Source organism: Hesperophylax consimilis, chromosome 17, assembly GCF_061612785.1.
Source record: "Hesperophylax consimilis isolate HC1 chromosome 17, BYU_Hcon_1.0, whole genome shotgun sequence".
In the NCBI taxonomy this organism is placed as follows: Eukaryota; Metazoa; Arthropoda; class Insecta; order Trichoptera; family Limnephilidae; genus Hesperophylax; species Hesperophylax consimilis.
In genome coordinates, this window is record NC_142852.1 from 22,708,336 (window position 1) to 22,780,424 (window position 72,089).

The 72,089-nt window shown below is 33.9% G+C and overlaps 5 non-coding genes across 5 annotated transcripts; all 5 read left to right on the plus strand.

Moving 5' to 3' along the window:
* The first annotated feature begins 30,724 nt into the window (after positions 1-30,724).
* Positions 30,725-30,843, plus strand: LOC149416258 (5S ribosomal RNA). Its single transcript, XR_016303721.1, has one exon. It is a non-coding gene; the product is annotated as a 5S ribosomal RNA (ribosomal RNA).
* A 323-nt stretch (positions 30,844-31,166) lies between these two features.
* On the plus strand, positions 31,167-31,285 carry LOC149416259 (5S ribosomal RNA). The gene has a single exon (XR_016303747.1). It is a non-coding gene; the product is annotated as a 5S ribosomal RNA (ribosomal RNA).
* Positions 31,286-39,919: 8,634 nt separating this feature from the next.
* On the plus strand, positions 39,920-40,038 carry LOC149416260 (5S ribosomal RNA). Its single transcript, XR_016303736.1, has one exon. It is a non-coding gene; the product is annotated as a 5S ribosomal RNA (ribosomal RNA).
* Positions 40,039-40,361: 323 nt separating this feature from the next.
* Positions 40,362-40,480, plus strand: LOC149416261 (5S ribosomal RNA). The gene has a single exon (XR_016303722.1). It is a non-coding gene; the product is annotated as a 5S ribosomal RNA (ribosomal RNA).
* A 323-nt stretch (positions 40,481-40,803) lies between these two features.
* Positions 40,804-40,922, plus strand: LOC149416262 (5S ribosomal RNA). Its single transcript, XR_016303723.1, has one exon. It is a non-coding gene; the product is annotated as a 5S ribosomal RNA (ribosomal RNA).
* Positions 40,923-72,089: the final 31,167 nt, after the last annotated feature.

A 72,089-nucleotide genomic window follows, 5' to 3' on the forward strand; every position in this document is an offset into this window, starting at 1 on the left:
ATATTGTAGCGATTTATTTTCGGGTTATTATGTCGTGTTGCGTAATCTTCATTTAAAGCAGTCCGAGATATTTAATTATTTCATTTATTGTTTTACTTTTTGTTTAGGCAGGTCAATTTCAAATTTGTAAAAGTTTTCTGTAGTTGTTTAATTTACGAGGTTGATTTGTTCCTATTTTTTTTTTATATGTCATGACTTTTTTATCCAGGGAATTTTTTTGTCATTATTATTATAATACCTACTAGCGTTTTGTAATCTAATGGCAGTGTATTATTATAATACCTACTAGCGTTTTGTAACTCAATGGGAGTGTATTATTATAATACCTACTAGCGTTTTGTTACTCAATGGGAGTGTATTATTATAGTTTATAATAAAATCACATAAATTTGTTTTTGACCACGATAGTTTTATTTTCACTCTACCGGTTTCGGAAGATCCCTTCCTTCGTCAGGAGAATATTTAAAACTGATCTACTACACAAAATATTGACACATAAATACAAAAATGTTAAGTGTTTGAGGGAGATGTGGACAAAGTAGAAGGTAACCGCTCTGTTCTTCCTGGAATTCCCGTAATTACCCCTTCCACTTTGTCCACATCTCCCTCAAACACTTAACATTTTTGTATTTATGTGTCAATATTTTGTGTAGTAGATCAGTTTTAAATATTCTCCTGACGAAGGAAGGGATCTTCCGAAACCGGTAGAGTGAAAATAAAACTATCGTGGTCAAAAACAAATTTATGTGTTTTTATTATTAATTATGATGAGCCACAAAGTGAATGCTTTTTACAATTACGTATTTACGTGTAATGTTATGGGGTTGGATGAAGTGGAAGTGTAAGAAGATAGGCAAAAGGAAGTTTGGAAAGTACCTGCTTATTCAAATCTAGTCACTCAACACAGCGAAAATCTTTTCCATTCCAAGTGGTGTCTCACTAGGGTGATACTGTGAGTATCTGGCACTTTGAAATGTGGTGAATGTGCACTAGGTATTATTTAATTTCAATTAGGATTCGAATCCGTGATTTCTGGTCCTGGGCCAAGGAGCTAACGGCTCTACCACGGAGTTTGTCAAATCGAGTTGGTAGTATTATTGAGCTAGCACCAACAACGATCTCGGAGCAGAAATGTGAAATATAAAAAAGTTCCTTTTTCCAAATCCCTGACCAAGACTGAAGGCAGTGGAGGGAGTAATTAGCAATAAGGCAATCTTGTCATTGAAAATACAATTTAATAAAACACATTCTCATTAGTGAGTCTGTCAATACATTATATTCCTTTAGTTAATGTGTTCTTTTTGAGATACAATATTCCATTGAAAAATGATGATTACAATTTCCTGACACCCAAAAACCAAGATGCAAAACAATTAAAAATCTCTCTCTCTCTCTCTATAACCTCTAAACCATAGAATTAATAAGTAACAACATATGATAAATAAAAAAAAATAGATTTTTATAATCATTACATACAATGTTGACATGTTATACAGTTTTATAAAGGAAAATAAAAATAACCTTTCCTCACCATAAAGAGACGCGGCTCTTGTGTTTAGTGAGGGAATTCTAGCTCCATTATAAAATTCATGTAAGTGAGAAATAGTAAAATATTGTAAATAAATAAGTAAAAACAGAAGAGGAAAACGTAAGAATTGCCAATAACAGAAAAATAAGATTTGTTTAAATAATAGCAGATGTAGTAGGTAATTTTTATAATATTGCTAAAATTGATGAATTCATATGTATCCATTCTAGAGCTGTACGATTTAAAGTATTTGTCTCATTCATAAACACAAATATAATGAAATCAGAGACAAGAAGAAAACATTCTAAACAGAATGACTATGACTTTATACAGAATGGACTAGCCCCGGTTGTCTCTTCACTTCCTCCTGTTATAAGAGACAATCCCTTCACTTTAACTTCAAATTTCTCAAAATAAAATACTCAATTTTTTTAGATCAATTGACACCTACCTACCTAATACAATCTGTCTGGCTGGTCCATCTGAGATGCTGGTAAATGAATTTTCTTGTAACAGCACTTTTCTTTGGAAATTATTTACAAAAGGGAAATTAAAATATTTCTACTCTGACATTTTAGGCAAATATTACATAAAACATATAAATTTGAACTATTTATTGGTATATTCTATAAAACTAAAGAAGATTAATTAATTTACACAGAAAAGATTTGTTTTTTACCAATTTTATGGATATTTTAAAATGCCTTTTAAAGTTTACGAAAAATTGTTGACTGAGGTTTGAAGTTTGAACCTTTTCACCAAGGAACCAAGCTTTGATTGATACAAGATGGCGTTTTGAGTACAAGATGGCGCTAAAGTTATCACCAGATGACAAACCATGGACCGCTATAATTATACTACTCAAGAACGCAAATGTCAAAGTTGTTATGACATAAGACGCCATTTGCAAACATGAGAGCATCTTCCAATAGGAAATGACTTGCGCCACCCACTTTAATACAATTAATTAGCATAAAGCAATGATATTTTTTTTTTTTTTTTTTTTATTGGTTTTCAAGTTACAATCCCGTTAAACTTCAATAAAGCAGTTTGTCAACAGGATGTTAATGATCAATTACATACATACACACATAATATTATTACTATAACTATACAATTAACACACATAAATTAATATAAACTATCTCTATTTAGTAACCATCTTAATCTATTTGTGGAATCGCAATTTTTTATATTAATGGGTAACATGTTAAGCATTTTTGGCACGTTAAATTCCAGGGTTCGCCGTCCGTATTTATTATTATATTTTGGAACAAGCATTCCTTCATTCTTCGTAAACCTCGTATTATATTCATGTTCCACTTTTCTTTTATAATCAGACTCAGATATATGTTGAATCAATATTTTGTACCATAATAAGGCCTGCACCGGTAATATTGTTAAATTCCGATACAACAATGATATGTTTCGTCTCTGTGAAAAAATATGTTTTTGGGCTAATAACTTCACCATAGAATTTTGTACTGATTGCAGGTGGTTTAAATTAGTTTTACAAGAGTGACCCCAAGTAGTTAAACCATACCGTAAAGTTGATTCTGCGAGTGATAGGTAAATAATTTTTAAAATATTCACCGGAACGAAACATTTCAGTTTGTATATCCTACCCACTATCGCTCTCAGCCGCTTGCAAGTTTTGTTTATTTGTGTATCCCATTTGAAATGATAATCAACAGTCACCCCCAAATAAACGTATTCATTTACCAGTTCAATACTTTCACACATACATGGCTGTAAAATGTTTTGATGAATACATATAAAGTTATGTGAAATTATTTTAGGCATGATCTGAAATGAAGCATGCGGAGACCGTATGTGCATCAATTTAGTTTTCTTGGTATTAATGATTAGACCTGCGTCATGTGACCATTTTATCAGGGACGTAAAGTCATGTTGCATATATTTAATCGCAATGGATAATTGTTCATCAGATATGACAAGAGCAGTGTCGTCAGCATATACAAAGTGTCTTACATATTTAAATAATTTTTTCATTATTGATACAAATATAATATAAAGGGTTGGACCCAAAATCGACCCCTGCGGGACTCCAGCACAGATTTTTTTCCTCCCACTCATTTTTTCTAATATTTTTACACATATATGTCTATTAGATAAATAATTTTTAAACAAATTAAGTAGGTTACCTCTAATTCCAATTGCTTCTAAGATTTTTAATAATTTTTGTGGGTCAATTGTATCAAACGCTTTGGAGTTATCTATAAATAGTAATAAAACATGTCTTTTATGGTTTAATTCATTATTAATATAATTTGAAAAATCCTGCAATAAATGCTCTGTGCTTTTTTTCTTTTGAAAGCCATATTGTTTTTGGTCTATAATGTCAAATTTTTCTAAGTATTTATTTAATTTTAAGGAAATATATTTTTCAAAAATTTTTTCAAGTGCAGGCATTATACTGATAGGTCGATAGTTTCCTATTTCTGAGTGCTTTCCTCCTTTGTATATAGGTCTAATAATAGCGCATTTAAGATCATTTGGCAATTCAGCTTCTATAATAAGTCTATTAACTAAGTGCGTTATAATAGGTCCTAAAATATCTATATGTCTTTTTATGTCGTACATTCTTATGTTGTCCATTCCCAAGGATTTTGAATTTTTCATTTTCTTAACAATATTTTTTATCTCAGTGAGAGTTGCCATTGGTAAATACATACTGTGAGGTAATTCTATTTGATTAACATTTGATGCCTTAAAATCACATCTGTGCAACATTTGGCTTATACTATCTGAGAAATAATTTACATATTGGTTTGTTACACTTTCCACCGTCTGTTCCTTTAACACATATCGTGAGATGACTTCATCACAATTACTTTTAGTTTTTCTTCCCAACAATTTATTTATTTCATCCCATGTTTGCTTCGTATTATTGAAACTACGTTTGAATTTATCTTTAAAATAACAATTTTTTCTTTAAGTAATTAATTTGTTGACATTATTTCGCATGTACCTGTATTCATTTTCATAAGTTTTATTGCAAGGAGAATTTTTCCATCTTCGAAACAATAAATCCCTTTTTTTTATTAACTCTAAAATATCTGTAGTTATCCATTTTTTGATCGCATGTGGTCTTTTGGTTGGTTTTTCAAAAAATGACAGTGCTTTTTTCATATAAATTAATGAAATTATTTTTAATTTGATGATACAAAAAGGTACTTTCTTGTTCATTAAGTAAAGAATTCCAATGTATTTCTCGGATGTGATTATCAATATGTTTTTGGGACAAAATTGTTATCTTTTTCATGTTTTTTAATGGTTCTTTTTGCACATCATATTTAATATTAACGGCTGTCATATAGTGATCTGCTATGGAAATCTCGCATACACACGCTGATAGCGAGTCCACTTGTCTAAGCCCGTTACTGTACCTAACGTATATATGATCTATGCATGATTGTGTTATGCGCCCGCTAACAATTGCTTCACGCGTCACACCGTCTATGCATTTGATCAAATAATTGCTTGCAAGAATATTTTCATATGAGTTTACTACAGGATCATTAAAATTCATCAAGTTTATATTAGTGTCCCCAAAGAACAAAACATTGTGTTGAAGGCCTATGCAATCCGTCAGAATAGATTCAATTTCCCTGATAAAAGATAGTTTGTTAAGATTCGGTGGTCGATATATCGCTAATATACTCAAACTTTGTTTATTCGGAAGAGTAATTACACCAAAAACATTTTCAAAATAATTTGATTCTAGTGGTGATTGTTTAAATATCATACTGTTTCTTATATATAGCGATATGCCCCCACCTGATTTATTATTACGACAATAGTTGTAATTTGAATAGCCCGGAATCTCATACATATTAATTTGGTCAGCTTGTATATTTGTTTCGCTAATCATTAAAATATCTATACGCTCCCAACAATTTCTTAAATAAACATGCAAAACATCCCAATTCTTACATAATGATCTGATATTTACATGAATACAAATTAATTCCCCTACATCACTTTTTTTAATATTTATCCACTGTTGTAGATCGTTAGTTCTTAAAAAATCTACTTCATTATATTTTTCTAGATAATTACTTAAAGCAATGTTTTATAAAATAATTAGTTCAAATTCTGTGCTATTAATATGATAATTTATTACAACCCCTCTGGTTACTATACCTAAGTATTTATTTGAGTAATGATTGAAAGGTAGGTTTACATATGTCATTTTTATATTTATTTCAATTTGAATGCAGTTTGTAAGAATTATTGGGTAATCTAAAATATTAACAATAATGAATTTCGTCAGAATGAGTACTGCAACACCTCTATTATTATTTTTGTTTATTGTCGTCTGAATATATTTTAAATAAGAGTGCCGCCGCTGATAAGCAATCGGCAGTGACTCGTGATTTGTAAATGGCTTGTTTAACACTATGCCGTCAGGCTGAATATTTAAATTATTGATTTTAATTAAAATAGTTAATTTATTCTGCATTGTAATCAATTTTTTGTTTGGCAACTTTTAACATATAATTTCTAAACTTACATGCTATACTATTTGGTAGGTGATCCGTAGGGATGTTTCTTTTGATTAGAATCCCAGCAGTTGGCACATTTGGGGGGGCAGTCCAGAGATTTGCATTCCCGGTATTGGTGGTCTTCGGCGCAGTGCATACATCTTGGATCCTTTATTTTATCTAGGCATTTATGTGCAGTATGGCCAAATCTTAGACAATGGTAGCATTGCGTTAAAGGGTAGCAGTCTTCAACATATGTATATCCTCAAGAATCCTAAGTTGACACGTTTTTTTCTTATAAGGTAATCTCTCATGTTTCCATTTGTTTCAACAATTATATTGTGGGACTTATTTCTTTTGTTGTCGGTGATAGCTTTCACCTGAAATATATCAGGATTTTGATCTGTCATTATTTTAATGTCATCATTTTGGAGTCTTAAATCTGTTAAAAATTCTTCTTTTGTATAATTTGTTTGTATTCATTTGAATATTACACACGGTTTTTTTCTTTGTTTTTCCTCTGCCGTAATGTCTTTTTTTGATATTTTTTTTATTTCATTTTTCAGTTTGGTTGCATCTTCTTTTTTAGGGCAAGTTATAATTAATCTGTTGTTAGTTATTTTTTTCATGCTGTTTACTCCGATGCCCAGAGCAGATATTTTAATTTTATTGTGTATTGTTTCCTTAAGTTGGTCTTGATTTTGGTTCGTATTTAATGATGTTATTATAATTGGAAAGTTTTTTTCTTCAATCTCTTCTTGGTGATAGTTGGTTTTTACTGCTGACGCGTACGTTACTCTTTCATTTTTAGTTTTTAGCATTTCCTTGAGCATTGTATTTTTTCTTTCAGTTTTGCTAGGTCTATTGCCATATGCGAAATATTTTCCATAATAGAGCTCATTTTTTTCGAGATTTCTATTTTTGTTTCTTTTGTGATTTTTGATTCATCGAATAATGCGGTCATTTCAGCAATTTCTTTCTTAGCTTTGGATATGTAGTCATGCGGATCAACTTCTTCCTCCATCGCAACGTTTTATTTATCCTGTTTTGTATTCGGGTCTCAACGTGTTAGTGCGACTAACGTACAGTAAAGGCGGGAACACATTATTAAAACCCGACGCGACCCGATGAAACGCGATGCGTGTTGAGTCGAATCAAATGTATTGTTTTCTTATGACCAGAATCACACTATGAACATCCGACGCGACGCCATGCGCGCACACGCCATCCGATCTAGACGTGCCAGGTCGGCGTGTTGCCCATGGTGGGGGTAAACACGCCACCCGACGCGGCCTGCGCAGTATGTTTCTAGACAACACCCGACGCCACGCGTCAGTCGTTCGAGAACTGTCACCGAGCATGTACGGAATTTTGGCCAATTTAATATTATTTTTGCATTTATTTAGCGAAATGACCGACGAACAATTAATTGAGTTGGTAAAACGATATCCTGTTCTATATGACATGAGTTTAGCTATATACAGGGATCATACTGTGAGAATATCCTGTTCTATATGACATGAGTTTAGGACTTTGAATAAATTCGTGTATTTCTTCAAATTGTGTTTTAGTAACCCGAAAATACATATGAAATCTTTCAATATCTTAAAGTAAGTCTGGATACAGAGTATGATATTCACCACACATATTCCTCTTTTGATTTATTTCATGAACCCAGTAAAGCCTAGTTATTCTCTTTTTCTTGAGTCGTTAAAGTATCATATATGTACCCATAATTTGCATCAAATCTTCTCCAAAGTCTTCATCTGACTCGTTATTTATTAAATCCATAGTACAAAAGCATTCACTTCCACTGCTGTTAGCTAACTGTATTCAGAAATTGCTAGTATGTCGTGGCGTCGCATGTTGGTAATGTGCACGGTGCACATCGGGTGTCGAGACGTGGCGTCGCGTCGCGTTTCAATAATGTGTTTCCTCCATTACACGCGTCCGTTGCCTGCCAGGTTGCAGACTGTACTCAGGAGTAGGAGGCAATAGTGTGTTAAAAGAATCTACTCCATCTACCGGATATCTTTACTAGTTATTAGCGAGTTCGCGTTTGTATTGGGTTTTAGCGAAGACGCAAACCACATTACGTAAGTTGTTGAAAATAGAAACTTAAAACTATGATAAATATTGATTATTTCAAAATATTTCTTGATAATTATTGAACAATAAATTTATGACGACTACAATAATGTCTATTTGAAAAATAATCCTGTAGGTATACTGAACTTTTATGTGCAATGTGACATTAAAAAAAATGGTAATTTGAGGCTAGCAAATACTGTATAATTATAGATTATGATATACGAAATGGCAATATAAAATGACGGTGTGTTGGTGTTGGTTACTTGCAGAAGATATACGTAGGTAGGCTTGCTGCCACTTTGTCCACGTAGATTACAGCTGTTTGAAGGAGATGTCGGCATCCTCATTGCAGGGGAAGTAGAGGCTGCGGATTGTGCTGCGGTTATGTCGTCAAGCAATGCGGTGATGTTTGGCAGCTGGATGAAGTCAGGACTATCTCACTGAAATTAATTTTAACACGCACTCAATTGTCGTCAAAATAATGAAATTTTTCAAGCATTAGCAGGGATTGATGGGGCTCGCGTCGATCGTGATCGACGGAGATACACCACGTGTATATTTTCTTTAAATTACCGGGACATTTAATTAAATGTATTTGAAAAATGGTTGGTTTAAGAAATATAAATAGAATTGTACTTACTAAAATCTCGCCCGGGATTCGCTGGTTCCCATTTCCGTCCTTGGCAGTGACTGGGGGAAGTGAAATTAAAATCTGCTTGTCGGTAGTCAACAATAATGTATTCAGAGTCGGGTTCACCAATCTCTCTCTCTGGTTTCAATCCTGGGATTGGTTTGCAGCAATTTTATCTAATCTCCTCTTCCATTCTTACCTGTCTTGTGCGGCTCTTTTGACTTCTGCATATGATGAACAGCGCACGTCCACCAGCAGGTCCTCCAGGTACTCTTGGCGTGGGCGTCCCCTAGAGTTGGTCCCCTCGGTCATACCCTCTATTATGACATGCAAGAGGCCTTCTTGTCGTATAACATGGCCGATCCATCTTGCACGCCTTTCGGACAAGGTCCTGAGCAGGTGCCTTCCTCCTTCGATTCTTTGGAGAACCTCCTCATTTGTAACATGGTCTCTCCAGGAAATTCCTAACAGTCTTCTATAGGACCACATCTCAAAAGCCTCTAGTCTCCGTTTATCTCTTTCGGATAGGCACCATGTTTCGCAGCCGTACATCAAGATACTCCATACATAGGTACATCACCAATATGGGGCACTATTCTCTTACCTGTTATAGCGCTGCCCATTTAATGTGTTGTGTGTGTAAAGGGTTGTGATAATGTAAAGAATGTAGTTGAATAATTACGTTAATATTTATTGAAAGTGCGGTACACTATTAGTTACAACACGAATTTTATCAGAAGGGTTTTTATGAAGAGCTAAGAACTGTCAACTACCAAGGCGAGCGTGGGAAACAGGAATGGTTGCCGTCGGCTCGAAGTGCCGAGAGGCGTTTTCTGGTGGCGATCCATGAAGATAAAAAAATGTTTCCATTATTAAAAATATAAATTAATATAAAAATTATCATTTAAAGTTATTTGCCAGTTCTTACCTCTACAAAACGAAATAAACAGGCGATAACAAGAATTGGATGATACTATTTATACAAATTAAAAAGATATTTTTATTTTAGTTTATTTAGGAAACATACAGTTGTACATGTGAATTAATTTAAATTTATGTTTAATGTAAAATAAATTATTTGAGTTCCATAAACAATGAGGAAGGAAGGAAAACGGGATGACTAATCATTAACCACTGTATCTCAGCAAAAAAAAACACAATATAGTGAGTTCGACCGCGATACCTCCTGGTAATTATCGCAACAACAAAAATAATGAGCACTTAAAGCGATATTATGCACTTCCAAGAGGGTCAACTTTTGTATTGTTATATTTCAACGATATTATTGTGATGTATGGTAATAAGTTGGGTATTTAAGCGATAGATGGCGCTAGTCAAAAAGCTTACTTCAGAATCCGTCAGATGTCGCTAGAGTGTAACAAATGCTTGTGAGGTTATAGTGACAGGGAACAAGATTCACGAACCAGAGAATTACCAACCCTCGGGTAATGAACAGTGTAGCTAAATCTAGACCTATTTATTGTAACGTAATAAAAATAATTATAAGTAGAACCTTTTACTTTTTAACAAAGAGTTTCCAACCCTTAAATCTGCTAAGTAAGACAGATATAACAATTATGTACACGAAAAGCACCAACATTTTGCTTTTGAGGTGGTACTAACCCTTCTCTTGTTTTCAAAAATTATACTTACTCAAATTTAAACTATTAATTTTCAATTGTCATGTTCCATAATTCGAATAGTTTTCCAGTAAGGTAATGTGAACGGAGAGGTGGGCACTAAACAAATGACATTGCGGTAGGAACGAAGATAATTCTCATGTAAAGACTAAACACAATCTAGACTGAAAATTAGTTTTTGCTAAGCACATCCAACAAATTATTTCAAAATCCTACAAGAAGCTAGGGTTCCTGTTAAGAAGAAGTTAGAATTCAAAAAGTGCCAGGACTACAGAAATGTTATCTATATTGGTCAGAAGTCCACTGAAGAATGCTTTCACAATAAAATATATACGTAGATTTAGAATATAAGATATACGTAGATTTAATCTCAAATGACCTACCAGGTAAGGATTGTTCTGTATATTATCTCCATATATAGTTCGTAACAACATAGATTATTGTAGAAATGTATTATATATTTGTAAAGCGCCCTTCAGGTGATTTGGCAAAAAAGCGGCGATAAACAAAAAAACGGAGGTAAAGTTTATTATTATCTAATAAAATTAAAAAATTGAAAATTTTACGTAAGAAATACTACAAAACTACAAATAACATAATAACTATACAAAAAAGTAACAAAGTAGACATTGTTTCTACACTGCTAAATAATAAAATGGATGATTCAAAATTGCTACCTGTGATTGTTTTAAATGTTTCAACGTAGTGGACTAGGCGCACGACGCTCCTTTATATAGAAGCCAACAACACTAATTCAGCAAATAACTTTCAAATCACTCGCGTATATCTAATACGAAAAATTACTACTCATATTTTTTAGCATGATTATATTATTTTATAAGCACTTAAACTTAATTTTTCAGAAAATTTTTTATAAGCAGTCAATTATGATTCGTGCACACATAAACCCAGAATCAAAAAATTCTGCTCATCTCTCCACAAACTTTCCTCTTTTTAAATAGTTTTACTCATATAGTGATCCAGGTGAAATTACTAAGACATTGAATATAGATACATAATAGGTTCTCTTATCAAGTAAAATTTAATACACCTTACCAATTGTATCATCACTGAGCATTTCAAAAATAAAAAAATTATTAAATGTATAAGAATAATATCGCGATTTCCACAATCATCCTCACTATGGTTTACTGTTCTGAGGCGGCATTTTGTAGTTTTTGAAATGATTATCTAAATGTCTTTACATTGTATTAATCATGTTTGCAAGTTATTATAGCAAGTTATTGTTTGTCAGTATTATTGATTATGACTTAGTTCTCTCCGACATGTTTCATTTAAGTATACTAGATAGCTGATTTGTTAGGGAATTATACAGTTTTGCACCATGAAATTTAATATTTCTCTATCCAAAAGATGTATTGAAATAAGTTATTACTCCGAATTTTCGATTTTTTCTCTGGTTTTGTATTTATGTTGAGCAGCGGGATTTGATGATATTTTAAATTAAAGCTTTTGTGGATTGAAAATTAAAGATATTTCATATGTAGAAGTTCTAACCAGTACGTTTAGAATTGTCTTAAGCGTAAACTTCTTTTTGGGCTATGTTGAGCAGCTCTAAGTGAGTGATCAAGGCAGGTCTCTATTCATTGGTCCGTAGACTTTCATTGGCTCCAATTCCAAGATATTTCATGTTTATATTAAGTGTGTTATAGTAGGACAGAGGCATGCTAAAACTTGATAACGTACGTCCTCGTACGATTGATTCATCAGAATTCAAGTAATACGGGAGTTTAGTCATCCGCCCAATCCCCTATGGATGTTTGGAAAGGTTATGTTTCATATGAGTCTTCATATGGTTCGTCAGCTGGCTTTTTTGAACAGTTGCACTCGGAATATGAAAAAAGTTTTCTCCACTGTATATCAGCGTTTATTTCTTCAAACTTCCTTTTGGAGACCATGGATAGTTTAACTAAAGGTTACTCTCCAGAGTGATTCAGAATGTGATTCGTCAGAATACTTTTTTGAGAAAATGAATTGCTGCACAAAGAACATGAAAAAAGTTTTTCTCCAGTGTGAGTGAGCATGTGTTTCGTCAGGTTGCTCTTTTGAGAAAATGAATTGTTGCACATAGAACATGAAAAAGGTTTTTCTCCAGTGTGAGTCAGCATGTGGCACGTCAGATTGCTCTTTTGAGAAAATGAATTGTTGCACAAAGAACATGAAAAAGGTTTTTCTCGAGTGTGAGTGAGCATGTGTTTCGTCAGGTTGCCCTTTTGAGAAAATGAATTAATGCACATAGAACATGAAAAAGGTTTTTCTCCAGTGTGAGTCAGCATGTGGCTCATCAGACTACTCTTTTGAGAAAATAATTTGTTGCACATAGAACATGAAAAAGGTTTTTCTCCAGTGTGAGTCAGCATGTGTAGCGTCAAACTCCCCTTTATAGTACACGAATAGTTGCACTCTGAGCATTTAAAAGGTTTTTCTCCATAGTGGGTTCGCATGTGTACCGTCAAATGTCCTTTTCGAGTACACGAATAGTTGCACTTAGAGCATTTAAAGGGTTTTTCTCCAGTGTGAGTCAGCACGTGGCACGTCAGACTGCTCTTTTGAGAAAATGACTTGTTGCACAAAGAACATGAAAAAGGTTTTTCTCCAGTGTGAGTCAGCATGTGGCACGTCAGACTGCTCTTTTGAGAAAACGAATTGTTGCACAAAGAACATGAAAAAGGTTTTTCTCCAGTGTGAGTCAGCATGTGACACGTCAGATTGCTCTTTTGAGAAAATGAATTGTTGCACAAAGAACATGAAAAAGGTTTTTCTCCAGTGTGAGTGAGCATGTGGCACGTCAGATTGCTCTTTTGAGAAAATGAATTGTTGCACAAAGAACATGAAAAAGGTTTTTCTCCAGTATGAGTGAGCATGTGGCACGTCAGATTGCTCTTTTGAGAAAATGAATTGTTGCACAAAGAACATGTAAGAGGTTTTTCTCCAGTGTGAGTCAGCATGTGGCTCTTCAAATATTTCTTACGGAAAGATGAATAGTTGCACTCCGAACATTTAAAAGACTTTTCTCCACTGTGAGTCAGAATGTGGCTGGTCAAATAATTCTTTTGAGAGCATGAATAGTTGCACACAGAACATAAAAAAGGTTTTTCACCGATGTGGGTCAACATGTGCCTCTTCAGAAGGCCCTTAAGAGAAGCCGTATAATCGCACTCAGAACATGAAAAAGGTTTTTCGCCACTGTAAGTCAGCATGTGGCTCGTCAAATTTCCCTTTTGAGAATATGAATAGTAGCACTCCGTGGTTTCCACTGGTTGTGTCTTCAGATCTGACGATAATTAAAAAAAGGATTAATAGTTGGCTTCATGTGACTTATTATTTTCGTGTGTTAGTAAGTGCAGAAAAGCATTCCAAATTCACATAAAAGTAAAAAAATAGGTTCCCACAGGAACAGGTGACTAATTTGTGCTTTGCACTGATGTATACTTTTGAATTGAAATGCCGAGTTGAATATGGATTTACTTTATAATTTTTTTTTTAAGAAATAGTGTTTTAAATGTAATGTAAACAAATAAAAATTATAATTCTAACAAAAACTATTAATAGATTATAGTTTTTAGCTACAGAAAATATTCATTCAAATTCATCTTTAAATATCTCATCAGTATTTTCAGACGTGTTGCAGCAGAATATACCATATCAGAGGCCGCATATAATAGAACACTCCAATACTGCACGGTTGTTTTTTTCAGGAATTTATGTAAATACGGAAAATCATTGCGACAAGTGTTTATTATTATTTCCCTTTATTTATGTATTGTAAGCTGTCAGAATTAACTACGAAATTACAGGTTTTAAACAAAATATTAGGTAGCTGAATCGTCATCTTGCTCCCTACATGCTGGGTTGGTTTTCTTTTTACAGAACTAGCGAGCTTCTGCAGCAACCTAATCAAAACACTTGACCATTTAAATTTCACTTTTGCGCTCCATTCGCGTATTTATGTTTTGCAATAATTATAAGCTTAGCATCAAAAACATCCCTTTTGACAGTAAATTTTAATTTTTTCTTACTGCCTTAGAAATGTAATAAAAATAACGGCATATATTATTTTTAAAGTATTTTTTCGTTGACCTTAAAATAATCAGCATTCTGGTTTTTTGTTTTGATTAACTGGACTACCAAGAAGGAAAAACATTTTACCTGTCTTGGCAGTCCTTTCAACGCGTTCTAAGCACTCCTTATTAACATCCGGCAGGTCTAAGTCAATGTTTGTATATTTAAATCCCCCTTCATCTTCTTCTCGGGGTCCAAGCTCCGCCTTGATGGTAATAGATTCTATATTAAAGCAACCTGAAAAACAATACAACAAAGTATATTTACCGTAAATCTACAAAAAAACTTGTTTTTAATTAAAATTAAAATAAAATATTTTCGACAAAACATAAAATTGATTGACCACACAGGAGAAAGAGAACAAGAAAAAGGTGAACAGACTTTAAGCTTAATTTAAGATACAAAGATGTCAGATGTCACTTCAAGAACCGATCTTTCAAGAAGGAAAGCCATTTACTCTTGACTACCTTCAGAACACGGTTTTGTTGTCAAAAGTTAAAAAAGTGCTCAAGTTTAACAAAGATATATTTAAAAGTAAATGCGTCCTGTCCTGCACGACATTTCGAAACGGACATGGATTCCGAACATCTGAATTTAACATTCTACATTAATACGTATGCAATGCAACTAACTGTCTGTCTGAGTACTCTCCGCATATTCCAAACATTCCTTCTTTATATCGGGAAGGTCGACATCTATATCCGTATACGGTATTTCATCTCCGCCTTCTTCCTGGGGCCCTGGTTCCGTCTTGATGGAAACAGTCTCTTGATTTGGTAGATCCATGGCACTGCTGTGGTAGCGTTTGGCAATTGGTTCCAGCCCAAACAAATATACCTAAAACAGAACATAGTTGTGACGGAACCCTACTTTGTATGTGCTTTTAACATTTGGTTTCGCTTGTAATATTCTGTAAAAACAGTGACATACTATACATAACCCATTATTGTAAATTACGATATAATTACGTTTGTTCCTTAACCTTGAAGTTAAAACATAGGAAAAGGTTGAAAAAGTCGTCGTCAATAGTCAGATAACTCTATATTTATAAATAAATCGGTTTTACCGTTCTGCTTTGGGTACCGATTGGCGTAAGTTAAACTAGGAAGTTTTAGACATTTGAGCATGTCATAAGAACAGTGGTCGCTTCCAAAATGAATAGCAATGAAAATAAGAATTATCACTAACTAACTAAAATTGAGAATAAATCTTAAACTGTCACTCTATAGTTATCCATAGATAAAAACAAAATTTCTAAATGTCATCATCGGTATTGTACCTTTTCTTCAATATATAAATCCGGGGCAGGTTGTTACATTTAATAGTAAATAATGGCTAACACTAGAGGAAAGGGTGCTAACATTGAACCTGAAGAAAAATTCAGCATAGAAAAAATTATACTGATTTTCGAAAACAAATTAGATGCTATGAAAAAAGAAATTATTTGAAAAATTGAGAAGCAACAACAGGACACCCAAAAAAGCATGGAATTTATGAGTAGTCAATACGATAATTTGATTAAAAAACTAGTGATAACAATCCTACAAAACAAAAAAATTGAAAATGAATTTATAAACCTGAAAAAAGAGTACCAGGAGAAAAATACTATAATTAAACAATTAGAAATAAAAATTTCAGATATGAAGTACAAAACCCGCTCTAATTATATTGAAATTGCAGGCATTCCACAAAAGAATGGGGAACAGCAAATTGAAGTGGTTAAAAAAGTGGCAGCGGCGGCAGGAGTGGACCTAAAATACGGCGAAATTATAGAGGTAAAAAGGATACCTGATAGGCGAAACAATGCACCACCTAAAATACAAGTGCAATTTTCAGATAAATTGACTAGAGAAAAGCTTATCGCAAATAGAAAAAACATCAATAATTATGCTGCGATCAAAGATATTTCAACTGAAACATTATACATAGCTGAAGAACTGAGCTCTTACCATAAGGAACTTCTTTGGAAAACCAAACAAATCTCAAAAGAAAAAAAACTATTCATACGTCTGGCACAAAGAGGGAAAAATAATGGCAAGAAGAAACGCAAACGAAAAAATAATTTACGTTAAACATATAGACGATTTGAAAAACATCATATAAATAAAATGGCTCATAATAACAATTATTACAAAAATAAAAAATGGCTGACACTACATTAACCACGGAACCTAGTGCAAAAAGAGCAAACTTACCTAACCTATCTACAATGAACAAAAATTTTAACCTACTGCATCAAAATATTAGAAGCATAAACAAAAACTTTGACGAACTAAAAATATTAATTAAAAGTTTAAATTTAACCTTGTAACCAGATTATAAGGTGAAGGGCACGTTGCGCGCCGATTCTCTCAGGTTGAGTGGTAACATAAGTGTAGAGAATAAAAGAAAGGAGGAAATGATTCCAAAATACAACATTTATTTCTACATCTTTTAAATAACATAAGAACTCTTTAATTAATAGCAAATATCTCAGGCGTGTGCATCAGCCGAAGTTTGAATGCACGATTGGAAATTAAAGTTACATTGAGAGTGACAAAAAGATGGTGACATTTAAAATTTAACTAACCTGATGAATGGTAATAAGGGGCGCCAAGCAGTGCCATCGGCAAAGCTAATATTTATGTGTAGTACGATGGATGACCAAAGGCAAATTACTAAACTGCATCGTCATCATTGCTCGTAAATTATGTCGTGTCGGCTCATGAGGTGGCTCGTGTCTTTCTGTTCCACAACGCTCTGAAACCGCTGCCTGTTGAATACTGACGGCTCGAGGTGGCCGTGCTGACCGCAAGCCCGTCCGTGTCATGTTGTGGCGAAGTTGCCCTCCTTTAAAACAGCCGTAAAACAGAGATGGGCACTGATTATTTCTGTGACTCTGTAGCGGGCAAGAAATAACTGCTTCAATGCCCCCTCAGTCAAAGGACTTATGGCTATAAGTCTGAGGTTCGCCTGACACCTCCTGACAAAATCGATTCACCCTCCAGGAGCAGAAATATGTAGTGCGGTCTTGGCGGGTAGTAAGAGTCTTCAGAATTGAAAAAGTTCCGTTTTCAAAAATGTTCATGAAGTTCAGCATGGTCTGGAACGTTTGAACCCCGAGGAAGGCAGCCTTGGAATGGTTAAAGTTCTGATGTGAAATTTCAGTATCCAGAGTGATGGCCAGCAGATCACGAAGAAAGAATGTGCTCCAGGTAATAACAGTTGGACGCAGCATAGATATGAAGATGGAAGCGTAAGGTCCGGAAGTCTTCAGTTGACCCAGCATGGAGATGACGAGAGAAGAGTGAGGTCCGGATGTCTTCAGTTGACGTAGTACGGAGAAGTTTTCTTGATGATTGAAGAAGTCTAATCCTAACCAACCCTTGGTCACCGTTGAAATTAAAAAAAAAACAGAAATATTGAGCAAATTGGCAGGCCCTTATCAAAGAAAGAGTGTACATCAAAGAAGCATTGTTCTAAACACAAAAGATTTAGATTCACTAAAACATTTAAAAACTTTAGCAAGACTATGTTGTAAAAATTTTTTTAAAAAGATTTTTACAAACTGTGTTGTAAAAAAAAAGTTATCACAGAATTGTGCTTTGACAATAGTAAAAATAAATAAAAAAGGTCAAAAAACCTATAATAGTTAAACGTCATGATGACTGCTATAATGATAATAAATAAGTAAAAACAATTTTCATAAACGAAAAATTTTAAATTGAAAATGAATTATGCAAATATATCACAGTGTACCCGTACAAATGAATGATGTTAATAATTAAACCAAAAGCAATGGTAATTAAAAGTTTTACACTACTTGACAATAGATGGCAGAAGAGTAGAAGTGAAAATTAAATAGAAAATCAATATCAATAAATCTTCTTGTTAAAAAAAAATGGAGTACTTGTTCAAGCTCATGAAAGACGAATCCAGGGCCAAAATTCGTCTACAGGAAGTAGAGTCACAGACCAAGGTTAGCTTGATGAAGAAGGAAAGTGACCTTAAAAATTGTCTACAGGATGAAGAGTCGCAGACCAGGATTAGGTTCATGGAGGAGGAACACAAAATTAAAATGTCGATGCTGAAAGATGGATGGATAGCCAAATAATAATTTTATTTTATCTATATTTCATATTTTCGTTTACATTTATTAATGTTCTTCACTGTGCTAAATAAAAATGTACAGACGTACATCAAATTGAATTCCTTGTAATATAAATAGACCAGCTCAACGCCCATGTAAACATAATGAGGAAATCTATAAATGGTTTCTCAATTAGGTGAATTACACATGACTATAAATTAACACTTCCACCCCGGACCGGGGTTATAATTCTACACTAACTAGAGTTTTAAGCTGTATCTAGATGGTTTTTTACACCATATAACAAATAATTTAGGTAATCTTAGAAAAACTATTCAGCTATCGATCTGCATTTAAAAAATTTATATCGCATTACTACTTTTTAAGATATTAAATAAATTACATCTAAATCTGATAGAATATTTTTTACGGGGCGGGACTTTATAAACGTTTCCACGAACTGGACGAAGATCCTGCCGAAGCCGGTAGCCGAAAGATAAATTTTGCATTGTAATAAAAAGGGCTACACCGTTATAATTGAGTCACGCTAGTATTCTTATTATCACTTTACCATTTTGCTTTACCTAATGATTGACCGGAATTGAAATGGGAGAGGCGGTAACTGGACAATTTTTAAGGGATAGTAAGTAATTTCTTAGTTATTAATGAAAAGGACTTAATCCGAATCGGTGACACAGCGCTTCTCATATGTCCTTTTGAAATACTAAGATATTCACTTGGCGGTCCCAGACCATTTCGTCTGGGTAACATCCGGCGCAGGTGTCCTTATACATTCTATGAGCAACACATTTTAGGAACACAATTAAAATTGCATCCGTCTCTGTTTGTCGTATGAAATACAAATAGACCAGAAAGAGACAATTATTTTTTTAAATTTGTTGGAATTTGGAAGATAGAACTTGCTCAAAAGTTTAAAGTACAGTATGATTGAAGACTGCAGCGAATAAATAGTGTTTTCGGTTATTGCTAACTTGTGTTTTGGTGTTAAATAATTCTCTTTGGGAACGGACCAGTTTCACAGTGCTACGGGCGTCTTCAGATTGGTAAGTACATTTATCTTATGCAATGGCGTATAAAAGTATATGTTTCAGGGGTGTTAACTAACTAACTAACCATCACGCCGTTTCCCCGCAGGGGTAGGCAGAGAGGACGGACCGCCAAACAACTCGGTCTTGGCACACACTCTTTGCCTCATTCACATTCATACATCGTCTCATACATACTCTTCTATTTTTCTGACTCTTGACATGACCCGACTCAAGTATCTGATTCACTTGATCGTGCCATGTCTTCCTCGGGCGTCCCCTACTTCTTACACCATTCACACTTGCGTCATATATTCTCCTTACGCTCCTTTCTTCATTCATTCGCTCTACATGCCCAAACCATCTGAGGGTCCCTTTCTTAATTTTACTCATTACGCTCACATCAGCCTTGCATTCTTTGCGGATATCCACATTACTCACACGATCATACATGGTTTTACCACACGTACGCCTCAGGGATCTCATCTCTACAGCATTCAGCCTACTTTCATCCTTCCTCTGCCAGTTCCATGCTTCACTGCCATACATCAGGGTAGGTACCAGCACTCCATTGTGGACTGCCAGCTTTGCTTCTTTGGACAGCTTTTTGTTGGCGCCTACGGCATTTAACCCACCATTTATGGAGTTACCTGCATTCACCCTTCTTTCAATATCCCTATCAGCCTTCCCATCTCTCGTAAACATACTTCCCAAATACACAAACTCATCCACTTGCTCCAAGTATTCATCATTCACAACTATATTGCACACTGTTTTCATACTCTCTCTTTCAAATACCATGACTTTGGACTTACTTACATTCATAAACATTATTTATTCTCCACAATATTAAAATATTGCATTTTAATAGTTTGCTTTTATTGATGGTATCAGTGTCAAAATTTCTCGGTGTATTATTATTATAACTGCATATTATTGCAGCTTGTTTTTGCGCTTTTACTCAAAATGTTCATTTGGTTCCCATATTCTTTTATTTTATGATAAAAATTATTATATTAATTCTAAATTTATTTTCATGTAAACATTATGTATTCCATTGCTCAAACCATACAATTTATAGAATAATCGTACTACTAGTAGTACTAATAGTACCTACTAGTTTTTCACGCATTAGAATATGACCATATGATTTAAATAGCGCCGTTTTTGTGAAAATTCACCTCAAGAAGCGTTAAATTTAGTCTTACATTAATTATAATTAACAAAAAGGTATCATTTAATTCTTTTCTTTATGTGAAATAATAATTTCAAGATGTTTTTGTTATTTATTTTATTTTATCTTCGTTATTTGATAGATCATTAAAAACATAAAAATGTAAACACATAATCAACGGAAGGCACCCATGGTTATTTTTTGGATGCATAAATTTTCGATTTGAGATATTTTGAGAATATCAATCTCAGATGGGAAGGCTGATAGAGATATTGAAAGATGGGTAAATGCAGGTAACTCCATTAATGGAGGACTGAATTCCGTTGGCGCCAACAAAAAGCTGTCTAAAGAAGCGAAGCTAGTAGTCCACAGTGGAATGCTTGTACCTACCCTGATGTATGGCAGTGAGGCATGGAACTGGCAGATGATGATGATGAAAGTAGACTGAATGCTGTTGATATGAGATCCCTGAGGAGTATGTGTGGTAAAACCATATTTGATCGTATGAGAAATGTGGAAATCTGCAAAGAATGCAAGGCTGATGTAAGTGCAATGAGTAAAATTACAATATGCCCATGCTATTGATTATATTACGACTGGCAATTTAATGTTATTTTTCTTGGAAGCCTCGAACCAGGTGAAGGTAGTTATAATGTGTTGATTGTTTTGAGAAAGGAATTGTGGAGCGGGAAAACGAAAAATTAAAAACAATCATTGATTATAAATTTTATGAATAAAAGTGTTGTTTTCTAATACACTACACATATATTAATAGTAGGGGCAGGTAGGTAGGTACTTACGACTTTTAGAAAACCTATTTTGGATAAAACGAGTAATCGCTCTAAGGAGAAAATTTAGTTTTTTGTGCTCGCTATAACCAAGTTTGACTGTATATATATATTCATATATCGTCTCATATATATATATATATATGAGACGATATATGAATGTGAATGAGGCAAAGAGTGTGTACCAAGACCGAGTTTTTGGCGGTCTGTCCTCTCTGCCTAGGTACCCCTGCGGGAAACGACGTGATGATTAGATATTTAGTTAGTTATTATTGAAAAGTAAGTGGGTTGATGCTACATAATTACTTTTTTCTGATTACAGATTGCAGGCTCTGATTGCAGATTCAGTTACGATATCAAGTTTACCTACTTACTTTTTAAATTTACACAATTCTAAAAAAATGCCCAAAAAATTTTTAAACGCTGAGCAGGTGCGAGCGTTATTAGAGAAAGACTCTGGTAGTGATGAGTCAAACAGTGATTTTGAATTTGAAAACATTCAAAACACATCGGACATTGAAGATCATGTTTCTTTTGAAAGTTCTTCTGAAAGTGAATCCGACACCTCTGACGAAGATGCCGAAAAGATTACTGATGAAACGGAAGAAAAATCTTTTACTTCCAAATCTGGATTTAAGTGGAGTTCCGTTCCTCCGACACAATCCCGTAGTAGGCAACACAATATTGTTTACTCTCGTCCTGGCCTGAAAAATGAAAGCAAAAATATTTCATCTATTGGAGACGCATTTTCATTGTTTATTACTGACGATATTCTCAAAGAAATAGTTACTGAAACCCAACGTTTTTGTGTGAGGGAAAACAAGGGCACAGCCGATGATGCATCAATTTCTACGGATGAAATTAAATCCTTTATCGGCATATTGCTTGCTGCTGGGAGAAACCGTTGCAGAAAGATGCAGTTGAAAGAGTTGTGGACAACGAATGATCTATTTAGGCAATTTTTTTATACAGCAGCTATGTCTAGAGATAGATTTGCATTCTTATTTAGTACTCTACGATTTGATGATAGAGTGACTAGGCACGAAAGAATCGCACAAAGTGGGACAAAACTGGAGGCGATAAAATCAATTTATGAAAATTTTAACGCAGCTTGCACTAGAAATTACTCCCCGGATTCCCACATCACCGTAGACGAACGTTTGGCGACGTACCGGGGATCATGTCCTTTCCGTGTATACATGAAAAGCAAACCTGGACGATACGGAATTAAAATATGGGTGGCAGCTGATGCCAAAACAGCCTATATTTTAAATACTCAAGTATACACGGGCAAAATTGGCAATGCCCGAGAAGTAAATCAGGGGTTACGAGTCGTAACTGACTTAGTAGCACCATATTACGGTTCTGGAAGAGGTGTTACGACAGACAACTTTTTCACGTCAATACCTCTTGCCAATAAATTATTGGATAATAATTTGACGCTGACTGGTACATTGAGGTCGAATAAAAGAGAAATTCCAAAAGAATTTTTACCTTCTCCGCAAAGGGAATTACATACAAGCCTTTTTGGTTTTACCGATGCACTTACAATTGTTTCTTATGTGCCGAAAAAGAAGAGTGCAGTGGCTCTTCTTTCAACCGAATTCCACGACGACAAAATTTCATCAGCGTCAGAGTCAAAAAAGCCAGATATAATATTACATTACAACTCAACAAAGGGGGCTGTAGACACCGGGGACAAAATGACAAGGGAATATTCCTGCGTTAGGTCGACAAGAAGGTGGCCATTTCGTATTTTCATGGAGATTTTAGATATGGCTGCCTTGAATGCTTATGTTATTTGGATCACTAAATATCCAGAATGGCATTCAAATGACCGAAGCAGACGAAAAATCTTTATCAGGGAGTTGGCCATGGACTTAGTGAAAAACAACATTAAAAGTAGAAAAGAAAGCGGTGTAAAATTTCACAAAGCGCAGCAATACGGCTTCGAATTATTTGAAAAAGTTATGCCGAGCACAAGCGACGATATTGTATTAAATGAAGTACAAGTTTTACCTACCAAGGCAATACGAAGACGGTGTTATCTTTGCCCGCGCAACATTGATAGAAAAACTAAGCTGTGTTGTTATACTTGCAGGAAATCTATTTGTGTTCTGCACAGGGTCCAAGAAAATTTTTGTACTAACTGTAAAACTATCAAGGACAATGCCAATAATGAATGTTGTTAAAATAATAAAAGTTGCTTAGGACGGATCTTTTGACAGATTTTAAACAATTCATCAAATTTTGATGTTAATTTTCAGGTTCTGCGAAAGTTCTATTCAAGTTCCGATATTATTTCAGTTCTGTGAAGTACCTGGCCTATACTGATATCATAACAGAACTTGAATAGAAATTTCATAGAACTTTAAAATTAACAAACAATCTGCCTTTTTCTTAATAAGCATATCCGACCTTTAGAAATTTCTTCTATTATTCACTTTTTCTAGTATTTTTGCTGTTTCTTTTCAAGTCATCACTATACTAATGGTGCCATGATCTGCAATTTTAGGTTTGTCTAGTATTTTAGAATTTGTTCACGTTCATTTGATTACACAAACTCAATTAGTGTACTGGTTGTTTGTGTTATCTTGGTGTATTCTCAGTCGAATTGTTTCATTTTTAAAATGATCACGTTGGAAAATATTTTGCATAAAAATCCGTTTTGTTTATTTCATATTAATATTATAGTTTTTAATAATAAATTACGTGTATTTTAAATAATTAAAGCATTCATGATAGTGCATGTAGTCACTTACTAACATTTGGTAAATGAACAACATATTTTTCTATAAGAAAACAAACATTTTTCGACCATATCTTTTGTGCTTTTAATCATTTCTCTGTTTATCACTTTTTTATAAGAAGTCCCTCTACTGTTTTAGACGTGGTGCACTTTTCTCATTTTCCATTTAAATTTATGTATAAAGGTTTCAATTGCTCAAAGCATAGTGGTCATTTGGAAATTGTTAATTTATGCGATTGTTTATTGATAACTTGATATCAATTTTACAATGTTTTCCAGAACATCTAGTTCACTTTTGCAGTCTTGTGCAATAAGTATATATCCAGGAGTCATTACGCTATAATATCTTACAAGTGAAATGTTGTCAAAAACCGGACATAATATCCAATAGTTACTGTACCTTCTTATAACATTATATTTTATGTTTTTCCATCAAATTACGCAAAAATTGTGTTGTTAACGTCAGCTTGTTTTTGTTTTGTCTTCTTTTATAAATATGATCCCAATTTTAGATTAGATTATTTCTTGGTAATCACTTTGCATTTCATTTTTTCATACAATTTATTCTGGAGTATATTTATTCGATTTACCAATAAATTAAAGTTTGGGATATGTATGTACCAAAATTAATAGCTGACAGAATTATTCGCTATTTAATAATGCTGATTTTATTCCATGTTGTTTGGGTTTAACTTTCATCGTGTTGTGTGTGTTTTTCTAAATTGTGAATTTTTATTTAAAAAGTTATTGTCTTCTAGCTAGGTTATAATTTTCGTTTATTTCATCTTCAATTTTGGGAACTCGTGCCGTGTGTATATGTTACATTCCACTTGCTCAAGAAAAAAAATTCTTTGTAATAATACGATAAAGAGTAAATATCTTACATTTCAAGTTGTGATTTTCATCACGCGATTTGTGTATAATATGTAAATATAACGATCGTCCAGTTGATTAGTCAGACATCTCCGAAGAATCGGAATTTGAGTTGAGTATACAGTTATATGTAAAATGAAAAAACAAACAAAATATATGTTTTCTGGGTTATTTGTAGAAAATTTAAAAATGTCGTACTAATGTACCGAACCGTTATACTTCCCGGTGTTATTTTTTTATAGCATATTTAATTTATAAAATACAGACACATGTAAATAATATTTGGTTTATGGCGAGCATTCGAACATTGCTTTCCTCATTATCTCAAAACTTTGTATTTAGAGATGTCTGACTAATCAACTGGATGATCGACATGTCTTGTTTACCAGTAATAGGTATGTTCATTATACTATATGTGTAATAATTTTTGCTAATATCTAATGTTTGTTTCATAAAACTCATTTATTATAAAGTAGGTACCTACCTTATGTGTTTCCAAAATGTTGAGGTGTATTTTTGTAAAAATATAATATTTTGAGGTGTGTTTTTTGTCTTTTTGTAAATTTCTTCATTTTACTACGATATTATGTGTGTAAGATATTTTAAAATTATATTAAAATTATGTTTTATATTACGAATGTCTTTTTCTATTTTCTATTATAATTTTGCAATTTTCAGTTTATTTAATCAATCCCTATAAATGGTCACCATAAAAGAGATAGCCTCCTAGTATGATGACGTTTCTATTCTAAATGGTGGTTTTTGTTCAGGGCAATACTGAACGCATTTCCCATCCTTGGCCGTGCGGAAAATATATTATATTAAATGCATTATATTTTATGAATTATTTATGAAATATCACATAATTATTGAATTAATTTGCGCTTGCTGGGATTTTGAACCCGCGACCCAGAATCTCAACCATTTGACCATGGGGGCCGTCATTACTAAGAAAAAGAGAGAAATTCTCCGGTTTCTCATATGTATCCTATTACGAGTTTATAAATACCGTTTCCAGATCTCTCATAAATATTGTTTATCAAAAACGGGGAATTCTCAGGCTACAATAAAAAAATATTTATTTCAAGATTGGATTTCAATACTTTAAAAATACCTTATTTTTAACAATTTGAAGTTATTAAAAATACCTTATTTTTTACAATTTTATTTGATAAAACATTACAAAACAAAACCATTCACCGTTAAAAATGTAAAACATACCTACATAAATGGATCAGTGAAAAACTATAAACTCAATATATACCTATTCAAGCAAACGCATCATTTATGATTACAGGTTAACTGCGGCACGATGCTAGATGATACTCTAAATGAAATTATAATAAAAACAATCAGAAATAAGATATTAATTATTTTTTTTTTGTAAACTAATGTTTAAGACAAGAATTTTTTTTCATAGCACAAAGGGTAACATTTATTTATAAGCAATAATTATTAGCTTGAAACACTCATCCACATTGAAAAATCTCCCGAGAAAAGATACATAATAATAATAAGAATAATTGTAGAAATAAAATAATTTAATACCTACATTAAATATCAACATACAACATTTGTTTCAAAATATTTAACATCCGTACCTAGTTTAGTAGTTTTCATAAACTATAAAAGTAAAAAATACATATCCATCATTTACAGACCACCCTATGCAAGAAACTAGCCACCCACGTCGACGCTTAATCGCCAATCGGCAGTCGAGATTCGGAAACGAGGCGCGATGCTTGCTACGTACCCGCCTTCTCCGTTTTCTTTGAAAACATATGCGTTATGGTCTAAATTCATTAGAACATTAATTATGACTTTATTTATGAAACGATTTTGATAATGACTACTGAAATATGTAATATATACTTCCCTCTAATTATAACCAAAACAAATTTCATCGAATTATGTCATTAACACCTTTTAATAAGCAAAACAAATTGGGGGACTGAGTGACCCCGCTTCGGATCCAATGTGATTTTTTTCTTTCCGGGACGAAAGGGTTAAGCACGTTGTAAACTGATTTCCCTAAAATAAAAATAAATAAACAATATTGATCATACCTTAGTCTTATTATTATATCTTCATTATTGTGTAATATGCATTTGTGTCGCAGGTACATTATACTATTGAGTATGTACATTTTTTCAGCGTAATATAATTATATATGTAGATACAATCGCTGTATTTTTTAATTTATGTTCTTGATATTTTTAATTTTGTTTCTCGCATATACTTATGTAATTTTATTTTTATTATTTCTTTCTTTTCTTTCTTATGTTTCAATACTGTCATTAAATTTGTACCACCCACATGTAAAAGCCCTCTGGGCGTTAAATAAATAAATAAATAAATAAATAAATAAATAAATAAAATAAATACTAATACATTTAAAAATGTTGATCAATGAACACCTGTCTAGTGGCATTTCCAATATGATTAATAATAATAATAATAATAATGATTTATTGTCTTCTTTTCTTATTAACACATAGATATAATGATATCCTCACTGGGATCTCCCGTGCTGAGGATGTCATTTACATATTATAATTTAATTATAAGAAATTAATATTACAACAAAGTATAATGTAGTATATATATTTTTTTTAAGTAATTTTAAAATAAGTAAGGTACTGTTTTTTGGTATAGTTCAGTTGATTCTGTTTTAGTCTGTGTTTGATTTCAGTAAATTTTCTATTTCAGATCTTCCTATGTTAAGTATCCAGCTTTTTATTTCAGATTTAAATGTTAAAGTGTTGAGGTTTTTGAGTGTGAGTGGTATTTTGTTGTAGAGTTTAATACTGTGATATAAGAAGCTTTTTTGCCCAAAAGTTGTATTTGTAATTATTTGTTGGATAAGTTTTTGATTATGAGATCTAGTGTTTCTATTGTACGTGTTTGTTGTTATTTCTTGTGTTTTGTGTTTATGAATGTAAATTGATTGATTGGGGCTACTTGTTCATTTGGGGCTACTTCCATGAAACCACCACCACCTGCTTCTGTTCCTGCACCCTCATCATGTTCTTCATCATCATCTATTCCAAATTACAAATCATAGCATTAGTACATAAAAAACTCTAACGTAAGGAATGTCTAAAAACTGACATATTATATTATGTTTCATTTTAACACATCTTTTATTTTGAGTTGTTTTCTTACCTAACTGAGGATCATTCATATCGATGGCAAGACAATGGAGAACAGCAAGAGCTACGATAGTTGTCTTGATGGTATCGAGAGATCCTGACATACCCCGCAGCAGGCAACGAAATCTCTGTTTCCATACCCCAAAACATCTCTCCACCGTGTTGCGAGTAGATATTTGAGCCCTGTTATACGCCACTTCTCTGGGGTTTCTTGGGTTCCTAACTGGGGTGAACAGATATGGTGTACAGGCATAACCTCCGTCTCCCAACAGTCGTCCGTTGAAGTGACCTTCTTCAAACCTCTGCTTGATGGAACTTTCCCGGAAAATACGAGCATCGTGAGTACTGCCTCTCCAATGAGCAACAATATCCATAATTTTTAGATCTGCATTGCACACCACCTGGAATGGATTTATTCATGCAATCAATGTTGGTTAATGTTTATATTTCAAACACGTATTGAGGTTATCACTTTACAAACCTGGACATTTAATCCCCTTCCTATTGATGTAATATTGGCCGGCATCACCCCCAACTTTCCTTATTTTAATGTGTGTGCAGTCAATGGCACCCATTACTCCAGGAAAACGTTTTATTCCTTGGAACTTTGCAACTGTTGATTGCTGCTCTTCAATACATTGTGGCATTTTAATGTACTGTGGAGCAAGGCGGGCAAATGCAGTTGCGACCCTTTTGGCAATACGGGACATTGTCTGTTGACTAAATCCATGTAAATCTGCACAATCATCTTGTATCTGCGAAAAAAATGTTATAATAATTTAAAAACTGTTTAGTTATCGATTTTGCTGATTTGTTTCACAGGAATGCAACTATAAACACTATCCTTACCTCGTTTCTGCCCCAGTATCGTATGGCACAAAGAACTTGGAGATCGGTAGATATTTTTCCACCCCGTTTGTTATTGACATGCAAATATGGCCGTACCAAATCGATCAAACGTCTCATATTTGCTTTGGTGAATCTATATTTGGACCTAAAATCTCCTTCCGTTAGCGCCGTAAATGGGTCATACCGCTTTTTGTATGTTTTCCGTGCCCGTGGTGGATGAATACGGTCAAGATTTGCCAAAGCTCCAGTCAAAACGTCAAAATTGTCAAAGTCAGCCATTTCCGAATTTATACGCTCATATACTGCCTAATCCTGCTCTTCGGGTGGGTTAAATTCTGACGTCTGCTAATACGGTCAGATTAGGCAATGCGCATGCGCGCGAGTTGGTGCTATTATGAGTAAAAAATTCACTTAACCTGTCCGTATTATCGTAGTGTTTCGATTATGAGTAAGGCTGATAAAATATATCTGTTATCAGCCGATCAGCTATCATGGTTTGTATCTATTATAAATTGATTAAGCTCTCATGGTAATGTATCTATTATAAGCTGATTAAGCTATCATGAGAATGTATCTATTATAAGCTGATTAAGCTATCATGGTAATGTATCTATTATAAGCTGATTAAGCTATCATGGTAATGTATCTATTATAAGCTGATTAAGCTATCATGGTATTAAAAGTTAAAGCTATAAGCTTGTAACATGGGTGTTATCACATAACGAAACCCAGTTATGGTGTAATAAAGCGCATTATTTGCAAACTCAACCAAAAATGTGAGAACCAAATCCTCAATAATCGAACAATAACAAGAACATTCACCGACAACACCAGACAGGACATAATGTTCACCTTGCTAGAAAAAAGTTAAAAGAATTCAGAACAAAAAGAATATTGTTAAAAGATGAATTCTTGTAAAGCGAGCCCACTGATCCGTTTCGGAAATGTAAAAACAGCTCTGACTACCAGTTGATTGTAATGTTGCAAAAAAAATGGGTGTGTCAAGCCTACGCAAGACAGAAGTGAAACTTCTAATATTCTTCTCTCTCTCTCTTTTCATTTCATTCTCTCTTTTTTTCTGTCTATTGACATATTTATAAGTAGCATGTGATAAAAAAAATTAAAAGTTATAAAAAAAGAAAAAAAAAATTAGTTAAAGCGGGGATCGAACCTCGGTTCTTCACGACCACAGTCGTGCGCTCTGCCTCTAGACCGCGAAGCTGAGTTCGGAGAGTGACCTAAACTAGGTATATAATATTAGCTAGGCTCCTATAGCGAAATGATCCCGTTTTTTCGTCACGGTCATGAGTCGGTTTTACTCCGGTCCTCGAAATTGCATGACGCGCGTAAAGAAGTTTCACTTCAAAAAATTCCTGCAAAGTTATGGATGTAATTACGATCTTTTTCAAGCGCGTATGTAATGATTATTTTTATCAACGTCGCATACACCTTGCTAATGTTTTCAGTATTATTAGGGCTTTTTTATACTAATTTTCATATATTTATTGGCAGGTAGAGTAGAAATTAATATTGTTTAGCGTTTGCCAACGACCATACCATGTTGAACACACCGGTTCTCGTCCGATCACCGAAGTTAAGCAACATTGGGCGCGGTCAGTACTTGGATGGGTGACCGCTTGGGAACACCGCGTGCCGTTGGCCCATTTTTTATGGTAATTTCATGTTTTTTTTTATTTTTTTATCTTTACTATCATTAATAATATCATAAAATTCTTTAACTTTTCAAGTATGCTACAGGCCTAAAATATTACTTAGTGGATTGATATTATGGTCAACCATTGAAAAAAAAAATTCCTTCAAAATTATGGATGTAATTACGATCTTTTTCAAGCGCGTATGTAATGATTATTTTTATCAACGTCGCACACACCTTGCTAATGTTTTCAGTATTATTAGGGCTTTTTTATACTAATTTTCATATATTTATTGGCAGGTAGAATAGAAATTAATATTGTTTAGCGTTTGCCAACGACCATACCATGTTGAACACATCGGTTCTCGTCCGATCACCAAAGTTAAGCAACATTGGGCGCGGTCAGTACTTGGATGGGTGACCGCTTGGGAACACCGCGTGCCGTTGGCCCATTTTTTATGGTAATTTTATGTTTTTTTTATTTTTTTATCGTTAACATCATAAACAATCTTATATCATTCTTTAACTTTTCAAGTATGCTACAGGCCTAAAATATTACTTAGTGGATTGATATTATGGTCAACCATTGAAAAAAAAAGGCGTTAAAAACAAAAAACATTAAAAGATTCTGCCGATAGATGTCACCCCCGTAATCAATATAATTAAATAGATTAAAAAATATATATTTATATTCTGCCGATAGATGTCACCCCCATAAACTATATAATTTAAAATTAAAAAATATTCTGCCGATAGATGTCACCCCAGTACAAAATATAATTTAAATGACGAAAAAAATAATATGAAAAATAAATAATGTTTAAAATTACAATGGATTAAAAATTTAAAAATTTCAAAGAACAATGACTACAAACAATGAGTTATAAAATTAACATTCAACCAAAAAAAAAAATTAATATGCGATGGCCGAGAATCGAACTCGGATCAACTGCTTGGAATGCAACTACGCTGACCATTACACCACCAACGCCAGTTGTCGAGATTACCTAAAAAACATTTATATCTTACTTCAAAACTTTCACTAGATCAAATGAACTTTAATCGGTCCCGCATTTTCGTTTCGGTCATGAGTTGGTTTTACTCCGGTTCTCGAAATTGCATGACGCGGCTAAAGAAGTTTCACTTCAAAAAAAATTAATTCAATAAATAGAATTTTAAAATGTTCATAAGAACAATAAAGTAAACTTGCAGAAAAAATCCATCAAAAACACAAACCCAAGAAGTTGAAAATATCACGAAGTTAAAAGTTAGCGCAGAAATACCAAAGATGGCGGTAGCAATATTATAATTAATGGAAAAGCCAAAAAATAATTTCGCAAAATTATTACCAAAACGAATAAATTAAACAAAAGCGCGGTATAAAACCACAAAAGAGACCTAAAATAAACCATGAGATCCTCTTAAACGAAGTTGTAAATAATGACGTGAAAAAGAATTAAAATTTATTAATTAATAAAAATTCCAGAGTCCAATAACATTCAAAAGGCGTGAATTGAGATCTAATAAATCCTCAATGTGAGATAGATAACAAAACTCACCAATTAAACAGTAAAGCAAAATGAAAAATTTAAAATTTAAAAATCAAGAATTTAAGAAAAAAATAAATGTAAAAAAAAATTTTAAAATTCCAAAATGTTTTATGAAAATAATTATAAATTAATTATTTCATTATTAATTATCATATTATAAATTATCATATCAAAATGAATGTAAGTGTATAATTTATTAATATTCACTACAAAATAAAAATCGGAAATTTATTGAAAAATTTTACTACTGCGTAGTTAAAATAGATTATTATTATAAAGTTGCCGTTCAGTCGCGATCGGAATGCAATGATCCCTCATTACAAGCTGGATTACAAACCCGTGACAATACAATGAAGTTCAACAATATTAATGTTCAACACTAAAAATTCTAAACACTAAATTTTGATGAGAAAAAATTTCTACCGCGGATAATTATTATTTAAACATCAGCAAACATCATGTAATTAATACAATAACTTTTGAAGTATTATTATCGGGATTGTAAAATGTAACATTAAAATTTCAAAGAAATTATTATGAAGTTAAGTATTTTGTGACAAAAATTATTATGAAGTTAAGTATTTTGTGACAAAAATTAATATGCAAATTTCGAGCAAATGTGCCAAATAAATCCTCCGAAGAGTTGGACAACAAACGACGAAATGTAACAATTAAATTTTATGTAAAATTATTGCGAAGTTATATTATGTAACAAAATTAACGTACAGAATTTCGAGCAAATATACCAAATAAATCCTCCGAAAAGTTGGACACAAAAGGCGAAAAATGTAACATATAAATTTATTATTTGAATTTAGCAAAATATTTAAAATATACGCGATCAAATCCTTGCAAAAAGTAATAAAACTGAATAAAATTACGACGCATTTCGCGTGCAAAATGATGAGTCACGAATGCAATTATAATAGCGGTGAATATAATATTTCACTTACCTAGCGCCGAAAGCAATAGCCGCAGCGCTTGCAACAAGCAATAAATGTTATTGTCTGCCGTGTTATGTGCGGCAGCAAAAAATATAGAGCGGCCCTCGCATAAAATTTTACCCATTTTAGCATCTGAGTATTGTAAACTGCGTCTCGTCTAAACGCATTGTCAGTAGATGTACCTGAATACCTATAAACTCAAAAATAAGCATAGTGCAGCGATTAGTCACGTCCGTGGACGGAGTACCCATCTGAATTAAATTATATCAAGGTGAACAATACGAAATACAATCACAAAATAAAATATAAAATAAATAACGAAATTCGCTATGAATCCCGGAGTACCAACAGGCATAGAATTTAATATATAAAATTAATTATGTACGAAAATTTTAAAAAAAAAATTTAAAAGGTTAAAAGCAATTTTAAATTTTTTTTAAAAATTGAATACAATTTTTAAAAAGAAACACAGCCAGGTGAATCATCACATACACCAATACTATAAGTCAGATGTGGGAATCTGGATCAACATTACCACAAAATTAAAAATATACGAGATACCCACCAATCCCGCAGAGTATTCACGGCCAAAAGTATCTTAAAATAATTATAGTAATTATCTTAAATTAAATATTAAGAAAGCAAATATTAAGATAGAAATACGGACGAGAACGCCGCAAAACAGAGAAAGAACCCCATGAGCCGACATAGAAATATCCTTTATCAAGCTAGTTAAAAATGTCACACACCAAAAAATAATTAAAGCCAACTCTCAATGCCAACAAGATCGAAATAAATAAATTAAATGCCAATCGGGTTTAAACACGTTGGTGCGCCATTGTAACCAGATTATAAGGTGAAGGGCACGTTGCGCGCCGATTCTCTCAGGTTGAGTGGTAACATAAGTGTAGAGAATAAAAGAAAGGAGGAAATGATTCCAAAATACAACATTTATTTCTACATCTTTTTAATAACAAAAGAACTCTTTAATTAATAGCAAATATCTCAGGCTTGTGCATCAGCCGAAGTTTGAATGCACGATTGGAAATTAAAGTTACATTGAGAGTGACAAAAAGATGGTGACATTTAAAATTTAACTAACCTGATGAATGGCAATAAGGGGCGCCAAGCAGTGCCATCGGCAAAGCTAATATTTATGTGTAGTACGATGGATGACCAAAGGCAAATTACTAAACTGCATCGTCATCATTGCTCGTAAATTATGTCGTGTCGGCTCATGGGGTGGCTCGTGTCTTTCTGTTCCACAACGCTCTGGAACCGCTGCCTGTTGAATACTGACGGCCATAAATATACCACTCTCTAGATCGATATCTTCCGGCTTTTTGTATCCAACAGAATTATACAGTACTTAACCACAGATATACAAGCAGTACCTACCGTGCGGAGCAGAGCAGTAGACAAGGTAGAGGAAACTCAAGGCCATTTAAAAAAAGATGCGACCATAGACAACATAATTGCTCTCAGCCTACTCTATTCACTCACTAGCCCAAAAAAACTATTGTAAAAATAAAAATGTCCTTGAAGCAGAAAAATGTCGAAATGTTTTCCAAGGGCAAGGTTCATCTGACTAAGAAAATAAACTTTTACAGTGCATTTCCTTAAGATGAAACTTGTTAATCTGAGAAGAAGACACCCAAAATGACAAGAAATTTGCAAAAACACTGAAGAAAATTTCCAAAACATGATTGTCCGACAGTACGACGAAAAATTCCGACATTTTTCAGCCTCATGAACTCATGGTTACATATGTTTAAAAATCTTTAATTTCACCAAAACAATAAGATAATACAGGATAACACTAATCAATAACATGAATAAGTTTATCGATATAATAAATAACATTTATACGTTGTGGAGGAAGACATATGTCAAGTATCAAGCATTGTTCAAAAAACCGAACGAATAACCTAAAACTGTTAATTCACTTTAAACTTGAACTTACGTAGGTAGGTTGAATATAATATGTTTATAACTCGCTAACACTATACTGGCTTATATTGTATTTTTATCACGAACAACTTTAACACGCAATATTTTCGACGGAAATGATAGTATTTCGGCAGCAAATGACAACCCGCGTGTATAAATAAACCACTGTCATTTTGTTTGAATGATTTGAAAACTGTCAAACGGCATAATTCTGTCATCTCTTTCTGTTACACGAGTCATTATGGTAGAGAGCGAGAGATCAAACCAATCCTTCTGTTCTCACCAATGAGATCTGAGCTTTTAGCCATATTATTCGTTTTCTATAAGAATTTTGAGGTGGGCGTGGCGGTTTCAAATGAGTTTCATGGCCAAAGCTTAGTTAAATGCCCCTGCTGACGGCTCGAGGTGGCCGTGCTGACCGCAAGCCCGTCCGTGTCATGTTGTGGCGAAGTTGCCCTCCTTTAAAACAGAGATGGGCACTGCTTATTGCTGTGACTCTGTAGCGGGCAGGAAATAACTGCAACAACCTGGGACATAATTATACTTACCGAATGCTGGATAACCGATAAATACTCTGCTTTACAAATTGACAATTACATCCCTCACTCAACGTTAATGAATAAGGGAAAAAGTGATGGTGTAGTTGTATACATTAATGAAGATATAGAAGTTAATGTTAAAGAGATCAGTATAAATAATGCAAACTGCCTAAAATTATCAATTGGGAACGATACAGCCATACTAGCAATTTATCGATCGCCCTCAACTAAAAACATAGAACCTTTCCTTCATTCTCTATCTCAAGAACTAAATCAACTCAAAAACATTAAAAACGTTTTCGTTATTGGTGATATCAACATTGATATTCTTCAAAATGGACATCCAAAAAAAATTGACTATATGCAGACGCTTGCTTACCATGGATTCAAAAGCCTCATAAATGAACCAACTCGAGTATCAAATGAATGCAAAACTTGCATCGATCATATCTTCAGTAAGACCAATAAACAAACTCAAGCCATTATATATACATCCACCATTACAGACCATTACTCAACAATTCTCTCCATTAACAAAAATAAAACAGGAAAAATCCAAAATCATAAAATTAGACTGCAAATATCGGAAACCAATTGGAAGGAAGTAAAAAAAAATTACAAAATACTGAATGGACAAACCTTTATGAAACAGTTGATACAAATTCTGCTTGGAGCTATTTTAACGAATTTATACAACATACAATACTATCGAATACCACATTAATAGAAAAAAAGATATCCCATAAAAATAAGCACATCAAACCTTGGATTACACAAAAAATCATCAACTGTATAAGGAAAACAGATGAAATATATTTAAAAGATAAAAAAGACCCTTACGATATATTTAAATTAAGATTCTATAAAAGATACAGAAATATAAGTAAAAATGTTATTCGCAACGCCAAAGAAAACTACTATAAAAGGAAAATAGAAGAATGTACCAATGACTCCAGAAAAATATGGAAGATTATAAAAGAAATCACTAACTCTGAACCCTCCTACAACAAGAAAATGATTGGAGAATTAAACATTGATATGATTCCAACTTCCTTTGCAGAGCATCCTGACAAAACTTTGGAATATATTAATACTTTTTTCACTAACATAGGCTCAAAATTGGCAAATAAAATCACAAAACCAATTACTAATTAAAAGGAAATATAAAATAATGAAGTCTCAATCCAAGATAGCACACTCAATTTAAACCAAATAACTAGCAACAAACTAAGAAAAGTGATTGCTTCACTAGATAACAACACTTCTTCAGGAAATGATCCTATCTCAATCAAAACTATAAAAAATCTCCAAGAGGAGTTGATCCTCCCCCTGACATACCTTATAAACCTCTCTATATCGAAGGGGATATTTCCTTCTTGTCTAAAAAATGCCACAGTTTTACCAATTTATAAAAATGGAAGCAAAAATGACATAAATAATTATCGCCCTATAAGTATCCTAAGAACTTTCTCAAAAATCCTGGAAAAATTTTGAAAAGCCAAATCGTCCACTTTCTGGAAATTAATAAAAAAATTTCCCCGACACAATATGGATTTCGGGAAAGTTTGAGTACCGTGGACGCAATTGAACATTTTACAAGAATAGCCATAAAAAATTAGACGATGTAAAAAAATGTCTGGCTGTTTTTATAGACCTAAAAAAAGCCTTTGACACAATAGATCATAAAATTCTTCTCACAAAACTTTGAAAAATTGGCATATTTGGCACTCCACTAAATTTACTGATGACGTACTTGACAGGACGAACACAACAAGTACAAATAGGCCAACAAAAAAGCAATCCTCTTCCAATAAACTACGGCGTCCCTCAAGGAAGTTCCTTGGGACCAATTTTATTTCTCATCCATATTAATGAAATTACCAAACTTCCCATCAATGGAAATATAATTAGTTTTGCCGATGATACTGTTATGTTATTCCACGAAAAGTACTGGATGGATACTTATAAAGAGGCTGAACATGGACTAACTGCACTTCAAAATTGGCTTCGGATGAACTCTCTTACGCTCAATATAATTAAAACTAATTATCTAACCTTTTCAATAAACTCAAGAGGTCAACCGGGTAAAGAATACACTCTAAAATTGCACGAGTGTCAAAACAATAAGTCACATTGCTCTTGCCCTATTGTAACAAAGGCAAAAAGTATTAAGTATCTAGGAGTGGAAATAGACGAAAACCTTAGATGGGACATACACATAAATGAACTCACTAAAAAGCTTACGAGACTTGTATATTTCTTCAAAAACCTAAGAAACATACTACCTAGGAAAGACATCAAAAAAGTATTTTATGCTTTGGTTCATTCCCGTCTTGAGTACGGAATTCTAGTGTGGGGATCTGCTACAGCAAATAATATTAAACACAATTATTGCTCAAAAGAGCATTATAAAAACCATACTAAAATTACCCATTAGAACCCCCTCAAAAGATATTTTCAAGTGTTTTGACATTCTAAATTTAAAACAAATATATACCAAGAATATTTTAATACATCATTTTAAAAACAGAAAAGCTCCCAATGAAACTCGGATACATGATACAAGAGCCTCAAAAAGGGATACACGAGATGTTTCAAAATTCAAGACAAGTTTTGGCCAAAGAAACCACATATATCTGGCAACCAAACTTTACAACATCCTTCCTCCAAGTTTGAAAAAGATAGAAAAGATACATAAGCTTAAGGAAAAAATCAATACATGGGTGAAAGAAATTAATGCAGACATACTAGAAAATGTACTAAAAACATCATAGAAACTAAATAACAGAAAATCAAAAAAATCTACCAGTCCGCCTCAGCACAGGACTACCTAGTGAGGAGGACTAAGAAGAAACTATATGAATGAAATATTATAGATTTTTATATAATGTAAATCTCATCAAACCTTTCCCTTACTGTGCTAAAAAAATACACGCGTTACGGTGCTGTGTAGTCAATACACATCTCAAAATAAGCGATTTAATATCGGAAAAATATGAATATTCATAGCTAATCGATTATCTTTATTATATTTTATATCAAAAGTGATAATAATTGTAATTTAATTGCTGAAAACATGAAAAAACCATCGGCAGATGCTAAAGAAACGTGCGAGGGGTCCACATCTAATGACGGTTTGCGGCCAACTGACTAGCGGCGCGCTTGGCACCAACACAGCTGTGCGGTCGTAGGTATCGAAGTTCTAAAGTCTAAATCATTAACTACAACTGTAGAAGTGTGGATGTATCATGTTCCCGCATAGCGAATTAAAGCGGGACATCAATAGCGTGTCATTTCCTCGCACACTCTTCGCGTATTTAGTATCGCACGGTTGATTGCATTGGTGTATTTGTTCAAGATTTTTAATTGAATTTGAAAACTATGTAATATATTATTTTTTGATTCAGTGCATAAATGTATAGCGGAGGAATACCTCAAATCTGAACCCAAAATTTATTATATTTATAGAGTTATTAAAGTTATTAGAAGCAATGTGTAGTAAATACACACCACAGATGAGGAAAGGTTAAATAGACACTAATAAAAAAAAATGGGTGTGTCAAGCCTACGCAAGACAGAAGTGAAACTTCTAGTATTCTTCTCTCTCTCTCTTTTCATTTCATTCTCTCTTTTTTTCTGTCTATTGACATATTTATAAGTAGCATGTGATAAAAAAAATTAAAAGTTATAAAAAAAGAAAAAAAAAATTAGTTAAAGCGGGGATCGAACCTCGGTTCTTCACGACCACAGTCGTGCGCTCTGCCTGTAGACAGCGAAGATGAGTTAGGAGAGTGAGTTAAACTAGGTATATAATATTAGCTAGGCTCCTATAGCGAAATGATCCCGTTTTTTCGTCACGGTCATGAGTCGGTTTTACTCCGGTCCTCGAAATTGCATGACGCGCGTAAAGAAGTTTCACTTCAAAAAATTCCTGCAAAGTTATGGATGTAATTACGATCTTTTGCAAGCGCGTATGTAATGATTATTTTTATCAACGTCGCATACACCTTGCTAATGTTTTCAGTATTATTAGGGCTTTTTTATACTAATTTTCATATATTTATTGGCAGGTAGAGTAGAAATTAATATTGTTTAGCGTTTGCCAACGACCATACCATGTTGAACACACCGGTTTTCGTCCGATCACCGAAGTTAAGCAACATTGGGCGCGGTCAGTACTTGGATGGGTGACCGCTTGGGAACACCGCGTGCCGTTGGCCCATTTTTTATGGTAATTTCATGTTTTTTTTTATTTTTTTATCGTTACTATCATTAATAATATCATAAAATTCTTTAACTTTTCAAGTATGCTACAGGCCTAAAATATTACTTAGTGGATTGATATTATGGTCAACCATTGAAAAAAAAAATTCCTGCAAAGTTATGGATGTAATTACGATCTTTTTCAAGCGCGTATGTAATGATTATTTTTATCAACGTCGCACACACCTTGCTAATGTTTTCAGTATTATTAGGGCTTTTTTATACTAATTTTCATATATTTATTGGCAGGTAGAATAGAAATTAATATTGTTTAGCGTTTGCCAACGACCATACCATGTTGAACACACCGGTTCTCGTCCGATCACCGAAGTTAAGCAACATTGGGCGCGGTCAGTACTTGGATGGGTGACCGCTTGGGAACACCGCGTGCCGTTGGCCCATTTTTTATGGTAATTTCATGTTTTTTTTTATTTTTTTATCGTTACTATCATTAATAATATCATAAAATTCTTTAACTTTTCAAGTATGCTACAGGCCTAAAATATTACTTAGTGGATTGATATTATGGTCAACCATTGAAAAAAAAAATTCCTGCAAAGTTATGGATGTAATTACGATCTTTTTCAAGCGCGTATGTAATGATTATTTTTATCAACGTCGCACACACCTTGCTAATGTTTTCAGTATTATTAGGGCTTTTTTATACTAATTTTCATATATTTATTGGCAGGTAGAATAGAAATTAATATTGTTTAGCGTTTGCCAACGACCATACCATGTTGAACACACCGGTTCTCGTCCGATCACCGAAGTTAAGCAACATTGGGCGCGGTCAGTACTTGGATGGGTGACCGCTTGGGAACACCGCGTGCCGTTGGCCCATTTTTTATGGTAATTTTATGTTTTTTTTTATTTTTTTATCGTTAACATCATAAAAAATTTTATATCATTCTTTAACTTTTCAAGTATGCTACAGGCCTAAAATATTACTTAGTGGATTGATATTATGGTCAACCATTGAAAAAAAAAAAGGCGTTAAAAACAAAAAAATAATGTGCGATGGCCGAGAATCGAACTCGGATCAACTGCTTGGAAAGCAACTACGCTGACCATTACACCACCAACGCCAGTTGTCGAGATGAGCTAAGAAGCATTTATATTTTACTTCAAAACTTTGACTAGATCAAATGAACTTTAATCGGTCCCGCATTTTCGTTTCGGTCATGAGTTGGTTTTACTCCGGTACTCGAAATTGCATGACGCGGGTAAAGAAGTTTCACTTCAAAAATTAAAAAAACTAATATGAACTATCGTAACTATACTTAATAACTATCACAAGTATGGAATTATACATTTAACTGCGCGAGTGACTGATGAAACAACGGGCGGTAAAGAAAGTTATACATAGTACATAGACAAAGCACTCTTTTTAGGGTGAATTACCTAATACAATTAAAAAAAGTTACACATAGACAATAGAGTCGTGGACAATTTTTTAAAATTATTAAATTAAATTTAATTAAATTAAATTCATTTATTTCATCAAAAAAAATTACAGAATAAATTATTGATAAGTAAAACACCTATATGTAAGTTTTCAACGATGACATTGTTGAAAAACTAATGTTACAATAAAGGCCCGTTTATAATAGGAATAAGCGGTAAGAATAGGCCGGTGCCGTAATCCGTTATCCGTAATATTTTAGATCGTCGTTTATAATTGAAATAGGAATAGAATAGAATACGTCCATAGAAGTGACTATGCCGCTGTCACTTGTCTACGTCAACTGTCAACCATCTGTCAACCGAGAGTATATTCTTCTTCCATCTTATAAAAGTAATATTGTTTTATATAAATAAATATTGAAACGATGGATTCATCAGATATTGTTGCATGTGGAATGTTTTTGTCAATTCTGGGGCAAAATTTTGGGAAAAATAAGGAAAAAACGACGTTGGAGTGTGCGTCCCATTCATCATAAAAGGAAGAAAACAGGACATTTCCATAATTTGAGCTTTCCCTTACTGTGCTAAAAAAATCCTCGCGTTCCGGTGCTGTGTAGTCAATACACATCTTAAAAAAAGCGATTTAATATCGGAAAAATAAGAATATTCATAGCCAATCGCTTATGTTTATTATATTATATGTCAAAAGTGATAATAATTGTAATTTAATAGCTGAAAACATTAAAAAACCATCGGCAGATGCTAAAAAAACGTGCGAGGAGTCCTTATCTAATGACGGTCCGCGACCAAATGGCGGCGGATGGGCGCTGGATTACACGCACACAGCTTGTTGTGCGTGTTTACGCTGCCAGTCTTGCAGGGGTTTCAAACTTAATTTTTTTTTTAAATGAAATAAACAAATGTGTAAAAAGAAACATTATATTGAGAAACCAAATTTAACATTGAAAATTCCACATGTATTATATTTAAATATAACAGCAAAATTATGTAAGAACAAAACAATACAGCGAAATTAAAAATAATTAAAAATAAACCAAATATATTAAATTGTTAATCTAAATTGCATCGCAATTGCGGCAGGAAATATATTTTTTTCTTTTCTGTGGCTTGTGCAATGTGCATACAGATTTTTGACAAATATGACAAACTATGGTGCTTCTTTTTTTTGTGTTGTATGGGACGGTGCTCGGGACACTAGTACATTTCTTGAATCACTCGTAATATCATTCGTAACAGCAGTTGCGGGTGGTGTTTCTTGATAATATGACAAAACTGTCTCGAAAGCATCTTGTTGTTGTTTGTGAAATTTGACCGTGCTGTTTTTTTCTTTTCATTACATTGGGCTTAGCCAACTCTAAACCTAGCTGTCTTATGAATAATTTCCTTTAACTTCTATTATTTTTTTTACACTCCGGATACTTTTGAATCCATAATAAATATGTGTTCAGTGCAGCAATGTCTAACATTTCCATGAACAAACGAAACGGCCATCTTCTTGTCGACCTTACACACGAATACTCGGAGGTCATTTTGTCCCCTGTGTCAACGGCACCCTTGGTTTTATTGTAATGTAAAATTATATCCGGTTTTTTTGTATCGGTTTGGCTTATTTCATTGCCAAGGAATTGAGTTGACAGCAGCAAAACTGCTTTATTTTGCTGAGGCACATATGACACAAGTGTTTTATTTGATGTACAACCAAACTGGCTACTATACAATGGCCTTTCTTTTGATGGCAAAAACTCTTTAGGGATTTCCCTCTTATTTTTGCGAAGAGTGCCAGTTTTGGTCAGATTTTTAGATAGAAAATTGTCCGCCAGTGGTACTGACGTAAAAAATTATCTGTGGTTATGCCTCTATTGGTGCCATTTTGAGGTTCCACCAATTCCATAACGACACGATTGCCTTGATTTATTTCTCTTTTATTATTTATCATACCGCTGTATATTTGCATGTTACATATATATGCGGTTTTAGCATCTGCAGCGATCTATATTTTGATGCCATACCTGGCTGGCTTTGACTTCATATATACCCGAAATGGACATTTACCTCTAAACGCCGCCAAACGCTCATCCACGGTTATATCAAGCGATGGAGAGTAATTTGATTAACACGCATCTACCAATTTACTGAAAATCGACTTAATTGGCTCTAGCTTGTCTGAAGAAGCTTCAAATCTCTCTCGTCTTGTATCTCTATTATCAAAACGGATCTGACTATAAATATTTATGAACCTGTCTCGAGACAGTTCACAACTCATTCAAACTTAGTTTTCGGGTGCGATTTCTGCCAGAAGCAAGCATTATACCGATGAAAGCATATAATTCATCTTCGGATAATTGCTCAATCATATTCCCGGGTAAACGCATCAATTGACGATTCGTTTCTTGGCATATTTCTGTCACCAAATTAGCGCTTATATTATTTATATAAAGCAAACATTTCTCTTATTTTGTTAGCTAATAAACTACCATTTTTCAGGCCGGAGGTTTCATTGACAATATTGCATTGCCGACGTCTCGATGATGATGGTGGTAATACACTCCATTCGAATCCATGTTTTGAAACCAGTATTTCTCCCTCGTCTTCATTTTCACTAGTCGATTCCGAGTCCGATTCTTCTAAATGTTCAACCAAATCTTCAGTATCTGATATGTCATTGTTCATTTCAAACTCAATATCACTATCATAATCAAGTTCTTGCGCTATCTCTTCTTCTGTTAAATTTCTGTCAGTCATTATTCTTCCTGAAAATGGAAGGGTTTTTGTAAATAATGTAAAACGCAGTATTGCTTAGCTGAATATTATAACGAATAAGAAAAACAATGTAACATTTGAAATAAATATTCAAAAATAAATCTTAGATCAATGATTAAATGACGAAAGCGCACGGATAAATAGTTACGTAATACACACTTTTCAATACTATAATATAAGGTAATAGTATAACACAGTATTCGGAAATAAATGAAAAAGTACTTACCAAAAATTATTAATTTAATTATCGAACGGAAATAATGATTCACTTTAGTACCCCTGCACAAGTTGGTCACGAGTGGTAGCTACACAATGCGGCCGTAGGTATCGATGGTCTAAATAGAACTGGGGACAAGTGGATTTCTCATGTGCCCGTATAGCGAAGTAAAGCGGGACATCAATAGCGTGTCATTTCCTCGCACACTCTTCGCGTAGCAATGGCACACGGTTGATTGTATTGGTGTATTTGTTCCCGATTTCTTACAAAAATCTCTGATTTTTAATTGAATTTGAAAACTATGTTAAATATTATTTTTTAATTCAGTGCATAAATGTATAACGGAGGAATACCTAAAATCTGAACCCAGAATTTATTATATTTATAGAGTTAAAGATATTAGAAGCAATGTGTAGTAAATACACAACACAGATGAGGAAAGGTTAACTAAATGTTTAATCGTCAAGCGATATATTAGCAAAAGTGTCACATGGAAATAGGTCCAAAATGCATCCATATTTGTAAGGTAACTGGTTAAATTGACTGGTTAAATTGCAAATGATAAGAAGTCAAGTAATGCGAGTGAACATTGGTCTCTGTTAGTTGATATTTGTAGAATATTCCATTCAATATTGGTCTTGTTATAATCGTAAATTGATCGTTAAATCAGATAGTATGACTGTAGTATGATGTTGGTATAACTGGTAAATAATAACTTTTTTATGATTTTCTAACCAAAGCAACTATTACGAAATATTTACACCCCGATACCAACATTTCAGATTAACGATACTGTAACAAATTAATTGCGTAAAAGTAATTTTTTTAAAATAAAAGGGTCGTAAGGTCAAGTTGGGTGGGGGAGAGTCACCGGTTCTACGAATTCATGGAGGACCGACAGTCAAGACCGAGACGGGAGTGGTTGTGGAACACCAAGTACGCGTTTCCCGCCTGACGGTATGATGCTGGGCGGTGGATGAAGAATTTGAATTTGAGTTCGAGATATGTTTCTCGGTTCGACAATATAAGGCTGGGCATGAGCCGAAGAAGAGCGGTGACCTGACACGGCCAATGGCCAAAGTGCATATAACAAAGGCGCTGGCGCTGGTGCTGGTGGTAGACTTTGCTGGAGTCTCGGCCGGGAGGCTCTGAGCTGCTGAACTGAACTTCGGCTTTTTTAGGTCACGCAGAGAATTCAGTGACGACAAGGTAAACAATATCATGCGCTTAATTAACAATGACGACCTAAACAATGGAGAAGCAACCCCGAACCAAATGACAACTAGCTTAGATTTAGAAATAAGTAGATCTAAGAATATTTAAGAATATGTATTAAAACTTGGCCAAACCAAATTATAACCCAAATGCCTAAATATCTAACATCTTTTTATGATTAAATTCATCCCCCTCGTCCCTACCGATGTGATCCAAATTGGTGAGAAGGCAGAGTGGAAAAATTACACGACCGAAGAGGTAAAGTATAAAACGACAATTTATTTAAAAATTAATATTATTCTGAGCTCGTTACCGGAGACATAAACGGATTTGTTACAATTCTCCCTGCAGCTATCTGTTTCTCCCTAGTTCTTGGGACTTCTGCCGAGAATAGGTATTATCACGGTGACCGGATAAATCATCAAAATGATAATTAATCACACATTTTCATTTCATTTTCATTTTCAAGTTATATGTCATGAAAAGTGATAAAACAAAAAAAAATATTAACTGGGTAAAGTAGGTTAGGTTAGGTTAATTTTTTTATTGTTTTCTAATGAATTTATATCACTTATTAAAGGTGTGTTGAATTGTCGATGTGTTGATTTATCATGGAACCATTATCACAGCGTTTCCATAGAGTGAGATCTATGCTATCACCACAACTCAAGTATCATTTTCCGCTTACTGTAGTGGTATTAGGAGATTTTCAAATATTGTTGGCTTATTCGTAACCCAATAATGTTTGTCTTATATTAAAAATTAAATAAAATATTTGATGAACTGATCTGAATAACCAGGTCTTCCCAACCTTCATTTTGTTTGTTCCTTTTTCCCGACAACAAACCCCAATGAGACAAACATTTATTGAACATTTTCATAAAACACTAAAACTTATTCATAATTTTCTTTAATACTGTTTAAGCTTAAAATATAACTCTTATAAAATACTGCCATACATTGCTTCAAAATAAAAATACTACACGATGCAATGGATTTCAACACATCTACAATAATATAATAACAAATATACAACTTCAATCAAATTATCTGCACCCAAAATCATTGCAACAAAAACATATCGGAACCATTAACAAGCGTATCAAATGGCGTCTTGACTGTATTATTCAAATGTCTGTTTGTTTTTTAATCCCCAAGCCTAGACCCAGAATAGCTGCATGTATCGCATTAAAAAGCTTATCCGCAGAATGCTTCAAGCGATGCTTTGCAAGGAAGCCAAAATCTCAAGTAGAATAGTTACAGTCATCTCATTTCTTTAGTTTTTCCTTTCCATGAATTCTTCTATGTCTACTGAGGGAGCTACGGTCTTTACAAGCGCATGTAAATTGGTCGCAACAGTGTGGTTTTTCTCCTCTATCTATTCTCGTATGCTCACCCAAACACTCAGCTTTTGTAAAGCTCTTACCGCATACTAAACACGCGTGAGATTTGAGACCTAGAATCGTCTTTTTATGCGCGGATAGATAGCTAGTATTTTCACAGGTATGAGCGCATTGGTCGCACGAAAACGGCCGTTACCCGTTGTGCGTTCTTTTGTGTCATTGTAGAAGTCTATTTCTAGCGAATGTTTGACCTCACTCCGTACATAAGTCTGGTTTAACTCCAGAATTACAGCGTTTACCTACGCCTTAAGTTTCCAAGACTGAAGAGCATGTGTAATCGCAGAGATTACAAGCGAAAAGGTTTTGAGGCATTGACCGCTATAGTGTTGGTAAGATTGGCGAAGCGCTCGGAACTGCTCGGGATCGCCGAGCATTCTCCGATCGGTTTTGCATAGGCAGCGAGCGCGGCTCGAGTCCGCGCTCGCCAGACGAGAAATTACCCTACTAGAGATCTGACGTTATCATTCTCTATTGTACAAGCCCGGTTGTAGTAATCACTATCGTAATAAATACTGTAACGAACCAAGAGACTTATCAATATTATAATATCCTAATAGAATACCACAGCACCACCATTAATAGAACATCACAACCGCAGAAGTATGTGTGTCGCTGGCGTCTCCTTCTGCATCATCGTCGTCGTCTTTGTCTTTATGGTCATCTGCATTACCAAGAAGAGTCTCTTGTTTGATGACGACAGGGTTTATGCAGCCAATTAGAATGTCTTCCACGGCACTAGTGAAGAAAAGGGTTTAATTAAGTATATAACGCGTTATACGACATCAGCTTATCCTTCCGGACGGGTAAGTTTTCGTCATTTCGGTTTGAGGGTAACCTGAAATAAATAACAGAAAATACATTCATTAATTCATTCGTTAGTATACAGTACAGGAGTACTAATCAGACTAATTCATCCCCAATATAAAGGTAGGTTTTAAGGACGTGAAGAGGGTTAGTAGATAAAAAGAGGAAAGATGTATATTAATATATTTAGACCCTGTTCACTTAACATGGTCAATGCAACCCAATTTCAAAATATGCCTAGATGTTAAATTATGAACTTTTTTATGGCGGCGATACTGAGAGCATCTTTCAATCTGGTTCATGTTTTCAGAATTCAGACGAAATATGCAGATAATTATAGCGAATCGGTCGAGGGCTGGGCCGGCCTATGCGGAAGCAATTGGAGCAGTCTGCTCCGGGCGCCCAATTGCCTGACACATGGCTCTTGAAATTATTATTAAAAGATAAATCATCCGAATATTATTGATTACAGTGTTCACCTACCTAGGGCCTGGGCGTCTACTGGTTTTGACAAGGGGCACCAAAATTTTACTCGCGCTATGTTTGGCTCGACTCGTTTGAGTTATTTCATAAAATTACTCATTGAAAATAATATATAGTTGCAACACGTTCCAGAGCGGAAGATCGGCTTGGTGTAATATCACCATTCTGAATTAAAAGGTTGTTTTGCGTATCAATTTGTCTCAAATTTAGCCCTGAAAGATCAACATCTAAAGCAGGGCCGGGAAACCTGTTCGTCGTTGGGGACAATTTAAATATGTGTACTATCACCCGCAGGTCGCACTTAAATGTCGGTATGGGGGGGGGGGGGGGCGGAATCCTCAATATTATGGCATGAAATGATTCTACTTCTAGAAGTTTTATAATTGCACCAGAAAGCGAATAGGTATGGTTTTCCTTGAGTTGCATATAATCGTTACACGCGGAGTAAGCAAATGGTTAACCTCGAAATTTCACAGGATATCTAGTTTCTCAGAAATAGTGTAGACACCATAAATTATAATAACGTGAGTTCAATACATCTAAATTCTTATTGAATTAATACTATTATTTCGATACAACTAATACACCCTTAGAATACTGGACACCTACGCCAGTGACACACCGGCTTCCTCTTGGGGGGTACCTTGCTGAAGGATTTGCAATTTAAACATAACTGACTGATTGGGCAAGCATTAAGGAACCAAGAAAAATAACCGAAATTTCATCACTACGCTTAAATCCAATTTGACACATCGTCGGCTTAGAGTGTAAACCTGCTAAATCCATTTTGACCGTTTTTACGTTAATTATAGGTACCATTCAAAAGAGAAAAAAAATACACAAGCTCGGAAAAACAGCTAGTGTCAGTTTTGGCTTTAAATTGACAAAAACGCGTGATAAGTAAAACTGCCAAATCCATGGCGTCAAAAGTCTGCTGCTAACTCCATCTTAACCGCCATTCTGTATAGAGTTTTCGATGACAGCACGCGTGCTCTTACAAATAATTACATAATTCGATGTTACTTGTGCACAAGGGCGGATCCAGCTTTGGCGCCAGGGGGGGGTCACGTAGTCGTGGTCAAGTTTTTTTTTTTTTTTTTTTAAAGAAAGACAAACATTCCCAGGTTACGAATAACCCAACAATAACTCCTACCACCACCACAGAAAGCCGAAAATGCTTGCTTGTGTTGTGATGGAGGACTTAGGTCCGGTCAGTTACAGTTACAAGAAGTTATAATTTAATTTTGATAATAATATATACAAGTAAAAAGTAGGTATTGTTGGATATGGTAACACTAGGTATATCATTAAGATTGTCTTTTGCTCCGCAAGCCCGGGCGGCGTAGGCTCGTGTAATGTCAATTGTCAACCAATACAGTACAGATTACAATTATTAATCGTGTTCTTATTTCACCACAATATAACATGGTGTCAGGTGTGTCTTCAACATAGTATTGTGTGTAGTAATCTTGCAACTTTTTGAATTTCCTTTTCCTCGTTGTAGTTATTCGCCATCATATATAAAAGAAATGATTGCTTAAAACGTTTCCACTCGCTAACCATATCCGTAGCATTCTGCATTTGCAGAATTTGACTCGACATTATTATTGTAACACTTTGCTTGTCACGACAAAATAGACAAATAATAACAGCTTGTTGACCGTTATTTCTTTGCTTCCTGGTAAAGAATTTGAATCGTTCCACTGTAATATTCACTGTAGGTATGAAGTGTCTATCCAGTCTATCGAAGAGTAGAATAATGCCTTCCAGCGTGCTCTTCTCAATAGTGAGGCCGAATGAATTAAAAATTTGAACTCCTTTAGGACCAATCGTGTGCAGCAAATGTTATTAATAAATGTAAGTACTGTACTTCCATATTTAAGAGGAATATAAACGCTGGAAATATTTCGATTCTTGTGCTTTATAAATTTTAAAACCGATCGCCTTGCACCGTCATATTTTGGCCTGATTTGCACGAGGCAAGTAATTTGAAATAAATATTGTTGCCATGACGCGGTGCTTGCAATACGTAAGAAGCGCCCAGCAAGATCTCCGTTCGCCGATGCTTCCATACGCTTGTTAATACCTTGTTACCTGGTGGATGAATACCGTCCATTCTATTTTGCCAGCAGCGGCCGAGCCGGCAGCGTAGTCAATATTATCGACAATTCTCAAACTATGGGGAACGCTAATAAAAGTAAATATTTATAAAATTTGAATTGATTTCATTTATTTACAATCCAAACAAAAATATTCTGAAAGTGAATTATTAATAGGTACATATAAATATTAATAAAAAGAAACTTGATTAAGTTAAATATAATATGTATATATATTAACAAAATGTAACGAATACGTTCTTTTACAAAACTAGGTATATGTACTTTTATCAAATTTACATACACTTTATCAAATTTCCACATCTAAAATTTTTGTAAAATTTATTTATAAATAAATTTTTTGGAAACAAATCAACAAACCAATCTCAATATTAGAAATGATGATGGAACAACTCACAGCTAGGTTTGAATATATTCTACAATAGATGCATCAATTTATGGATACATACACTTAAAAAAAAAGGTTAAAATAAATAACTTGCATCTAGCTATTCTGAATTTATCCTAAAAGAGCATAATTAAAACTAATAAATAGATATCGCGGGTTCGAACCCCGGCAAACAAATCTCAGTATTAGACATTTTCAAGGAACAGCTCACAGCTACATATATTTAAAACATAATCGGAGACGGAACATTTTCATGTAAATCATTCAAAATCCATCATTAAAAATAATATTATGCATTTCTAAAAAAAATTACTAACGTTTTCGTAATCTTAGTAAAAAAATCTATCCACACTTTTAGCCTTCATTTTAATTGATTCTGAAGAATTTGTTAGAAATATTAAAAATGTGTCCACTTCCGAAGTTATTAATTCATCATCTAGAAAAATAAAATCTGGTACTTACCGCTAAGTCCGCTAACTTTATAGTTATACACGGGTTATAAAGTTTTAAAATCGTTGAACGTAAAATATATTAATTGTAAGGTATTGTTTTATTAATCTAAAATATAAATAACTTGCATCCCTCGTGCGGCATAATTTTATTTTTTTTTAAATTCAATTATAATTTCGCCGAAATAAATTAAAATGTTAGCCTTGGGCAAAACCTCGATGAACGAGGTTGTGTCTCGCCTTAAGAATTGCTTACAATAATACAATACAAGATGCAATAAGATATTCATTCAAACTTCTCACTATCAATAGACAGTTTGTTGTCAGGTCTGGTGTGTTTCTGGATGTCGAAAAAATAAAATCTCATCCACTAAAATAAAATAAATAAATAAATATAAATCTCAACCACTCCCGTCTGGAACAGCGAGACTGTGGCATCCCCAATCTGAGTACAAGGGTGAAGGTATTGGGGAGGGGAAGAAGATGGGGAAGATAAATGTAGAAAAGTGCCTGGCTATTTATATCTGATCACCAAACACGGCAAAAGCTTAGAAATAACGTTTCCATTCGGAATGGTGGTCTCACACCAGGGCGATACTGGGAGTATATTTCACTCTGGGGCGTGATGCAAACACACTTTATATTATGTTTAATGTATTAATTGTGAAATAACACAAACAAATAAAAAATTATTTGCGCACGCCGGGTTTGACCGTCAGATTACGGGCTTCGGATTGCGAGTCGAGAGTCTTACCTCTCAACCACAGATGCTGTAATTAATTAATTAATTCACTATGAACGTGAAAACTTCACTAGAAAAGTAAGAAATATTTTGTGTTGTTTATTTATTTGTTAATTTATTTATTACACCTAATAGACGTTTACATTCTAGTTTAATAGTTGAGTATCGCAGTTATTATAAATTCTTCAAAATTAAAACAATAGAGAAAACAAAATACAATGAAAAAAAATGTTACAACAAAAGCGTATAATAAAATAAGATACATTGGTAAAAATGATAAGAAGTCTCACATAAGTAGATATTCAAAATAAACAAACGATTGCAAAAATTATAGATGTCTATTTGTCTCGATATATAAAAGAATTAAAATAAACAATATTTATATTGATTATTTTTAAGGTGAAATATATCCCCCATATCAGAATGTCATGTTATCCTAAGGGGTTTTATAATATAAGGGGCATAACAACGGCCTAAATGTACTTTTTGAAACTATCAAAACAAATCCAAGAGTCTTAAGGGCCTTATATACGGAAGACGCAAAAATTAAATCGACCTTCAAAACGCCATGTAACAAACAAATAATATACACTCGGACGCAAGAATAAATTATACAGTATGGACGTGAAACCTTTATTAGAATAGTCAGCAATATACGGAAGACGTAACAATTACATTAGAGTGAACGGACGTGAAACCTATATTAAAAGGAACCTTCAATATACAAAAAATATACACCCGGACGTGAGTATGTACGTGACGCTAGAAATGTATGAAAGTGTAATAAACATCAAAACCTGCATTATTATGAATATTAAAAAAATATGATACTAGCGATTATCGTGAGTAAAACATAGTGCAATATTCACAAAAACAATCTAAAAAAAATAACTAGAAGTGCTGGACGCCCAAAGACGGATTTACGCACGGACGCAATAAATGTTGTGGGACCTATATATATATAGGTCCCACATATCAATCTCAGTCTGACTAAAGGCATATTCCCAACAAATTATAAAAAATCTATAATATCCCCTATCTTTAAAACCGGCGACCCGCAAAATGTTTCAAATTATCGACCGATATCACTAATATCGAATATAGCAAAAATATTTGAAAAGATTGTGAAAAAAAGGGTTGTTGATTTTCTAGAAAACAATAAAATATTACATTCCAATCAATTCGGATTCTTAAAAACAAAAAGCACACAAGATGCAATAGCAAATGTAACATCATTTATATACTCTGCACTTGATGAAGGAAATAAATGCGCAGGAATATTCATAGACCTAAGAAAAGCATTCGATAGTATCTCACACGCAAAGCTTATCAAAAAACTGAAATTAAATAACATCAATGATAAAGCCGTCCAATGGATAGAAAGTTATTTGAACAATCGTGCACAATTTGTTAAAATAAATGACCAAACTAGCGACCAAGAAACATCAAATTTTGGTATCCCACAGGGCACCGTGCTTGGACCAATATTGTTCATTTTGTATGTAAACGACATATTTATTCAACCATTGCATGGCCAAATTATCTCTTACGCTGATGATACAGTCCTTATAATAAAAGAAAAAACTTGGGAAAAAATTAATCTAAAAGCTACAGAAGACATAAATAATCTAAAAATATGGTTTGACAATAACCTCTTGTCGTTAAATAGTGATAAAACATATGTCATTCCTTTCGAAATTAACACTAACATTGTACCTCCAAATCTTCAAATATTCTTACATAATCATTCTCTCGCACAACACGATACTAATCACTGCCAACAAAAATGTTCACTTCTGAAAATAGCGGATAAAATTACATATCTTGGAATAATCATAGATAAAAACCTAAAATGGAAAGATCACATCGACCATACAATAAAAAGAGTTAGGAAGTTAATTCATATATTCTTACGAATACGAAACTTCTTATCAACGAAAAACCTATACTCAATATACTACGCATTAGTACAGTCTATTCTTCAGTATGCCATTATCAGTTGGGGAGCAGCTTACAAAACTAATCTGACCCCCATAGAAATTGTTAAAAAACTACAAAGTTCCAACATTTAAAAACTTATTTATAAAAAATTCAATTATACAAATTATAAAAGAAAAAGATAAATACGCATTCATAACTGAAAATCGTACTAGACTTAAACATGTATTTGTGTGCCCCAAATTAAACACTTCTTTTGCACAACACCATTATACTCACCAAGGAAAATTCTTTTTCAATAACCTACCAATAGAAATCAGAAGCATTAGGAACAAAATTCAATTGTTGAACTCCATCAAAAAGTATTTTAGAGAATGTCACACTAAAAATCTTACTTGTTTTTCTTCTTACTGAATACATATATGTTTACATATTTTAGTTAACGGGTCTGATTGCCATGTGTCTATATTACCTACACATTCATATATATTGAAATACATGATTATAGTAAATAGTAATTGTAATTATATGAAATGTATTAACTGCATTGTATTAACTGTACACGTGACTTTATTTGTACATAATATGTGAAATGTTAACTCTTCTTCCATCCACAAGCTAAGGCTTTTAATGGAAGACCAGTAAAATTATAATATATTATGTTGTTTATTGCATTAAAAAAATTAAAAAAAAAAAATATATATATATATATTTTTTTTTTAATATAAGTTTTTTTGGAATATATTTATATTATATCTTTTTTATGTGTGTTAACCCGAGCAAAGGTGCTCAAGAGCAATTAATTTTACGTTCTTGAAGCATCGGTCCATGAAGCAGAACTTTTAGGTCATTCCTATTTCTTAAATTAACCTTAAAGTCTCCTATCCAAATTAACGCTTCTACATTGTTAATAAATGCTATCTTCAATCGTTCAAAAAAACCTTTTGTTGTTTTTCGATGTTCAACATTCTTATTATTTTATAGGTGGCATTAACGTGGAGACTGTTACCATCAAGGCAGAACTAGGACCCCGAGCAGAAGATGAAGGGGATTTTCCTTACATGGAAATCGACATAGACTTGCAAGATGTTAAAAAGGATTGCTTACAACACTTTGAAAGAATTACCCAGACACCAGGTAAAGCCGATGTAAAACCGCAGACTCACAGTGGAGAAAAAATCTTTTCGTGTTACGAGTGCAACTATTCATGTTCTCGAAAGACAGAATTGACTAGCCACGTGAAGACTCACAGTGGAAAAAAACCTTACTCATGTTCCGAGTGTAATTATTCATTTTCTCATAAAAGCAAACTGACGAGCCACATGCTGTCTCACAGTGGAGAAAAACTGTTTAAATGCTCTGAATGCAATTATTCGTGCACTTTAAAGGGAAATTTGGCGGTACACATTCGAACTCACAATGGAGAAAAACCTTTTAAATGCTCTGAGTGCAATTATTTGTCCACTATAAAGGGAAATTTGGCGGTACACATGCGAACTCATAGTGGAGAAAAACCTTTTTCATGTTCTCTGTGCAGCTATTCATGTTCTCAAAAAAGCAGACTGACAAGACACTTGCTGACTCACAGTGGAGAGAAACCTTATAAATGCTCCGATTGCAACTATTCGTGTACTGTAAAGCAAAGTTTGACGGTACACATGCGAACTCACACTGGAGAAAAACCTTTTTCATGTTCTGTGTGCAGCTATTCATGTTCTCGAAAGTACGATCTGATGAGACATATGCTGATTCACAATGCGGAAAAACCTTATTCATGTCCCGAGTGCAAGTATTCATGTAAACGTAAGCACTGTCTGATGAATCACATGCTGACTCACTACACTTAATATCAGTAAAACTATATATTTGACGTTTTCTGCACATCCAAAGGAGATCGAAGAACGTAATCAAGTTCGATCGAGAAACGCAATCAAGTTTTACCATGCCTCTCTCCCACCATAACATGGAATTGGTTTAAATCAAAAGACTTCAATGGAATTCACACATTTAACCCTTTCGTCCCGGAAAGAAAAAAATCACATTGGATCCGAAGCGGGGTCACTCAGTCCCCCAATTTGTTTTGCTTATTAAAAGGTGTTAATGACATAATTCGATGAAATTTGTTTTGGTTATAATTAGAGGGAAGTATATATTACATATTTCAGTAGTCATTATCAAAATCGTTTCATAAATAAAGTCATAATTAATGTTCTAATGAATTTAGACCATAACGCATATGTTTTCAAAGAAAACAGAGAAGGCGGGTACGTAGCAAGCATCGCGCCTCGTTTCCGAATCTCGACTGCCGATTGGCGATTAAGCGTCGACGTGGGTGGCTAGTTTCTTGCATAGGGTGGTCTGTAAATGATGGATATATTTTTTAAGTTTTAAAAACCTAGCACTACTAAACTAGGTGTGGATGTTATTTCGAATATTATGTGAATATTTAGATGTAAGTGAAGATTATAATTCCTAATTTATTATTTTATATAGTATATTTACATTTAGGGTTAAATCGTAGTGTTTGCCTTACCAAAAATAATGGGTTCGTTTGTATGTCGAGGGGTTCGAGATAAAACGAATTTTTGGAAAATAGTGAAAAATAAGGTATTTTTAAAACTTAAACGTGAAGTAAATTATTTTTCTATTGTAACCTCAGATATTCCTGTTGATTTTTCTATGTGAAAACACCACAACAGTCCCAACTGCTCCTAATCATCTGGAACCAGTGAGACTATGGCATTCCCAAATGGGGTATGTTGGAGTAATAAAACTTCTAACTTTTAGGTGTACTAAAGTGAAAATATTTCAATTATTAGTAGACCCAAAAGTCACGAGCCGCTACTGTTATGTTGTAAGGCTAAAAGTAGTGGGGAGGGTAAGGAGATGGGGAAGAGGAAGGTGGGGAAATACCTGGCTATTCAGATCTGGTCACCAAACAAGGTCAAAGTCATTTCAAGCAACATTCGAAATGAATTCTGGTCAGTAAATTGTGAAATATCACAAAGTAATCTATTAAATTTTACCTACGCACACCGGGATTTGAACCCGCGACCTCCGGTTTACTAGTCTAGAGCCTTACCCCTCGACAACGGATGCTGTAATATTTATGAAAGAAAAAATATATAATATCAAGTTGCAGGGCGGTAGATGCTTTCAGTATTGGCCTAGTAAAAGACCACCATGTAGAATCCAAACGTTGCTTGAAATGACTTAAGTCTATATGGTTATTAGATTTGCATATGCATGTACTTCAACCTTTGTCTTTCCCATATCCTCCCCCTCCCTATCCCAACTAACTTCAGCCTCACAAAATACCCCAATTGGGGATGCCATAATTCCACTGGCTAGGACGGCTCTTGTGCGGTTTTCACACAAATGAATTAAAACGATAGAATTTTCTGATCTTATTTAAAACATTGGTAAATATGCCGTAATAAACTGCAATAAATACATGCCGACTGATTACATAAATTCTAATATTTTAAGTACAGAATAAATATTTTACAACCCTGAAATAGATATTAATTTATAAACACCATTTCATAAGTGTAAATGTACTGCTTACCAGTCTGAAGATGCCCATAGCAGGGCGAAACTAGTCCGCTTTTACAGAGAATTATTTACCACGAAAATTTAGAGAATTAGCAACTAAAACCCAATATACAATTTAACAGAAGTTTGCGATAGACTTTTTAACCATATAGTACTTAGTTTTTATTCAAGTTCCTTCAAATTACTTAAAAATGTTAACAAAATGTGTCTCTTTCTGACCGATTTATTTTCCATGTGAGAAACAGAGACAGACTTAATTTTAATAATGTTTCTAAACATGAGAAATTTACCGGATGTACGCCAGACAGGCCGATCTTAGTCCAGCAAGCGAGCATTTTAGCATCGCAAAAGGAAATACCAGAAGTGCAGTGTACGCGACCGGGAGTTAGCCCTTTCCATAAAATGCAACTTTTACGGTCCAATACGCTCGTCTTTTACGCTCGCTGGATCGTTCTCGGTGGAGAGCGGAGAGTGGGGATGGGGACGGGGGAATTTTAGCCGATGCTACGAAGCTGAGGTGCGGGGCAGGGGACAGGAATTTTGCCGGAATTTTGTACAAACTATTTAATATCTAAGAAACTAGAAATAATATATAATTTTTTTAAATGCAGATCGATAACCAAATAGTTTTTTTAGGAATACCTAAATTATAGAGTATGTGGTGTAAAAAACAACTTAGATATAGCATAAAACTCTCGTTAGTGTATGTGTGTTCCCCCCGTCCGGTACGGGAGTGTTAAGTCATTACAAAAAAAAATCACCTTTAATTAAACTTCTTTAGCAAAATTCGTTATATTATCAACATAGACGACATCAACAAAGGTTTTTGTCCTTTACAATAGAGTATGGAATAACTTAATGGGGAACTGCCTTGCGTACCCACACAGAGCTGCTCAACATAGCCCAAGGAGTATAAGACAATTCTGGTTAGAACAGTCATTTCCACAGTCGAAATATTTTAATGTTTTCAATCCGAAAAAACTTTATATAAACATATCAGAAATAAGTTTTTGATAGAGAAATATTAAATTTCATCGTGCGAAACTCTAAACTGCCAACAAATCAACTATCCAGTATATGTATTAAAAACTAAAATCAAACATGCCTAAGAGAACTGAGCGATAATAACTTGCAAAGAAAAAATCAGAGACCTTGGAGTATTACTTGACTGTAAATTACTTTTTAAAGATCATATTGAAAACATTTTAGAAAAAGCCTACAAACAAACGGGCTTCATTCTACGAAACACAAAACCATTCAATAAACCTTTTATATTTGAACTACTTTATATGGCATACGTAAGATCTCATCTCGAATTTGCATCTGTCATTTGGAATCCACAATACCAAACTTATATTAAACCGAATTGAAAATATTCAAACAAAATTCCTGAAACGCCTGTCATATCGTTTTGAAAATCATCAATGTAATCCTATTACTCTTTATAAACGAAGAAAATTTTTTGACGTACTGTTTCTGTACAAAATTGTGACCTGCCTTAGAAAGGAGGTCCCCAGCCCTGTTAGAAAGGATTGCATTTCATTGTCCTGAACGCAATACCAGATCAAATACCTTATTTTATATACAACATTTCGAATCGAAATACGCACAAAACTCCTTGCTCGGGCGTATCTGCAAATCTTATAATGCCTTAACCCTCCGTCAGGCGCACCTATGGGCGAACCGAAATCGGGCGCACCCGCCCTTGAGGCCACCCATATATTTTTAGCCCCCATCTTCCACTATATTAATTCTAATACAAAATACTAGTCGGGTAGTCTTTACTAGGATCTATAGAAAGGAATTAAACCAAATATAACACAGAATAACCAGTTTATTAAACATTACCAACCATAAACTAAAATAATCAAACTAAACAATTTTTCGAAAACAGTGTTCAAAATAATTGGTCAAACCGACTCCATAAAAGTAATGAAAGTTTTAAAGTAATAAAAATTTAAAGGTAAGGTAGGTGGTAGTCTCTATTGACTGCAGCCGTAGCCAGATACGGACGATGAGGTTCTCAAATCAGCAGCCGAAAAACAAGTTTGGCCCATCGCGTTTACGTGGAGTAAACAGATCGGTTGATGACAACCTAAACATTCGTAATTCGTCATCCTCCTAAATCCTAATTCAAACACGCATATTTTACACTTTCGCCTTTTGGGAGGTGTTGCAGGGGATGTGGGTTTTTTTTTCTCGTGAGGAAAAAACCTTTTCAAGCGAATTTTGAACTGAATCGGCATTCCACTTGTATTCAGACTTCGACGAGCTAGTTGTCCGATATCGCTCTCATCGCATAAATCTTCAACCAAAGCTGGATCTTTAGAAGCATCATCATCGAGAAGAAACTTCACCATATCATCAACATCATTGCGTTGAGAGAGATCATATTTTCTAGCCATTTCGGCAGAAACATATGTATATAAAATGCCAGAAAAGAGAAAAACTGAAATTATAATTCAATCGGGCGCACCCTGCCTGAAATGCCAGGGTCCAATACAGCACTTATTTCTCAAGATACTGATAAATTTCATACAGAACAGGCATAATTGAGTAGAATGAACAACTGCACATAAAAATATCCTTAAAAAACTCACCTTCAAAATTGTGACGTAATCGGGCGCAGGAGGCCTGTGAAGCCAGGGAAGGTGTAAGTGAGCTGCGTAGTGACCGACGACTGACTGAAGACGGGCACCGTGTGAGGTTCCTAAAGTTAGGCAAGTAAAATGAGGGAAGGGGCGGGGGGCCGCCTTTGAGAATTGGAGAGGGAAAAAATGTCTTTCGCTGGCCTTTGAGGCCGGCTGCGCCCGACGGAGGGTTAAGCGATATTGACATTTTCCACTGTACCCTTGAATCGATTAAAATCAAATTAACCTTACTATGTACCTAAGTTAAAAGTATTACTTCTATATTGTTTAGTATTCTCTTTTTAATCATTTTTCACACACACTATGTACTTTATTACTTTTAATTAATTTCTAGCTTTTATAAATATTATAAATGGAACTTAACTGGTTTAAATCATGTTCTTTATTTTATGTTCAATTATTTTTTTTGTAAAACTGTATGATTCCTAAATAAACTAAAATAAAAATAAAAAACTTATTAAGGCAATATAAAGAATTTTAGATAATCATTTCTTAAACTAAAACAGGCCACCTTAACAGTAAACCATAGTCAGGAGGGTTGTGGAAACTGTGACATTATTCTTATACATAAATATCTTTAATAATATGTATTTTTTCTTAGAAATTCACAGTTCATTATGATACAAGTAATAAGGTGTATTAAATTATAAATGAAAGAGTGAAAGAGTACCAATTACGTATCTCCATTCAATATCTTAGTTATTTCACCTGGAGAACGGTTCTTAATCTTAACTAATTCTTCTTCTTTCGTATGGTTGGGGGTCAGAGGGAGACATCTAGGTCTGCGAGCCAGTCTAGGGCCTCAGACGTCGCCATGTGGACCTTATCAATCCCGCCGGGGAACGAATTCGTTGACCACATGTTTGGTGGTCTGCACCGTACCACATTCACACATCGCCGACTCTTTAAGGCCCCATCTGTGCATCATGTGGGCACAGCGGCTATGGGAGCACCTTAACATATTGATGGCGGACCAGGCTTAACTAATGTATACATAATATACGAGTATATGTGTATCATACGTATCCAGACCTCCAGAATATTTCAAGAGAATTCATATTTACGCCAAAATCACAAAAACACTCAAACCCCGAAACCGCTTGATACCGTGTCGCCGACACATTTGGAGATCTTTACATCAAAATAACTCAATCAAATGATGTATTATATGTGATTAATCAAGATAATTACATAGCAATATAATAGCAGAACCTGAAACACATCTGAAAATAATCATCCATCACCTCCCTCGGACACACCAACCCACGAAGTGACCGCGGCTAGGAAGGCTACTCAGTATTTACGTAGGACCCCCTCCACTACTCCCCGGATGGAATTCCATGATGGCCGCCGTCTCCAAACAATCACAGCCCAGCATGTCACCTTGACTTTCTTATCAAACACTGATAACAGATTCAAATGTGATTAATTGTGATATCATCAGACTGGATTTACGGGAAAATGATGCAAGATATAACTACGAAATAAATATCAACATCAAGAAATGATTATATACTAATACAATAACATGAATAATTATATCTAACTATATTTGTTACCCTTTGGGAAATGTTCAAACCAAAGATATTTTACTTCAAACCCAATATGAAAATTTGTATAATTATTTATAAAATAAATAAACGGGACTGCGGGAGATGGTTTTGGTAGATTGAACTGACTTGGTTAAAGGTATCATATTAAAATATAACTTTCCTCTCAACAAGATAATTGCAGAGAGGAAAAATACCTAACCACTTTACTCCTCACGAAAGAGGATAGAACGCCTCCGAGAGGGTTCGATTTGAAAACGTTCTATAAATAGAGAACCGAATTCCATACAAAGTCAGTTCAACAACTACCTCTGAAAGAGAAACCTCTCTCCTGAAGAACCATCTCCAAGTCTCCAAAAGTCTCAAGAAATATTTTCAAGTGTTTTATTCAGTAGTAAATTCAGTTTTTGCCAGTAATAAATTCTTTTCGTCAGTTCAGATCTGGAAATAAATTCCTCTCTGATCGTGGCTTTAAACTCTACCACAAAACCTCTACAGCATCTACCAAGACTGAAAACGCTGAAAAGTGTACCCAGCTACCATCGTATCTACAGTTATTGTACGGACAGTATATTGTCTCGTACAATATGAGTAAAAATAATTAAAACCAGGAAAGTTTGTGGAGAGATGAAGAGAATTTTTTTATTCAGAATTTATGTGGTCATGAATTGTAATACATTAATAAGAATTGGGTATATATTATGTTATGATCAAGCCAGTGATATATGAGTACTTTGCTGTATTAGTGTTGTTGGCTTCTATATAAAGAAGCGTCGTGCGCCTGGTCCACCTCGTTGGAACATTTAAACCAATGACGGATACCATTTTTTGACCATTTATTTTCTTACTAAGCGGAGTAGAAACAATGACGATGCATGTACGTTTTTTTGTATAGTTAATATGCAATTTGTAGTTTTGTTGTATTTCCTACGTAAATATTTAAATTATTAGTTTTCTTAGCTAAATCTACGTATACCTTATATTATGAAAGCATTATCCAGTGGACTTCTGACCAATGAAGAAAACAACATATGCAATTTTTTAAAAGCTTTATGAATTTTCAGATATTCTTAATAGAAAACCTAGCTTCTTATAGGATTTTTAAATAATTTGTCGGATGTGATGGAAAATAATTTGCTGTCTAAATCGTCTTTACTCTTGCGATGAGAATTTGCTTGGTTCCCACGGGAATGTAATATATCCTGTTCTTACCTCTCCATAAACATTACCTTACTAGAAAAGTAATAGAATTATGGACATTACATAGCATGCAAATTCCAGTATGATTATTTTTGAAAATAGGAGCAGGGTTAGTACTACACTGGAAGCAAAATTTTGGTGCTTTTCGCATACAAAATCTTGTTGAAAAGTAATCAGGCGGTAGTTGACACTCTTGGAAGAGCATAATATCGCTTTAAGTACTCATTCGCTTTATTTTGGCGATAATTACCTTGATGTTTCGCTGTGGAACTCACTAAATTGTGATTGTGTTGTGTGCTACTTTGCAGAGATACAGTGGTAAGTGATTCGTCAACCCATTTTCCTTCCTTTCTTATTGTAAATGGAACTTAACTGCTTTGTTTTAAATTCAACCTAAATGTAAAATTAATTCACGTGTACAACTGTATGTTTTTTTAAATAAACTCAATATAAAAATAACAATACCTTGTTCACTCCTACACATAGTTTCATTTGATTCTAGCGATTGCCTCCTTATTTAGTTTCGACTACTTATTTTATTTGAAAAAATTACAGTCCATTTCATGTTCATATGAAGCTGTATTTCACAAACAGTTTCGGATGTAACAGATTGTAAAGGTTGATTGTACAAGTTTTATGTAACAATCGATGGTATTATTTTTATTTCTATTCAGCGTAATTGAGTGTCATATAATATATAGACAGCGCGTTTTACTCTCAATTTGCGCATGGACGATTGAAATTGCTTTCGGTCGTCTAAGTAATCACATAAGGGTTGTAAAAGTTTTGAAATGATCATGTCATCCGTGTATAGCACGATGTAACTATTTTAAATGCAAACCTACTTAAATGTCATTTATGTAATAATATATAATAGCGGTGCTAGGTGCAACCCTTGCGGCACACCGGAGACAATTTCCGTTAAATGAGAAGCAAAACCATTGACAACCGTGATTTGGTGCCGATTACTGACATGATGTGATCCATCCATTGAGATCACCGTGATTTCCTAGACCTAATAACTTCTTTAAAAGAATATAGTGATTATTACGGTCAAATGCTTTGGTGTAATCCATACAAATGGCCATAACAAAACTTCGCATATCCATTTGATCATTTAAAATTGGTGAAAAAATCAAGGTTTAAAGTTGTGGAGCGATTTTTCATAAACCTATTTTGGAGAATTGGTTATCCTTGCCAGTTTAAATGGATTGATGGCTAAATGATTCTGCGGTTCTCCAAATCCGCAGAATCCGAGGTTGCGTGATTATTTTTAGTGTTAAATAACGAGAATTTGGATAATTCTAATTTAGTTTTTTTATTTTAACAAAAATCACTTATAATAATTTTACGAACAAATAAATCACGTACGCTAGAGGAGGTTTAGGGTCAACCCGACGGCAAGACTGCTGAACAGAATAATATTATTTACCGCGCGAGGTATCGCGCGCATGTTTACAATGATACAGCCTCACAAGAATGTGGGTAAAAATAATATTGTTGTTATTTTCGGGAGATGCAAACTCCCTACAACTTACCCCACATACCTCCCCTCATAAAACATAATGATTTGGGTCTTCCCACGACCTCGGGAGCAAATCCAAAGTAATGGCCGGTTTCAATTAAGTGTTTGGCGATTGCCGATCTATCAGGGTGGCCAAGTTTATAAGCACGAAAATGTTCTGCTATCCTTTTGGAAATCGTCCGTTCTGTCTGGCCTATATAAACCTTGTCACAACCAGAGCAGCTGAGTTTGTATACTCCATCTGCTTCCAGAGGAAACTTAGTCTTTGCAGACCTCAGTAGGTCTTGGATATTGGTGGTGGTTCGGAAGACAGTTTTTATGTTTTCTTTTCTCAAGAGCCTGGCAATTCTGTCTGTCACATTGTGAACGAAAAGCAGAAAAGCACAGCTTTTTGAGTCTTGTTCAACTCTGTCTTCGTTTGTTGTAGATTCGGCTCTTAAAATTTGCCTTGTCTGACTTGCCTGGTAACCGTTGCGCTCCAGTGCATCGGTCAGTTTTATAAGTTCTGCTCCAAGTTTTGTTTCTTCACATATTCTGGTCGCTCGGGTCACCAACGTATGGATAAGTCCTCTCTTCTGCGCTGGGTGGTGGTGCGAATCAGCGTGTTAGTATCGATTCGTATGAGTTGGTTTCCTATATACGGTATGTCCTAGGCTACCATCGTGTTTTCGCATCACCTCCACATCTAGAAAAGGCAGGATTTTATCTTGGTTTTCCAGCTCCATTGTGAACTTAATTTTGCTGTGGAGAGAATTAAGATGGTCCAGGAATTCGTTAAGTTTCTCCGTTCCATGAGGCCAAATGGCGAAGACATCGTCGACGTAGCGCCACCATACTTTAGGGACAGCTGAAGCTGTATCAAGTGCCGCTTCCTCAAACTTCTCCATAAAGAAGTTGGCTATTACTGTCGAAACGTCGGCTAAAGAAGGAGTTAGCGCAACACGGCATAACACCCCAAAAACAAACAACAAAAATGCTTTTGGCCGTGAGAATCTAAAAACTTACCTGTTGTCATTATTGTTATTTTCAAATATTTAAAAAAGTTTTATATTTTATAATACGAAGTTAATACTTATGTTAATGTTTGTATTATATTATATAGTTAAAAGTATTTTCGTGATTTGAATATCTTGCAGTTATTTTGATTCAATGTTTGATTAAATATTTTCAATTCAGTCAATGTTTTTTGTCTTCCATACACAACAACTTATTTATATAAGAGGCGATTTGACTAATGTCAACGCTTTCGAAGATCTGTGATCATAGATATTTTATTCACTAGATTGATATCCTCTTAATTTTATAATTTACTAAAATTGTGTTCCACTTAACCACAGATATAACGGACCTATGGGCTTACCATAGACGATGATTGGGAATCTCAAGGCCATTAAATTTAAAACAATATGTTTATGATTAAAAAAAGGGAGTAGACAACATTATTGCACTCAAAATGTAAGAATGCAAATAATATCAAAACTTTTCCACACGGCAATAAGTTTCGTTTTGATTCATTATAAGGTTGAGGTTCATTATAAGTGTATTTTCAAACCTTCAAAATTTACTCATATGATACAAACAGGAAAAAAATGCCTGTTAATCTTTTCGAAAAAATATTGCATTATTCGATTTTTCACAATTTTATTTTTTTGATCAAAGAAGGAATCGCTTTGGAGGGAATCAACAAACATGAATATTATGTCATCCGCTACAGACACTTTTTCACGAAGATGCCATGTTCCTTATACGACATATGGATTTATAGAAACGTTTATTTCGACAAGTCGCTGTCCTAGTTCTTGTATGTTCAATGGACCTTTTTTTGCAAAACCGAGTTATGAATCCCAATATGTTCATTAACCTATTGTGCATTAATGAAGCTCAAAAAACAGATATTTTTTGTTTTTAAGTGACATCTTCAACTGAAAATTGAACTTGAATAATTTTACGCATCACTCGGGATTTACAATTAATCGATCAACTACATTTTTCACCTCCAGGGTCTTAGCTCTGCTGGTCTTAGTGCGTACTTGAAGTGAAATTACACTAAACTGCGCTATATAAATGCTATGTTATTTTTTTTATTTATAATGGTTTACATTTCACCAAATGAAACAGTTCCATTTGAAGTCATAAAATGTATTTAAGCGAACTTATATCGGAATATTGTTGAGCTAAATATATTAACAACATGGGAGTTTATGTTTCCCAAATTTTAGATACGTCTCATAGGCGCGTAATACTGCGAAGTTGTAAAAGAATTGCTACAATAATAATATGGTTGGTACTGTCTTGTAACTGTTCCGCCAGGAACATGGAATGAAATTATGTAAAGCAAACTCAGGGGTATTCAATGACGAATTAATAATTTTAAACAAACACATTAAATCGCAAATAATTCTTCGTTGGGATAATGTTTATAAATGTAATCATTAAGAAGGTAGCCGATATCTTGGCTTTCTCTAGGAATTGCTTTTATAAAATTTAGATATCATAATAATTTATTTTGGAAACTTTCAATGGTACGTGAATGAACTTCATAATTTGGAGACTAAACTGTGGAATAATACTCGATATGACTCCTAACTAGTGACATATACAATGTTTTGATAGTATAGATTTTGTGAAAATCATTAGATAATCTTAATATAAAGCCCAACATTTTCAAAGCTTTGTTGGATATAATTTCTATATGCTTTATAAAATTAAGTTTCATGTCAAACCATATACCAAGTCATTTATTTCCGAGACAGAAACTACCGATATATCACTAAGGTAGGCGACACATTACGCTATACGCATCATGGCTTGGCCTATTTCAGCATATCGCTCGCCATACATTACCGATGGGAATGTATGGGGAGCGATATTCTGAAATGGGCCAAGCCACGTAAATATAGCGCGCTTATAGCGTGGTCTGTCACAGGCATAATTGTATGAATACTATAATGATGAAAGTATCTTTGCAATTAATTATAAATTAAAATATTCATAATTACAAACACTAAATATTCTTTATCTTGAAACTCACAACTCTTCTAGACACAAGCGCCAGTTTCTATAGAAGAGGAAAAAAAAAGTATAATAATTGTCTATGTGCCGCAACTCACTCCTCAAACAAGACAAAACAGCTGCCCTTGTCTGCCCCCACTCTCCTGCTGAACTGCAAGAAATTAAATCGAATAATCATTCGATAGATTTGGTGTTTTGATTAAAATATTTCGATTTTGTACATGTTTCGATCCCGCCCATCACTAGTGTAACTTCTCTGACAGCTATTAAATAAATTATCTATGAAATTTCTTTCTTATTTTTCTCAAGGTCGCTGTAGTCGCACAGTCATCGGGACAAAGAATCTCCTAGTCCCTAAGGAGGTTAATAAATCAGTTTCTTCACACAGTCGTTTTAAAAGGGTGGGTCCCCTCTAATTGCCTAATAATATTATACAAGACGCAATTACAATGAAATTATCATTAACCCAGAATGTCAGTTTCCTGATAATTATTATAATTGATTGTGACTTCATTACTGTCTATAAATAACTTAACCAAAGTATTTTGTCGACAGATGCTTTCGTTTCATCCTTTTTCCATACTCTGTTTAACCCACGTTGTTTATTTTATAATCTCATACTTGTGATAGATTTTGGTTAGTGCTAATATCGCTATTTGGTAGCATTCGTTATAACCAATCAAACTGAGCGACCATGGTTCATTAGTGCTATGGCATACTCAAATACGTAATTGCGTTGTGTCTAACGCGACCTAGCTTTACTTTACCCATTGGGTACACCTATCTTAACGAATCTATTTGGCGTTTTGTAGTTTTGTAAGAAGGTGTTAGGAACGTTTAAACTAATACATCAAACTAATACCTCAAGACGTCAAACTTTCTATTTTAAGTCTAGTATTTGGAGGGAATTGGTTAAAAATAATCGCAGATTATTGAAAAAAACATCAATTACTGATATTTGTTAGAAGATGAAATTGAAGACAATTCTTTCAACCGTTTTCAAACGTCTTAACTTCAGTCCAAAATACAGTTGCAATTATTTCATTTCCAATTACGTGTTTTTACGTCTATACGACTTCATTGGTTTGACAAATTATTCCAAGCAAAACCAAATGTTCAAAGCTTATTCATTGAGTTCCGTTAAATTACAACTATTTTCTGTTTCATGTATGTTTGTTTGGGCTTGAAACAATTACCAAACGCTACCACAGCAGTGCCATGGATCTACTAAATCCAGAGACTGTTACGATCAAGACGGAACTAGGACCCCAGGAAGGAGGCGGAGGTGAAATTTCAAATACGGATATAGATGTCGACCTCCCAGATGTAAAGAAGGAATGTTTGCAATATGCGAAAAGTACGCAGACAGCCAGTTAATTGCAATGTACAAAATGTTAAACTCGGATGTTCGGAATCCATGTCCTTTATGAAATGTCGTGCAAACGGGGCATATTCGTGTTCACTACTTGCTCTCTTGCCGTTTATAAGTATGTTTGGTATTTACCTTAATGCGTCCTTGCCGGAAACTACAAAACTACAGCACTCTTTTAACTAACATATTGTTCAAAAATTAAACGGTATTCTACGAATTAAAGACAAAACAATTAATTAAAAAATATATGTGTACATATTGCTCATAATAATTCTCTATTCCTCGAGTTTTCACCTCATCTATGTTTGAAAATTATATTAAATACATTTATTTTTGTCCACCAACCTTAAAATACATATATATTGATAAAATAAAACATGACTCCTTTGACTCCGGAACAAAACGTCACACTTAAGGTACTCAAATAACTGAAGCTGATATCAGGGATCATTACTATTTCTTAAAATAACCTAGTCTCTTAGGATGGTTTGGGTCACAGAATTTGAATAATTCATCAATTTTCAAAGTTCTTTTTCAAGTTCTGTTTAACATTATTTGTGCATCGAAGATTAATATACATTATTTATTGTTTTCAGGTCTCTTTAAAGTGGAGACTGTTACCAGCAATGCGGATCTTGGACCTAGAGAAGAAAATGAAGGGGGATTTACTTATACGAAAATTGACCTAGACCTGCCGAATGTTAAAAAAGAATGCTTAAAACGTTTTGAAAGAATTAACCAGACAGCAGGTAAAATCTTTTTTTCATAATAGTTTAGTGAATCAACAAAAAAAACGGCCCAAATTGGAAACTAGGCGAATGTCGAATTTTCTCAGGTGAATAGTATTTACTACTGGAAGTATATTCACTACAGACACAAAAGTTCAACTAAAGCCATTATGTCACCTAAACTAAAACATGTGAGAAATTTATTTCCAGAAATGATACAAAAGTACCCCAAAAAATATGTATACAACTATTGGCTATCTGCAATAGTTAAATAAATTAGTAAAAGATTGATAGGAAAAAAAAATAAAATGAAATTATTTTGCCAAATTTAATAAAGCATTTCTAAGACAGAAAATAAATGAAATATTATGGAAGATTGTAATTTGAGACTAAAAACCGTTTTTGATGCTAAGCTTCCTCATGAATATAGTGGTAAAATAAATGTAGTTTAGTCACTAGAAATTTACGAAACATTGATTCGTGTTTGAAATATAAAAGAAGTTGGATGAAGCGCAAAAGTAAAATATTAACTGTCGATTGTGTTTGATTTGGTTGCTGCAGAAGTTCACTAGTTTTGTAAAAGTATCCAACTCAGCATGTAGGAAGTTGCCTAGCGATAAACATTCAGCAACCTAATATTTTGTTTAAATTTTTGTAATTTCATAGAAGATGCTGGCAAATGTCAGTTTTCAATACAGAAATTAATTAACATTTGTGGCATTGATAAATTTGATATTCAGATAAATTTAAATTGGATATATGTGTGTATTTCTGGCGGAAAATTAACATATGCATGTCTCACTCAAGTTATAATGTACTAAATGTCTGGTTCAGAAACAGAGAAAATAATTAAAAACTATAAAACTTGATTTTTTCTACGTGCTGCTGCCTAAATAATAAGAAAATATATTTACAAATGGCCATGAGATTGTAAAAGCTGTCCTGATATACCGGAAATAATGGCGGGTGATGATTTAGTTCCTGAAACCTTGAATCTGCGTACATATAACTGTTTAATCAAAGAAGAGATTGAACGATAATGGACCTGATATTCGAAGAAGGCGGTTAGAAATTAGCCACGCCCTATTAATATCTTCAAGGCCTAGGTATTCTATGTCATCGAGTTTTTTTTTATATTTACAAAGAATGTACGGATCTAAAAATTTAACTATAGGGTTATCGTCACTACGCATTATTTGTCAATATTATCGTGAAGGTGACAGATTGATATCAAAGATCTCTAAAGTGGGAGCTGGGCTTCCTACAATGAAGATTCCTGCAATTGTCCGCCAATGTTGTTGTTAACTTAAAAATATTAGGTGACCTAAATACTAATGACATGAGGGGGAATTAAGCGCAAGGTGCATAACTTTATCGATCAATGTTTTTTTTGACCGGTCGGTGGCCGAGTTGACATCGCGCTTGGGTCCCACTCAGGCGTAGTGTGTTCAAGTCCTCCATCACAACACAAGCAACATTTTTAGCTTTCTGTGGTGGTAGTAGGAGATTTTCAAATATTGTCAGGTTATTCGTAACCCGGGAATGTTTATCTTTCTTTTAAAAAAAATAAAAATAAATATCCCGCGTTCCTTGAAGTAAAGTCATGTAGCTATCCTCCTTATATAATATAAACTGTGAAAAGTGATGAGATTTTTTCAGTATTTTTTTTTTAAAATATTTATTAAGTAAATAAAAACAATTCGTACAAATTTAGGGTAGTCCCACAAAGCTTTCAAATGGGAGCTTGTCTGTTGGTTCTACCAATTAAACATTCTACTAAAAACAAGATATTTAGGCAAATACATTAAAAAAAATCAAGGATACATGAAATTTTCTTTCATTTACCACAGCTTTACCATTTAAGGGCATAGTCTCATTTTTTTCAAATTTAAATGTTTTATTGATTTTATTGAAAAGCACTGAAATTATATATTCAAGAGTACGGCTTCCATAATAATCGTAATATTCTTATTATTGAAATTTTTAATTCTTTAGATGCCATTTTACAAACACTGTTGTTGTTGTTCTAATTAAATTTGTTTTAATGAAGCTTACCAATTTATAACTCGGTGTTTCTATCTACAAATATAAATAACTGCAGAAATCGGTCACTTGTTACTGTTTTCCCATTTTCTACATTAACTGCGAATTTAGTGTGCTTATCTACACTTAGTAATACATTAAAGTAATAAGTCTCACAAAGCATTATATTAATCTTTTTTTTTCAAAATTTTTGGTAGATCTGAAGACGCATCCTGTGGAAAAACGATTGTCATGTACGGAGTGCAACTATTCATGTTCTCGGAAGGGAAATTTGACGTGCCACGTGCTGACTCACAGTGGAGAAAAACATTTTTTTATGTTCCGACTGTAACTATTCATGTTCCCAAAAGGGTAATTTGGCCAAACACATGATGACTCACAGTGGAGCAAAACCTTTTTCATGTTCCGAGTGCAACTATTCATGT